The 72,089-nt window shown below is 34.7% G+C and overlaps 1 protein-coding gene across 4 annotated transcripts; it reads left to right on the top strand.

The window, feature by feature from the left end:
• The first annotated feature begins 33,910 nt into the window (after window positions 1-33,910).
• On the top strand, window positions 33,911-71,115 carry LOC149783983 (BTB and MATH domain-containing protein 38-like). 4 transcript variants are annotated; one of them, XM_089932091.1, is made up of 4 exons: window positions 33,911-34,068; window positions 46,807-46,954; window positions 54,512-54,801; window positions 69,568-71,115. In XM_089932091.1, the coding sequence occupies exons 3-4, from the start codon at window positions 54,519-54,521 to the stop codon at window positions 69,933-69,935; spliced, it is 651 nt and encodes a 216-aa protein (XP_089788217.1). In that variant the 5' UTR covers window positions 33,911-34,068; window positions 46,807-46,954; window positions 54,512-54,518; the 3' UTR covers window positions 69,936-71,115. The 4 variants fall into 4 exon arrangements, with proteins under 4 accessions (XP_089788217.1, XP_089788216.1, XP_089788215.1 ...); XM_089932090.1 differs by having other exon boundaries at window positions 33,911-34,092; XM_089932089.1 differs by lacking the exon at window positions 46,807-46,954.
• The last annotated feature ends 974 nt before the right edge of the window (window positions 71,116-72,089 follow it).

The raw sequence follows: 72,089 nt of genomic DNA, 5'->3' as shown, positions 1-72,089 counted from the left end.
AATGACCAACAGTACCGTGACGATTTGACTTTCACCCTCTTGTTTCTTTGCTGATTCTTCTTCTTGTTTTTTTCTTACCTCTTCTTCTTGTTGCTGTTGCTGTAGGAGAAAAGCTTGTTCTGCTTCCTTTTGCCGCTGTATAAATTTCTCCAATTCTTCTTTTTGTCTCTGCCTAAAGTTCTCCACGTGTGGTAATGACGGTGACGAAGGTTCCGGAACAAATTCTTGCGAGGTAAGAAAATCCACAAAATCCCAATTTACCTCTTCTGAAAGTAAGTCCGGGTTCCCTTGGGCGGTCTCCACTGCTGGTGCACCCCAATGGATCGTTTTCTGAGTTTCCGTCATGTTGAATCACTGTCGCATGGATTGACAGCGGACAGGCGCTAGCGAATCTATATAGACCACGTGACGTCGCAGACTGTTCTCTTCGGATTGGATGCGGACTGATTGAATTTTGTAACGCGTGTTTGGATTGGTCAATGAACTCAATCCGTTTCAATCCTTCCTCTACCTATAAATAAGCGCAGTTCACTGCATTGATTCACCTGTTGTCGTTGCCTCAAGATGTGGACCACAGTCGAATCATCCACCCTTGTTTCTTCAATGATGTTCAGGACGGACATGCTAATGTATGTCCGATCCAAGTGGACAGTTGTCCACAGGTCAGATACCAGTCTGTGGATAAGAAGAGTGTACGTGGAGAGACAAGGTTGCCTCAAGAGGACTCTGATTTATGGCCCTGCAGTAAGACGCAGCTTGAGGACAAGCAGAATCCGCAGATGCCCTTTATGTTAAGGGCATGTTAACATAAATCCAAAGGCCCTTTTCAGGGCCACCCACATTTCTCGAAAAGAGATCGACTTTTAATTGCCAACCCCCTTCTTAATTTCATTTTTTTTTTAATTTTTAAAATCCCATGTTAATTTCCCCTTGTCGCTCAACAGTCCCAAGCTCTATTCCCATGTTAATTTCCCTTGTCGCTAGACAGTCCCACGAGTTTTCTCCATGTTAATTTTCCATTGTCGCTAGACAGTCCCAACGAGTCTTGTAATGCTAATTCCCATTGTCGCCAGATCGTCCCACTTAACTACTAAGAGATAATTGCAGTATCCCATATTGCCACTGTATATACATGTTATGGACCTGTGAAACATAAGGTATAAAGTGTTGATTTGTTATGTTATTCTTTCAATGAGCTCCAGTTCATTGATGACACACTAATTCTTTTTTTATGTCCCCATCTCTGTAGAAAGCATGGCATTTTTATTTAGTCCGATCTGTTCATATCGCTGTCTTTCTGGCAAAGACTGTTAGCATAAATATGCAAAAACAACTCTGATACAGACACATGAAGAATATGTTGTTGCTTATGTATGCATGGATAAGTTCTTTCTATTAAGCTAAAACGTATCCACTGAGTTAAGGAGATGTGGGAGAAAACATTTTATATTGCTATACAAACACAGATCTACTTGGAGAATAGTTCTTTAGAAACTCAAAAACTCCCCAACATGCATGACCATGCACGTCTAATTTTATGATATTAATGAATAGACTTGCAATGGTCAAAACATTGTACTTGCCTTATTGTTTCCAGCAGTATAAAAGAAACTAGTATGTAAATCTTTTGTCAGTAACGAATCTGGTTTTTACATTTGTGCTGTTTGTATAATGTTTAATGTATTTGGTAAATGACACATGTTGTGTGTGTGTGATTTTATATTTAGCTTTGTTATCACTGTTGTTTAAGTGTTAATCGGAATTGTGATATATCTTATTTTATATTTAGATTTCGTATCGCCGTTGTTTATGTGGCTTGTGACATAAGTTCAGGAGGGAGAGAGAGGGGCCATCCACTTTCTTACCAGGGATACCGGAACTGGCGATGAAAATGACTGGGATTTTGTGGACCATGTTCTGAACTCATATATTTATTTTGGCTCGTATTGTACAATCATGAATAACTTCTACATACTAGTCAGTCATATGTCTGTTATGTCCTATAATGCTTTTATTATATGTTTTTTTTTTTTCCTGGATAAGAAGGTTCAAAATAGATCATAGACAGTCATGTTCCATTTGCAATTTTACTCCAAAACTGTTAAGATAGGCATCAACGTTCGACATTTAATAGATCTATCAATGTAAACTTCAACCACTGACTTAACAATAGATCCTTGTCATCGAAGGAATAAGATGGCTTCTATTAGCTTTGTCCAGGGTGACCATGATTCAAAGTAGATTATGAATAGAAATCATATACTCTATCTTTCTAAGACAGTGCTTGGTACTTTGGGCAATGATAATGAAATACCGTTGGAAATGGAAAAAACCGAAACGGTATTATGTTACAACATATTGGAAGAAGTTTTCACTCACTGTTGTATATTTTTCTATAAAATATTTTGTTAGCAGAGTATTGAGAAAGTTAGCAGTTCTTTAAACAATATTATTTTCAAGTCATTCCATCTCAGGTATTATTCCCTATCGATTTGTTGATGAACTTCAATCTTTTTTGAACTTACTTAGGAAAAATTCAAATTTAGACACAAATGTTATAAACAGAGTTGCCAAGTTTTCTCCTGAAATTAGAGATGTAATATTTACAGTCATGAATACTGATCTATGTTTAACACAATTAGATGTTTTTTTTTTGACTATCTGGTCTCAAGAGTAAACATATTTTTTCAAACTGCATAGAACCAGATCAAAATAATCCTAAAACAGGTAGTTATAATCCTGCTAAATTTGGGAAAGCTCATTACTTCCCCCCACCAACATGGTAATCAGTTAAAGGTATTCCAAAACAAAATAATTAACCCATTGCATTATGTGCATTGCTTTGGGTACCAGGTCATACACGGAGAATAGATCAAGCTTGTTCTGCTTACGCACATGGAAAATGCCCCAGAACAAATAGTGTACGATTTTATTTGCCATCTTGAACATTTCTGTTGGAATTGAGAACATGTTTCATTTTCAAGAACACTCGTTTGTTATAATATAAAACATGGCTTTTCCCATAAGTGTTCACCAGTTTACAATTCTTCACGTCTCATGTTGTTGCAAAAAAAATAACACTGAAATATCTGAGCAAGCAAGTGCTTTTCTTCAACAGATCAAATATTTAGCAAGATCTACTGGAATGGGTACATTCAATCACTACTACCAGTTTTGTATCCACCAATGAAGCCAGAAAAAGAAGCAGAACATATGAAACAATGTACATTAGCTTTCACTTATGTTGGGTGATATACTAACCACTATGTACTTATATCAGCCTCAACAACATGTTTAATATGCATGATTTACTGTGCAAATGGATGGACCATATTTGAGCTAAGTATTGTCCCTGCCTATGATATGCATTGTGCCACTTGTTAAGACTACTTTAAGGCAGGTCTCATACTTACAGAATGGATTTATTTATATTACAAGGTTTTGGAGAATAACATATGTTGACAGTAGAATAAAATATATAGATCATTCAAGTTTCCTTGTTTCTGTATACTCTAAAATTAAACACACCAGCGGAAAAACTGCATGACAACATGTTAGTCTTATAACTTGTAAATATATATTTTTATCTTCGTTAACTGTACTTAAATTATTTTGTTGCATTTACAAGGCTGGTCATCTCTGGACAACAATGCATTTATATGTTTGCCATAACAGTACTCGAATCCATGATTGCTGATTTGTGAACACTTCAGGCATATTATTGTTTAACTTTAAAAGCCATTAATATTGAAAAAGATTCTCCATTATGCGGGTTAAGGCTGGAAAACAAATTTGATAAAAATGGAAGCCGATTTTAATTTTTTTAAAAATTGATAGAATAAGTCAATCAACTAAATGACACCTTAACATTTGTAGTCCGAATCACACTTAAGTTTCGGTATTCATTTTAAATTATAAAGTTTTTGGATGGTGTTTGTTATCGTCCATCATTGTTCACGGAACACGAAATTTGTATAATTCTGTAAAAATAAAGGCATTGGATGACATTGACCTTGGCCGGAAGTTGTGGGTGTGGTGGGGGATCTGACCAATGTTTTCCGATCCAGGTATTCAAACAATGAAAACCTTGTGAAAACTATAATATCCATCCGTATGTCATTTCCAGAAAAGCCTAACCTAATCGCTAAGGAAACCCTTAAGTGGCAACATCCACTCTTCTCCGAGACGGCTATATTGATTTTTATGAGCAAAGTACCTGTTTATCGGCTTTGATGAGGCAAATATTGCAGAGAAAATCCCGTCAAAATTGTCATTTCTGTTCGTAAGTTATCTCAAGACAACACTAACCTAGTTCAACAATGTAAGACGTATCACATGCTATGTATGCTTTTGTGCTACGTCCCAGACGCCCAAAGCTTAAATGTCAACGGTAGGACTACCCTAACCGTAATCCTAAAGGTCACATAAATTTATTTTACTCCCAACTTGCTAAAGCGATTTGCATTATCCAGGTACCTTTTAATAGGTGTTGATGAGGCACGTAATGCAGTAAAATCCTGTTAAATTTGCCTGGCCTGTCCGTTAGTACGTTATCTCCCGAAAGTTTAACCCATACCATATAAGCCATATAAATCCACCTTTCTTACAAACGGCTGAACTGATTTTATGATCGAGGTATCGCTAGATTCATCTAAACAATGCACGTCTGTTGGTCTACCACATATGACAATGCATGTCTTTTGGTCTATCACGTATGACAACTAAACGTTCAATTGGCAAACTCGAAAACCGGTGTCACTTTCTTGAAATCCTTACCTAACTGAGCTTGGATTAAAGTCAATTGTACATTTGTGTACATCATTGATTTTATGAACACTGCAATTAGTACATATGCAAGTGAAATTTGACCAGCGTTCGTATGTATTTGCATTCGGCGAACAAGCTGATAGCAAACATTTATTGGTTTTAAGGTCAATGGGCTTGTCTGGGCTTACAGTTTACACTGGCATATGAGCATGATAACACAAGAAAGAATAAACCTGATTTGTTTTGCTGGGTCTATAAAATGAAACCAAGTTGTGGATATATCTGCTGATTACGTTTTAAAATGTGATTTTGCTTTAAAAACAAGAATCACTCACATAAACTGATGTTATACTGGCTAAAATAATTTCAAGGAATTCTAGATAAGACATTTATTCTTTTTAACTGCTAAGTGTTGAAAGTGTCTGATATTCTTTAGCACTAAGATGTTCAAATTAACTGCTGGGGAAGTCAAATTGGATATCAGATTGGCACCAGTTTCATTCTGGATAAAGTAGACATTAGTGGAGGTCTTTTGGTGAAAACCTCAGGTCAGCATGACCATCCATCCATTCGGGTGAGTAGTGATAACAAGATTGTCAAGACAGTCATCATAGTATCCATATTGGATGTACCAATGGCAACATTTTAATTTAAGAAGTATTTTGGTGAAAATAATGTTGATATAGTCATTCATTTGAGAGGAAGATAAATAACAATAGTTTCAAGATGGCCACCATTTCCATGTAGATCCCAATAGACACGATACAAAGACTTCAGATGAAAAATTCATATCAGTATGACGTTTGGCCACAAGGAGTAGTGATAACATGATTTTGATGATGGTTGCTGTGGTGGCCATATTGGACCAATTTGATTTAGGACCAACTAGCCATTGTATTCAGTCTTTTAGTGAAAGGTCAAAGTTGATATGACAATTCATTCAAAGGAATAAGTGAAGATTTTGAAGATGGTCGCTGGTGGCCATACTGGATGTCCAAACAGCCCCATTTTAAAGTTGGAGGAACTAGACCATGTAATGAATGTATAATGCTTCATGGCAATAATCTGTGTAGTTTAGGATGGCAGTAACAAACACTTACCATTGGAAGGACAGACAAATAAATTAACACACCATACTATAAACTCTCTTGGTCTATGACCTGTAGAGGCCCAAAAATCTAAATTATGGATTAACCATATATCTTATATGTTTTATCTTGACAGTGAGACAGGTTCAATGATTTTCTACCCATTATATCAGGTTCAATGTCAAAGGCCATCACAAATAATTATGTTCTGCACTTACAGGAATCGTGCATACATATCAACTCGGACATGCAGGAGACATACTATTTTAAGAGACAGATGGTTTGGTGGAGTTTTATAATGTACAAATGATGGTTACCATAACAAGTTAAACAATAACAGGACAGTCAAACATTTGCCCCTTTGAAGGACTTTTCTTTTTGTGAAATCAAAAGAAAGGTCTGATTTAATCGTGTCCTTCACTGATAGAGAAGATCTTTGTTTAAAAGCATACAATTTATTAATCCAAATCCTCATATTCATTTCATGAAGATTCTTATGATATGTGATACATACAATTTTTTCTATTCCAAATATTGTCGGCATCCTATTGCCATATATCTCAAGACTTACCATTATGTTGCAGATACAGTATTAAAATGCATATATTAGCATGTAGCAGAAAACACTATTCACTGAAATACTTGTTATGGTTCAAGTGACATAGAAGGAATAGCTATTATATTTTTTGAGTTGTTGATATAAAATAAGGACTAGTGGTCAGCTGTCCAACCCTTGAAAATGTATAGGCAAACCCATTGTTACCAGTCCAGCAGCTGCTGTACACTTATATATCAATGTATGTTTCAAAGTATATTTAGGTATTGATCATGGAATCAAAATGTGGTCTAATATTGTTTATCTCGTTGAGTGAAGAATTATGCTAAAGAAATGTGACGATATCGGGAAGATAAGCTGGTTGAAAGGCTTGTTTAGTTAAAAGGTGTTTCTTAGCACATCACATCATTAATGAAGCAAAAGTAGAATTCTTCAGAAATGGGTCATATGTAAAGTTCTTTTTACTCTTTTAAGGTGTCAATGTTTCAATTTATTTTATTCGGACTTCAAAGTTATGTCAGCTGAGCATTGACATGTCAGTGAATTTATTTTCTCCATACCGCTGCTTTGTAATTTTTAAGATATATATAACTGTACACATTACACTAGGAATCAAATATAAATTGCCACATATGTCAGGCAGCAGTTACTGTACAGAGCTACGTTGTTTCAACGCTCTCAGTGCCATTTAAGTACCGGACATTTAAATAAATTTTAGCTTCAAAATTCAATCTAATAAGTGATATATTTGTTTATCTATTGAAGATAAAGTACAGAATAATCTGACTTTTGAATGACCACTTCTTTACACTCTCTTCTTTCAATCAATGAATCAATCAATATTTATGACTAAAATGTCGATGAAGTATCCATGATGTCACGGCTACCTTCTTAATGTAAGGAATGAGAGTATTGTTTGATATTAATATGATCAGAACCTTGACTAGTGAGCGATACCAAGGGCACTAAAATGGTAAGATAACCCTAGCATGAACCTTATGACTGTTGCGCTAGTAATAAGCACATTTAGGTCACTAAAATGGACGTTATTACAATAAATGGCTTTAATGTTACTTGTTATTACAACCAACAATACATTAATTTGAAACCTCTGAGTAACACCTTGCGGGACTTATGTATTGAATTAAAATTATATGTTGCAGCCAAGACTACAATACAAACACCATATTCTTTAATATTGAACACTAGGAGACAAGTCAATTATGTGTGATTCCTGAATCAAAGAAGCATACAAGCTGAAGTTTAATGAATATCTGGTTTAAGGTGGAACAAAGAAATAAAAAATATTTGTTCCATTAGAGAAATTCCTTTCATATTTAGGCTAGTGCACAATAACAATTAAATCTTATTTGCAATAGTATGAGCAAGTGAGACAAACATACAATAGAGACATAACTTTCTCAAAATGAAACATTTATTGAAGAATGATCGTTGATGTCTCAACAAATTTAAAATGGTGTATGATCTGCTGTAAGCATGTCAAAACATACAATATTATCTCATCGGAAGTTTATTGAGATTATAAAATCATAAAATACACAATAGCTTGTTATTATTGAACATGATCATTTGGCTTCTCTCATCAATTATGCTGCAAATGTTATTATAACCACCGATGCTCCAACAATAATGTCATGCTGGAAACACTTAAGATGTAACAGTGTGATGATGCTTTGTTTTGATCTCATTATATATTAATGTCCAAATGAATGAAATTGTAGTATTTTTACACCCGACTATCAGCGAGGAGTGGAAATTTTATTTTAGGTGAACATCTGTACGAAATCATATATGATGTTCTTTTCTGTCTATATTGTTTACAATTACCTTTTATCTTTTGCATGATGCCTTGATACCTTCTGATATCTTTATGAAATTATATTCAGTGGCTTTGCTGTAAGGACCTGATCATCTATTAAAATCCTCTGCACATAAACGCAGATAAGTCTACCAAATTTCAAGAAACTCAAGTGTGAGAGTCCACAAAATGTACAATTTTAAATATGTCCTGTAATGGACTACAAACAAGACCACGTTACTTCTATCCCTGATAAAATGTGTATAATGTAAAGGCTTTAAACAAAGAGAAATACATCAAACGACATTTGTATCTTGTTCAGCTGGTGTCTAAAATGCACAGCATTGGTCATATCCAGATTCTGAATATTGAATAAGAAGAAATTTATGTTGAATTTAATTACAGCAAATTTCATGACTGAGTTGATAATCATGTACATTTAACATCCTGTAATGTAAGATAGTAATATAACAAAGTTCCCATGTGACAAAGTCCTAAAGAGTAAACATGATGTCAGTTCCAAAAATAATACATTCTTGAAAATTTAGCAACGCTGATATTTCCCCAAATGCTTTGTCAGGTACAGTTTATATTTAACAGAAATTCATTGCGGTAGCAAATTCAAGGTAGAGACATGCAATATTATCAGAAGATCTTTAAATATATTTTCTATTTCTTCATTTTCTGAAGAGAAAACCATTACAAAGTTGTAGAAAATCAAACTATAGGAATTCAAGTATTATACAATTTGTCTCTGATAGAAAATATAAAAAATATTGTATTAAACCAGGCAAAGATAAGGTTTTAGCACTCTAATGTGACATGGCAATTGCACTAATTTTCAGGTACTTAACCGATTCGTATACCTTAATTCTTTACACATAAATACATTAGGATACAGTTACTCTGCAAAGTTAAAGAGGTTTTTATTAGTAGCTATGTTGTCAGCAAACGTTTCATCACATGTCCTAGCAACCAGGAAAGTTGAAGACCATTGAAAACACATACACTTAAACACCTCTTTCAGAATGTGTAATACTATATGGTTTTTATTTGAATTAAAGGATGTAAATTATTACACATTATTTATGATACTATCATGACGGTGTGATAAGAGTTTTTCCAGGTGTACACTTTAAGTCGGATTCAAATGTTCTGATATGGCTATGCTTCCTTGAATTGGATAGTGAATGCATGTTGCAAGAATAATCACTCTGCAGCTACTTTAAGGGAGGTCAATCCTGTCAAATGACTGATCATTAGGAAACAAACATAAAGGTCTCGCCTACATAATTTTTGTCTTCAGTTTTGATAGAAAAACAATGGAGATATTTGCAACGTACAGAAGTTATAATGATTACAATGCCACTAATAGTTATCCCTACAGACACATCATGGGACAAGAAAGACTGTATACAGACCTGAAGTGAAATCTAAAGCCATTTAGTCTGAAATTGCAAAAGCAGAGTTGTATGCCACAATTATTCAGAATTTATGAGAGCATGACGAAATTGTGAAATTTTTGGAGACATCGTAAGTTGCGAGCACCTCTCTGGCAAAATGTGAACAGGAATTCAGTGACCAATATCATAATTACAAGGGACTAACCATTTGATTCTTCTGAGTCCTTTTAGGCAAAGGGAAATGGAGTCAGGGCTACCAGAATTAGAGCAGTGATTGTTTTTGAAATATTGTTCTGATACTGGTCATTTATATACACATATAAAGCCTTAAGCACTGACAGTCATAATTCTATTTTCTTATAATGCAAGGAAGGACTTAATGATACAGCTATGCTGAAGTCTATTAACTGATTTTGTAATCTGTTTTAAAGACTGAAAATTAAAGCTGTGAACTTCAGATTCTTGAAGGAAATTATGAGAACGAAATGTTGCTGATCTAATGGTTCTCAAAAGATGAATTGTTACAATGGTATTTTGCAATAAAAGCAAAGCTGATAGTGGTTTGTCCTTGTATATATTATATAGGTGGTACAATGCAAGGATTTTTTCTGCATATAAAAGAGCAACTTTAAAAACATGTAACAACGCTTGTAATGTATATTTAATTTGTATTTGTTGGCCTTTATCTATGATTAGTTGTTATGTATATCTAAACTGTGATATTGACCTTGGTCAGTAATTGAGTTTAATGCCTACCTGCTAAAACTCTTATTTTTGTGTAAACAATAAAATACATGGCTAATAGTTATGTATTGTTTTAGATTATATGGTAAGATCATTACTACTGGAGATAAACATTTACTTGAGTTTGAATTTAGGACACTGATGTTCCTCTTGGGGATTCCAAGTGTACCTGCTGCATTACATGTTCTTAACAGAAGTTTTTGTAAGAGACTTGACCATGTTTAAAACTTAAAATATTCTCAAAATAACCTTCAACCTGGTCCTGTTATTAAATTTTGGGTTTTTGATTACAATGGGAGAAGTAACAGAACTTCTTTATTGCATATCTTAACATCAGTTTTTGAGGACTCAATTTAGGTTGCATATCACTTAATATTTCAGAGGATTCATTTCTTTAAATTATTCAATAGCGTTTCAAGGTGCTTATTGCTACTTCTTGAACTAAATCACTATTTTGGAATTGTACTGAAATGATTTAAGATGTTTTGGATTATATCATCCTGATACATGAAGACTGTTGGCACATTAGCACATTCGAGGCTACTGACATATCAAGTTCAATATTGGAATTTATTTACATCACTACTGGAATTCATTTGAAGAAGAGAAAGACAAATGTAATTTCAGAAAGAGGTAGTTGCAGAAAGAGTAAAGAGAAAGAGACAGAGAGAGATATAGAAAAGATATGCAAAATGAGTGTGTGCGATTTGAATATTTATTGTAGCTTTAACAGGTTTTCAGTCATATCGCTACGATGTCTGCAGCGTGGCAGTATATAGTGATGTCTAGCTCTGGGGCATCATGCCACTGCCCTACCAAGACATATTATCATAACACCAGGATAATAAGTCCCAACACTAAACTCTTAATGCTGAGCACCTAGAGCGGAAGATTGTATCATTTTTATGTCTTTGGTATGACTTGGCTGGGGTTCGAACTAGCGACCTCCCCCATCCAGGACAGATGTTCTAGTCCAAGGGTGGGCAAACTACGGCCCACGGGACGCATGCGGCCAGTCAAGGGTTTTCATGCAGCCCACCAAGGGTTTTCATGCGGCCTAGGAACAAGTCATCATTCGCCCTGACTCTGTTTATGTTAGTCTGTTTATCAAATAAATGTGCTTCTTTCAAGTTTAAGTTTTCAAATATTAACAACTGAAAATTAATTAGATGTTATTTAGAAAAACCTTTTGTTTTTGCTATTTCAAATATTAATTATTTTACTTAATGAACTATGCGGCCCGCGACAAGGTGTAAATTTGTGTATGCGACACTTGCACTGGAAAGTTTGCCCACCTCTGCTCTAGTCACTAGACCACCAGAGTGGTCCATAGGCAAATGAAAATAAAAAAGTGATGGAAATGCAGAGAGAAAAAGAAAAAGGGGAAATGCAATTTAGATTAAAAAATTAGAACGGAAAAGTGAAAAGCGACACCTCCCTTTACATGCACGCTTGTGTTTTGATGCTAGCGAAGAGGAAGTAGATCAATATGGCCAAGAGAGCATTGAAATATATTTGTACAAAGTGTACTTATTGGCATAGCTAATAAAATCTACACTTCATTGTCATTACAACAAAGTGTTAATTATGATGTGGTTAAGAAAAATATCTTGAGAGGTTATGAGTTGGTACCTGACGTATATCAACATAGGTTAGGAATTTCAAAATGGAAACTGGTTAGACCTATATTGCAACAAGAAAGTGCATGCTATTTCTGACTGCTAAAGATTGAAAAATAAGCAACATGATAAAGACAGACTTTCCAAAGGCTCCTATTTTAAGAGGCCTAGGTCACAGTCCTGTACTGAAAGCAATAAATTTGTTGGATCAAACAAATCAGTCTCATTTTATTATTGAGATTTATAAGCATTTATGTTGAAAGGTTCTATATCACCTGTGGGCAATTCTGCCAAACTTATCCCTATTAAAATATTAAGGGACACATGAGCTTCTCAGTCTTTTATTATCAGGTACATTGAATGTATCTGAGATAAAATCTAGTCAGAGTGTTCTTATTCAGGATGTAAAGTCAGGCTTTGTTTTTCCTCTCCAGTGATTACCCAAAAATGTCTGAAACCAATTAAATGTAAATAACAGTAGGAAGTTGAGAAGAAAAAGAAAAACTTTAAATGATTAAATTGCATTATAATTTAATTAAGCCATCCAGATAAGCATGTAAGACTATGACACATATTTCACTGCATACAGTAAATGTTCATCTCCACCAAAATATTTAAGATAAATGATGCAACCCAAATAAAGTCATTTTCAGTCAATTTGTATGTCATTATTAAATAAATAAAAGAAGCTGGCCACAACATGCATACTGAGGTACAAATAACAAAACTATAAATCTGAACACCGGTTTAAACTTGCCCTGAATGCAAATTAATCAAATAACCAAAATTAAATCTAAGAACACATTGCAAACACAACTGGGAAATATACCTTATTTGTTGGCCTATAAGTCACTGTGAAGTTTGTTTTTTTTTCACTGTTGTTTGTTCCACAGAGCATCATGAATTTTCCATAAATTTGCAAGTCAGCACCATCAAATGTAACTAAAAGTACCAAATTCGATTCACACAAAACATATAAAACAAATTAACTACTTTTAGCTACAGATGACCTGAAAATTTAATGAGTTACAGACAGGATAAAATTCGCAATGCTGTGTGAAATGCAGTTTAGCAACTTCCATTTTCAGGAATATTAATTATGTATATTTCAGATTACTGGCAACAGGGAAATTGAATCACTGATGATAAAATGTCTTTCCCAGGGTTCTGTTTTGATGAGAGAGGCATGTGCATTCCAATGCATTTCATGCCATTTTTGTACATTACTGCCCTGTTTATCTGAAACTTGTGAAAGAGAAAACAGTAATAAACTAAACAGTAAATGTACACAAAAAATACATATCATAATCCTTCAGTTTCAAATTTAATTATTCACAATATTTATATCCTCATAGACTCCATTTAGGTCAAATCCCAAAAATGACCATTGAATCATATTGTGTAATTTTCTTTGTATGCACAATGGCCTCTCCTTTTCTCCAAAATAAGAGTATGTTCATGTACACATCTTGTAGTTAGGTAGCATGTGGTTTTTATTTTTGCTCAGTCTATTTGTTAATCTGAATGACATTTCTGTCAGCTAGTACAACATGTGTAACTGGTTCAGAAACGTGCACAAATAAGAACCTGGCATTACATGGTACTGTATTCATAATACCTTATGGGTAGCCTCATTTCCTGATTTGACCTGGCCTGCAGAACATTAACCTCAAACACGCTTTAACTGGATCGACTAGACTCAAGCATTATTGTATTAAATTAGCATGTAAATAACACTGCAAAGTTGTTTTGTTCTCGAGACAATGGATATCATAACTAAAACTAGAATGAATTGTTGACACAGTGCACTGCCTTTGTACATGATTATGATCACTATTGTCAACTAACTTAACAATACAGATTACAATTGTCAACAAATCTCTCTCATATCAGGGCATATTTTATTTGATCACGAGGTGCAAAAAGAAAAATGCGATGGAATACCTGTCTTTGTCATGGTTAGTAATTTTCTAATGCACATAGATGTAATCAAATTGAAACAACATATAGTATCAGTACATACCATTTTAGTGCAAATACATCTGATGCACATGAATATAGAAAATCATGCAGATATTTTAAAATCCTTCTCGATGTAGGCTGCTAATTTTTTAGTATGCAATCTCTTTCCAAAATGATAATTATTTGACACATTATTTCCCATACTTTTGGGGAAATATATTTTTATTTTACATAACTAAAAATTACACAATGAAAGATAACATGATTTGAATTACATAATTCATATACATGTCAATTTGGAGTATAAGACAAAGCCGAGACTTTCAATTCCAAATGTATCAACTTAAAGGCCGGCAAATATTTATGATCTATTTGAATTTTGCAGGTAAAGGTTCTAGTTTTTTAACTTTAATATAGCTTAAGATTTTGAATTTTCAATCGAGTTTAATCTGGCTCCATGGACACCTTGTTTAATATGTTCCCTCCTCTTTGCCTCTTCACAAGTTGCTTTTCCTGGTAGTGAAGCCGTTCTTATAAATTATCGTAGTTGTCTTTCTACAGCTGCCTTCTCCTCCTTAGACCATGTATTCTAGTCATTTTCTTCCTTTTTGCTTTCACACTTGACTTGCAGTTTTGACCTAAAACAAAATATTCCCTTTTACTTCCTGACCTTACATTCCCCAAACATTGATACTATTTGAAATAGGAATTGTTCAACTGTTTACCATGTAAGGGCTGTTCCATTAAAACATACATGGAACCCAGGGAAGGCACTTTTAAAGTGGTTACTCAACCAAATATACAATTTAGAATTTTCTTATCATTTTAATTTGGGGGCCCAGAGTGGCGGAGTGGTCTAAAGCGCTCTCCATTACGGATCACTGCCATCTCACCTCTGTTCGAGTCTCGGATTCGGCCAATGTGGGTATGTGAGAAAGCCTGTCAGTAGCTTCTCAAGAGTTGGTGGTTCTTACAGGTGATTTGCCAGGTTCTTCCTCCACCATTAATACTGGCCGCCATATATGACTTATTGTGTGCTGAGAAATGGCGTTAAACCCTACAACAATCATTTTAATATGAACTCAGTGAAATCAAAGTAACATGGCATGTAGTTTTATAACACTGCCTTCCCTGGGTACCTTGTATGTTTAAATTGAGCAGCCCTAAGCAATGTAAAGAAACCAATACTGACAATAGGAAACATTAACATTAGGGACTTGAGTTCACACTGACAAATATATTATTGTAATATACAATCAATTTGTTTTAACAGCAACAGCTACCAGTGGATATCATCTACAAGCATAGTAAATGTACAACTATTAACCTCAGCATCACAGCCTTATAGTTTCCGAGTTGTAGCCAGTAAAAGAAAGTAAGCAAGTTTAATTGTTAACATCTCTAGGAACACACCAAATCAAAAATGGAATAATGCACCATTATCTAAATATGATTGAGCTATACTGGAACAATTAGTTTGGACATAAAATGAACTCAGTTTAATATTGTAGGATAAAGTTATCACCAATTTGTTTAAAACAATCTTGAAAGTACAGATGTTAGCATTAACAGTGATTTCTTTATTTTCATCTGAAAAGCTTGTAGTGTCCAAAAATATATATTTCTAATGGTGCTATAATGTTCTGAAATATAATTATTTTAATACAACAAAAGGTCCAAGAAATCTAGTATTAAACATTTAAATGACATGTTATAATCCTGTGATTTCAACTTATATATATATATTATTAAAAGTGGATATCTTTAATACCTGGGCACGTCTTTCAATACAGATTATCATGGGTTCTTGCAATTAGTTGTTTGTAGTAGTTCACAGCCTTAGTGGTTTTTGTGATCACATCTTTTATTTTTTAAGCAATGCACATCAACTTATTTCAAGTGCTAATCTCCAGGGGAAAAAAGTTTACTATATTACCTTCACCAAATTCTGCTGTTATATAAATTTAATTTGCATTGTTTGTTTTTTGTTTAAATTTTGTATTTCATTACATGCTATTGTAATGTAACATTGTATGTTGGACTTAACCTTGTCCAAAACTGAGTCCATCCTCTGCTTGACCTGAATTGACTTTTATAAATTTCATTTTTTAAACAAATAATACATAACTAAACTATTCTCTATGTGTATGAGCTTAATATCAGGAACATTATTAACCGAAGAAGTAAATATGTTTACTTGGGTCTGGGTTAAGGTTTTGAAATTCCCTTAGTTTAATTCACATAGTCCTGGTTTGCTTTCTAATAATAGCTATCATTTTTATTTTGCAAGCATCAGGATCATTCTAGAAGCTTATTGTCAATTAGGTATTAGTCTTTGTTTTAGAAAATGCTAATAGTGACCTGAGATCAAGAAGAGAACTATGTAATCTTGTAATTGAGAGGATATTTCAGTCATGCTTTAAGATCTAGCACTTTCAATTTGAATTATAAGTTGTGTTCAGTATTTGATTTCGGGCTGGAATCTTTTTCTTCAAATTATTGAATTCAAGTGATTATTTTCTCCAGAAATACAAAAGCATTGCGACAAAATTCTTGGATAGAGACAGTCAGTGGAATATTTAGTGAATTCAAACCTGGAATTATATTACTGTGATTCAACAAAAGATTGCTGGAACATCAACACTCTACAAGCTAATACAGACACATCAACACCCTCAGTTTTGGATTTAACTTATTCAGGACATTAAGTTATTAGGACTTGTGTCTGTAATTCTAGGATTATTTGGGATTAATTCATAATACCATAAGTTCCTTTTAATTACATTTTCACTTTGTATTCTAGGGAAATAAATTATTTGTTGAATTTCACAAAGCTTATTGCTTGTCACTCTTTTCTGTTACTTATCTTAAGAGTATAGACTTGTAACAGATCTCTTTCTTCTTCTTCTCCCTCCTCTGAACCATCATCTGGAAGGAATTCAATAACATCTGCAAGAATAAATCTTCAAATATATTTTATATTTAACAAAATATTAGAACTGGATACTTGACAATTGTTTTCATCATCAAAAATGCTATAACAAAGTAACCAAACCTGGTATGTGTATTATATCTTGCTATGATCTGACCTTTAAAATTGGGACCTATCAAATATGTGAAAATGGTGTCCTATAATGTATATTTACATGTAGTTTCATCATCATATTTCCTGAAGCTAAGAAAACTATATATCGGATATGTAAAACACATCAGACAGAAAATGTTTCGCTGTGCATGACACTCTGTCTAGCTATGATACACTCTGGGTTAAATATCAGCAAAAGGACATATGAATGTATGAAACAAAACTGCAGAATAATCAGACAGACTTTGGATACCACAAAGACAACATCATCCTTCCAACTTTTTTTTTGAAAATAATGAGAAATATTGGATTGTAATGGGAAGAAAAAAATTACCAACGTGTAAAAGGAAGTCATTAAAATCAAAGTGATTATATTTAAACCACTTAGCTGAAATGTCATTTATTCAAGATGAATGTCATTTATACCTAAACTTTGTGCATTACATCATTTCATTATTTGAAGGACCATTTATCAAGCCCAATGTTGATATCTTCCAAGGAGTCTCATTTTTCTGGTAAATTTGAGTTTTCTATGTACTACTGTTGTTAGTCTAAAACAATGGTTTTCTACTGAAGCATATATTACAACGGTGGTACAGGGAGCTGTAGACTTGTGTGAAGGTGCGAAGTGCAACAAATCTTAACTCGATTAGTTTGGGAGCATATCTTTATGGATGACGTCACCAAGATTTGTATGTGGGAACTATATATTTATGGTCAAATGTCACCTAGCTCTGTGGATGGATAATATATGTTTATGGCACAGGCCAGTGGCATCTTCTGATGTCCAATCTAGGCCAACTATTAACTGTGTGCTAAAAATAGCAGGGAGATAGCAGATGTAATAGTCCATAGCTCTGTATCAGTGTAACAGAACATCAGTGAAACAAATATTACAACATACATATTTGCCCAAGAAAGATGTTGTCAACACTATACGTTGATGTGAGCAATATGGTGGCTGTTAATTATAATTGCAGTCTCACAGCTGACTCATAGCAAGTTGCTGCTGACTATCATATATATATGTATGGGATAGTCCTAATTCGAACAAAGTTCGTTAGGGCTTAGTGTGAAAGTGCAATAGTATAAATAGCAATATGCAGAGTTTTCCAAATTTGAGAATTAATTTTCTGCAGGAATATATGTGTTGATGTGAAAGTGTTCTGACATATCACGTGTTGACATGGCCACACATTCAGTAACAACATCAAGTTCCACTAAATCGAGCTTAAACTATAGTCTGAATATACCTCCCCGTTTATTTGTAACACCCCCTTCCAGTTTAAAAAGCAAAAGGCACAAATGAGATCAGAGATGATCAGAACCTAATCAGATCATTTATTGATTTATAATTTCGAACCTGATTATGCCCAGGGTGGCCCTAACACAGTGATCATCTGCACATTTCACTTCAAATTAAAGTTTTAATTTTAAAAGACGACCATGCTTGTCAGTCATTTCCGGTTCCTGGATAAGTCCATTTTCAGCAAATTGGTATATGCAGAACTACACATGCATGTACATAGAAGGAAAATATGTTGTCTGCTTCCAATATTTACAATATCAAATCAAGTGAGAAAAAAAAAGAATGATATACAAATTTGCCTTTCCTGTGGATTTAACAAGTGGTGTAATTTTTATATTCATGAGTGGAAAGAGATATAAAACTAAACTCTGAACATTATGGGAATGTACGTAATTATCCGGCGATTACCGAATAGGATGAACTACATCACAGTGCTGTCTGAGGAAAAGAGACTCACCCATAGTGTATGCAATATACCGTCGAGATAGTATGGAAAGACCGTTAAGCTTGAAAGTTGCGGAGGATGCTAGTGTTATTGGCACTCAGGTCACAGTCAGGTTAGAAATTCAATGAATGAAATGACTAAGTTCTGTGCACTTTTTATCACATTAAAGATTTTTGTCATTGAAATCAGTGGTGGGGTACAAACAAATGGGGAGCTATATATATCTATAAATACGATGACACAATCACACTTGACTATTAAGCAAAGAGTGGTGTGTGGTCAAAGATAAAGTACGGATGGAAGTGATAGGACAGTCAGAAGAGTAATGATAGGAAGGGCAGAAATAAGTAAAAGAGTGTCAGTGTATGTTTTCGTCCCTTAATACTCAGACCAATCCGGCTACCGTAGCGGCAATGAGACAAGGAACCTCAACCAGCATAGCCCCGAGAATCACTAGGTCTTACTTGTAGCTGACTAGTTCATAAGAACGTGATTTTGGAACACTTTTGCTTGTGATATACCAAGTCAGGATTCAGACTATAATATAGTAATCAAGTTTGTTTATCAGTGAGTCTGTCATGTACAGAGCTTATTTTCTGTTGGGGGATATATTGTTTCATCAAGAGAACTGTACTAGTATGAAAGGGACCAACCATTTACATTTCAAGGTTATCAGGTACTGAAAAGGAGGTATTCAAATTTTCCTTTCTTTGCCTATCTGACTTCTGTTTTAAATTTTCTTAATCTTTTGTGGTATTTTTTTGGGAATAAAAAAAAACAAACAAAAAAAGCAATATATTCTTCTTGCACTCTAAAGTTCATTTTGCTCTGCTTCTCTCTCAACAATCATGTTGAAAAGGAAATGGAGAGAGAGAGAGAAAGAGAGAGAGAGAGAGAGAGAACCGTTTCTTTGTTGAATCACTCGTATGATATCAATGTGAACTGTTTTGACATGGGAATATAATAATCAAGACCTTCACACAGGGGCTCATATCACTGCTTACAATTTAACTGTCAGTCATAATATTATTTTATACTATGTGTATGACTGAGAGTTAAATATAAACAATGATACAAGGCCCTCTGCATCAAGCTCATTGGTGGAATGGGATACAAGCAAGTTGTTGTTGTTGTTGTAGGGTTTAACGCCATTTTTCAGCACACAATAAGTCATACATGGCGGCCAGTATTAATGGTGGAGGAAGAACCTGGCAAATGCCTGGAATGAACCACCGACCCTCGAGAAGCTACTGGCAAGCTTTCTCACATACCCACATTGGTCGAATTCGAGACTCGATCCCACGGAGACAGAGGTGAGATGGCAGTGATCCGGAACAGAGAGCGCTTTAGACCACTCGGCCACTCAGGGCCCCGTACAAGCAAGTTATCACATATGATAGCGAATGAAAGAATGAACAGCTGTTTTGGACGAATATAATAAACAATTTTATAAAGAATCTATTTTGCTTCTTACCAGTTTGATCCAGTACATCTTGCCATCTTCCGAGAGTTAGGTGCAGTAAGTCTCGAAGCAATAAAATTCATGTACACACGAAATCACGTGATACAAATACTGCACTATATAAGCTGCATTGGGCTTAAAATATCGCACTTTCTGTTGGCATCACCAGTTTACCATTGTTACATAATTATTTCTTTTAAAAAATCATTAATAATACTAGTAATTATTTTTATGAGCCGTATTTATATCGGTATAAGAAACTGACAGTGACACTGCACAGAAGCGATGTTCTGATTGGATGACCAACAATCAGAAGGCACACACACATACACACACACACACACACAACTGACAGATTTCTTATCTGTTCCACAACATTGTGTTAGGGTTTTAGGTCCATAAATGCCATAGTTCTTTGACCAAATAAATAACTGTACTTCTTAATATGGGGCCCCAAGTGGCCAAGTGGTCTAAAGTGCTCTCTGTTACGGATCACTGCCATCTCACCTCTGTCTGCATGGGTTCGAGTCTTGGATTCGGCCAATGTGGGTATGTGAGAAAGCTTGCCAGTAGCCTCTCAAAGGTTGTTGGTTCTTTCTGCGGATTTGCCGGGTTCTTCCTCTGCCATTAATACTGGCCACCATGTACAGACTATCGTGTGCTGAAAAATGGCGTGAAACCCTACAACAACAAAAATAGATTCTTAATATCATTTTTTGTTTTTATTTATTCAGCTGATCTTAACCCTTATAAGGTTCTACAGCATTGAAGCAGACGATCTAGCAGGGCTAAATTGTTTGAGAAAAGAAATGAAAAGTGCACTGTAATTTTAAATTGCCTGTAATTTAATTAGGCTTGGTATCATGTCTGCTTTACATTAAAGTTTGAAATACCACTAAAAGGGGGGGGGGAACCGGAAATGCTATTTTTTTCCCATTCAACATGTACATCGGACTCGTATTTAACACCATTTTGGGGCTTGAAATCACTCACTGGTATCTCAATTAACACTTTCCCAGCTCCAATAATCAGACTGACTTCATAACTACAGAAATCATTGTCATCAGTAATAGCGGCTAGTATTTGCAAAACAAAAGATAAACAGGGAATTAGCCATTTTGGTTTTTCTAGGTAGGTTTTATTTTAAACATGCACTTGTAATACTTCCTTGTTACATAGATTAATCTATGACATAAAGCTTGTTACAGAGGGCCCAATGTTCCAATCAAATCTAGGTTAATAACCATTGATGTCAAGCTGAAGAATCCAGATGTAAACAGTTGCCTATCTCAAAAAAGACTTATGCTGCGAAAAACAACAAGATACCTCTACTGGTGTGACTTACCTGAAGTAATTTAAGGGTGAAAGGTTAAATAATAGTTGTTTGCAGCGCAGAGTACATTTTCATATGCGTTACTTTAAACTAAATTGTGGGAGTTCCTGTGCATGAACAGTTGGGAAATTCATACAAATTTTGCGCAATTGATGCCCTGGAAGCATCTCTGTTTTGTAATGAATCTAAAGATAAAAGACAGCTAATGGTTAATACATTGTTTCAAAATTTAACAACTATCAATGGATGGGTAGTATGGGCTTTAAACAATTTGATTAATTTTGCTACTAAAGTAACTTTTATGTTCTCAGAAATTTTCCAACATATTTTCAAATAATGAAAACAAAATATTTGTGGTTAAGCTAACAAAACCCTCAATCTCAAAATCAAAATTTCTATAATCACATCAGTTAAAGTTAGCATTGTGAATTATTGTAACTAAAAGAAATAATGGCCATAACTGATATTTTGGAAACAACTGGGTGTTCAATATACTACTAGGTAAATGGTTACGCAACCAACTTTTGACCCGTGGAAGCAACTAACTGATACATGTAAAATGCAATTAAATTCTAATGCTGCATGATTATAAAGACAATAAAAAGAGTGGCCATGTAATACCTCCTAGTATCATTGATGGTCATTATGGTTTAAGTTTCAGCTCTGTATTCCTGTCTGGGTGTTGTTTTTACCCATCTGCTGTGACACCAGGAGGTTTCTCTGACAAGTCGTCTCAAGAAAAAATGAGGTATACAGTGCTGAAAATACAAAAATAAGTTAATTCTGCCACAAGAACAACTTCATACAAATTTGAGTACAACTTGTATCAAAATTTATTCCATGCTACTGCAGATTTATAGAAAAGCAGTGAAGTTTTATATTTTACACAATCAAACTGACTAAAATCCTGGAGAAAAATTGTTCAATGTGTTGAGAACACAGCATTTAGGCATATACTGCTCTTGACATACGTATAGTCTGTACATCATTCTGTGAATGCTGAAATCAAATAAAGCTGAAGTATATTTATTTAATGAAACGAATAAAAATACATTAATATTGAAGAAAGTACTTAGTACACAGCTTCATTTCATTCAATATACTTCTCATTATTTTAACCAATTTTGGCATTCCTGGCTTCCATTGCCATCCAGCCAACTGAAATGCAGGCCAACAGAACTTGAAAACATGTCTAGATGATTGTGTGAGAATTTGAATTAATTAGATAAAGATATCAGAGTAAGTAAAGTCTGACTAAAACTGTATTACTTTAATTTATAGAAAAGTATTGATATGCGCTGCCAAGAGTGTGAGATATTCCTGAAAATTTGACTTCTTGTTCCGATGTTAGTCAACACGAAAACACATTACACAGTGCCATTACTTAGTAAGAACTAAATCCCCAAAACAAAACTTTCAGTGTTGATGTCATACACTGTTAGGATTAACTTAAGGCCATTTTCATCACATGCTACACGACAGCAAATATATCTGGTGGAGGAAGAACCTGGGAAAACCACCAGGAAGAATTTGCAAGTGGCAAGCTCTCTCAAATGGGGCACAGCCTGAGACTACACTTTCCTGTAAATTTTATACGTACTATATAATAATATATAAATGATTTGAAGAGTAAATTGTAAGCAACAATATGAGCCCTTGACCTGTGCATTCCATTATACAACTGAATGCCTGTTATGCTGCTGATAGGTTATGAAATACTAAAGTATTCTCACACTATTCCCTTTGCTTGTACTACCCTACCCGTACAGAAATTTCTCATGCATTCCATATGGAATACTTCAGGAATCCGTATGGAAGAGATATGGACTGAACAACATATGGAATCAGACAATTTATTCCATGTCATTTCCATAAGTACTTCAGAGTAAGTGCAAATTCCATATGAAATAAAGTTGCAACTTTAATCCAGAAGCACTTTTTTCCATATGGAGTGTGTATGTGTGTGACTTCGATTTTTAATGTAGCTTTAACAATTTTTCAGTCATATCGCTATGTGTGGCAGTTTATAGTGATGTCTAGCACTGGGGCATTATGCTACATCTAGTCTGATGTCCCACCGAGTCACATTATCCACACACCAGGCCGACCAGTCCTAACACTAACCCCTTGATTCTGAGCGCCAAGCGAGGCAGCTGTTAGTACCATTTATGTAAGTCTTTGGTATGACTTGGCCAGGGAGTGAACCCAAGACCTCCCACATCCGAGGCAGACGCTCTAACCACTAGGCCACCAAATCAGTTTTCCATATGGAAAGCAGGTCCATGTGTTATAGCATCATGGTAAATACTCTCTGAAGAATTAATAACATAAACTATCTGATTCAAATATAAATATTGGTGGGAGTTAGAGTACATGTATACGTCAGTGTAGCTGATGTGGAAGGATGAATATGTACTCATATAAATTTAACGAAAACACATGCATGTCAGTTTTCTTTGATTTATTTCCACAGATGTTTAAAAACAGACAAAGATATGACCAAAAAAGTAGAGAAAATGTAAACATGATTAGAATATTAATATCTGTTAGTATAAGCATAGATGAATCTTTGGACTTAGAAAATTTGGTGCAAGGTGGATTTTGGGCTTGATCTGATGTTTACTCTGAAAAATAATTATTTTGGCTTCCTATTAAAATATGCTCTACAAAAAACATACCCTAGTTAAAATGTGACTGAAATCTCAGCCAAATCACAGTGAACATTTTTTGACATTCACTAAAACATCCTTTTCACCAAAATTACGGTATTTTAGAACTTACCAAAATTTCGGAAACTATCTGAAATTTCATGATAGAATTTTCACAGACTGCCAACATTTCTGAAGAATACCATTTGAATTTGTGATTGACATTTCACTGAGAGTTTGTCGAAAATTCTGAAAACAGTGATACTTTTTTATTGTAATATCACTGACATTTCAATAACAAATATCAATAAGATATTATAAATTTTTTTCTTTTTCTTGTACAATTTGAGATATTTTCAGCAACATTTATATTTTCTGTTTCTGATAGCTGTAATTTTATTGTTTGTTTTGGGCACAATAACTTCTTTCCACATCTTTCCTTGTTATATTTCTATTTCAAATTTTGTTGTTGTTGCTGTTGCGTTTTTGTTTAACTTCAATTTTATTTAACTGCTCTCAAACAAGTTTTCTTGTTTTCTGTTTTAAAACAGAATTTCGCTTTTCTCCTGACCTGAATCTGATTTTCCTTGATATGGACCCTTTTTTTAATATCGTCTCCGAATCTTCTTTTTAAATAATACTCTATCCGACCCCATTACGCAACGAGCCTTCTAATAAGTATTAGTTCTGTTCATTATTTAACAGATGATTTCTGTAAAGAGCTTTCTGATTGGTCAAATTTTTTTACATGCCCAATGAATTGTCGCTTAACAGAAATTGATGGAAAAGAGCATGCTTTCTAATCATGGCGATTCAAATCTTTGAGCAGGATACAAGATTGAATAACCATTTTAAAAATGTGCGGGAATGAGAACAGCTTGAATGCAAATCCGATGGGAACGTAATTGATCAATCTGTATGGAAACTGAATGCCAGGACTAGCATTTTGCTTTATGTGCCATAAAGAACTTTACAGTAGCAAATTATTGTGTATATTACCAAAATATTCAAGATGTGTTAGAATTCAGTGTAAAATAAGAGTAATTTTATCATTATAAATGTTTTTCACGGCTGCTTATGGAACAAGACTAATTCAAGAGACCACAGCATCATTATAGTTTGTACATTAATCAAAAATCCAGTCTGCAGTACAAGTGATATATGGCAGGCTTCTAGCATTTCTTCTTGTCAAAATCAATGTCTCAAATGGATGCTTTTCTGTAATTTTGCATTATTTTCACAGTTGAATTTTTCAATGCAGATTATTATTTTATATATGTTTATTTGTTCATGTTCCAGGCTTTATACTTTTATTTTTAAAATCTCTCAATTATTAAGTGTCAAGCCAGATTCTTCACATCATGTTATAGATACTGTATATATTGTGCATGACATACAAAAGGACTCAAGGTAGATTAGTTCTGTAACTAATTGAGTTACCTTCTCTAAATAAAGTCTTTATTATTATTATTATTATTATTATTATTATTATTATTATTATTATTATTATTATCATTATTAAGTCTCATATGTCTTGCCTTGGATGTCATATAATTACAACATCTATTTTTTTTCATGCACTCTTAAATATCACTTTCGTTAATAAAGTCCTGTTTGATTCATATCCATTATTTATTTGAAACCTTCTGAAATGTCTGAAAAACTACTGAAACTTCAGTAAAATACTATATAATGATCAAAATTTTAGTGAAATCTCAGAAAAGTTTAGCCAAATTTGTTGTGAAACCTCACAAATATTTCAGTGAATTTTTTTTGCTTTGAATATCAACGCGGCCTTCTTATACTCCTTCTTGAGAAGTACAGTCTGTTGTTTTATCGTCTGAAAATGGCAAGGACAAAGCAAGGACTCTAGAGAAGTTTTTGTTGAGAAAAGTATTTGTACTAACATATATAATACATTTGTATTTAATCATATATTCCAATTCTGCATTTTGCGTGCGATTATCCCAGCTGGGATTAGCAGGCAATCTACAAGATTGAGAAATATTACCTGTAATTAGCCTATAACTGAATAAATACACACCTACCCCCAAGATGTAAACAATATTTTGTTGCTAAAGTAGTATATAAAGGATTTACTTGTGGAATATTAGTGTGGTGTCCGCCTAAAATTACATACTGGTATCTTATAAGTGACCTTAGAATTAGTGTAAACAAAACAGTAGTGTGGAACCTGCAGTACTGAGTTGTGCTCAAGGGCCTATATCACAACAATGGACACAGACAAAGGGCACTAAGCTTAGTAACTATTTCCATACACGAGTCGTAGGCTCAAAGTTATATGCTGACCACCCAGAAGGATGCCAAACCTTAGATTTTGACAATGCCACATCCATGCCAAGGTAGGTGGAGTTCCTAATGGCCTTAAACACTCTCGGAATAGACATTGGAAACATTTTTGCTCTCCAAAACGGAGGAATAAACAAGCTGGTGTTATATCCTAAAGAGATTGCACCCCTTATTGAGACATATACGGTGCAGATCAAGGGAATAACGGTATCTGTAACCAAAACAGCACCATTTATAAGGGACATTGAGCCAAAGACTACAGAGATTCATATAATGGGTTTGCCTTATGAAGTTGGAAATGGGATACTCATCTCAAAAACAGAAAAGAAATTTCATGCCAAGATCATAACACACAAGTGGGCGACAGTATGAGGTTTCGCCCCAATCAAGTCAGGAATAAAACTAGTATACACGAGCAGAGAAGATGCTAAGAAAATTCCCATTTTCTTCAACGTGATGGGATTCCATCTAAAACGCTGGTATAAAGGCTCGGAGAATGACAGGGCCTGCCCCACATGCTTGCAAACTGGCCACGGGCCAAGAGATTGCCCATAGACAGGGGCAACAGACGGGGCAACAACAACAACTTATGCCAGCAAAGCAGCTCCAAAAAGGATGGAAACACAACAACAATAACAACAACAACAACAAGAGACCCATGAGCAACAAATCCTAAATCTAATAAAGAATATTAGAGAAGGAAAACAATCAGAAGATAAAGAAACAGAAGAAACTCAAGCACTCCCAGAGATAGATATCACAAGAATAACTGATGGACAGAAAACCCCTGAATGGGAGTAAATTCTAAGCCCCAATAAGTCAGGGAAGATAAACACGCCAGCGAGGGAAAGACAAATACCGCTAAGAAACAGATTTGAAGCCCTACATGAGGAATCAATACAAGAAGTTGGAAGCAATGGAAGTGACGACACAGGGTTTACACCTTTGACTTTGACCCCACTCCCGAGAAGGAATAAGAAAAAGAGGAAAGCAGACTCGGAATCGTCGCACGAAAAGAGTACAACTACAAAAAGCAAAGATGAGACGGAAGAATTAAAGAAAAAGAGCAATCAACATAAGAAGAAAAAAGAAAAGATGAAATAGAGGTAAGTGAAATAGAAACAGAAATGGAAACAGACATGGAAAGTCTGGGAAGCAGGAATAACAGACCTAAAAGTATCAGACCATAAACTAATTTATATGAAAATGATTTGCAAAAATTTTAAAAAATGGGGAACGGGAAAATGGATGATAAACAATGCATTTTTAAAAGACGAAAATTTTACCAATGAGATAAAAAAGGAAATTAAGGATTTTAAAGAGAAAGGAAACATGGACATTATCAAAGAGTGGGAAGTTTTAAAAAAAGTTTTAAGGAAACAGCATTTAAACACTCTCAAATTAGAAGCACAAAACTAAAAATGGAAAAAGCAGCTATAAATTTCCAACTCCAAGAGGAAAACACAACAGAATTCGAAACAAAACTAAAAAAGAGGTTAGAGGGAACAGTTGAAGAAGAAACGAGGGGGAAAGAAATTTGGGCAGGAAAATTCTCAAATATATACAAAAAGCTGAGGGTTTATACAAAAGGGAGGAGCTAAGAAGGGGGGGGGGAGAAAAAGTATTAGTTTAAAAACAAAAGATAACAAAGTAATTACAGATAAAACAGAAATTTTGAATAACATAAAATATTTTTATTCAACATTATACAAAACACAACATATTTCCGATAAAAATATTGATGAATACTTGTGTAACATCCCATGCGAGATGATATCATCAGAACATAAGGACTTATGTGATGATTTCATCTCGCAAGAAGAAATAATAGAAAGCATCCGAACATCCAATAAAGGAAAAGCACCAGGTGGAGATGGACTTTCTGCAGACTTCTATGCGAAATTCTGTGGGGAGTTGTCGCCAATACTTGAATGGTTGTATAATAATATATTACTAAGAAATAATGATATGTCAGAAAGTATGAGGGAGGGTGTAATTATTTTAATATACAAAGGGAAAGGGGAAAGAGAAGAACTTAAAAACTGGAGGCCCATCTCCCTCCTAAATATGGATTACAAAATACTAAGTAAAATTTTAGCTAATAGAATGAAAAAGAAATGGACAAAATAATTAACATAAACCAAACATGCGGGTCAAAAAATACAGACATACAAAATAATATACTCAGCATAAGATCTATAATAGATTATGTACAAATAAGTGGAAAAAGAGCTACCATGGTACTCTTTGATCAAGAAAAAGCTTCTGACAGATTAGAACATAACTATATACAAAAGGTCTTAAAAAAATTTGGCTTCGGAGAAAACCTCCGAAAATGGACTAAAATACTGTACAACAACATGACCTCAACAGTACAGGTCAACGGAGCGATGACAGATAAATTCGAAATACAAAGATCAGTGAGGCAGAGATGCCCACTATATATGCTATTATACATAATAGACATTGAAATGCTAGCCATCAGCATAAAACTGAATAAAGAAATAGTTGGTATAAAAGTTCCAAATATAAAAGAAGTAAAAATGCTGCAGCATGCAGACGATTGTACAAACTTTATAGAAGATCCTAATTCCTTTAAACACTTAACAAAGGAATTGGAAAAATTTGGTAACGCTTCAGGATCGCAAATAAATCAGGAAAAAACAGAATTTTTGGAAATATGAAACTGGCGAGGTAACCATTCAGATTTACCAGCACAATTATTAAAAAAAAAAAAAAAACGGTTAAAGCACTAGGTGTGTACTTTGGCCTAAATGAAGAGAAAGAAAACTGCAAAAAATGGAGGAGGAAATAAGGAAAAATGTTGATATCTGGGCACTAATGCCTCTATGTATAATGGAACGAGCCCAAGTGGCAAAAACTTATATGTACTCTAATATAAATTTCATTTTAAAGTCGATTGATATAAGTAACCAAACATTAAACATTTTAGTTAAACAAATTATAAATTATATTTGGGGATCTAAAATGCGTTATATCAATAAAGAAACTTTGTATAGAGCTAAGGAAAGGGGGGGGGGTGAATAGGGATACCAAGCCCGATATTACTAAAAATTACAAACATTCTTAATGGATTTAAAAAAAATAAATGCAGACCCCAAACTGCCATGGGAAGGTTTATACATATATTGGTTTGGGTTTACTTTAAGAAATAGGAGAGAAATGTATAGAAATAACAACCTAACCAAATTACTTGAGAGCCCAAGGAAGTTTAGGAGTATAAAAGATTTACTTTTTAAATATAGGGAAAACAAAGGATTATGGAAAATTGAAGGAAAACTGACATATGGGTGGGTAAGGGAGGAAATAACAAGTGAAATACCTTGCAAAATAGAAAAAGAAAGAATGTATGTAAATTGGAAAAGAGCATGGGGGCACTGGTCAAAACTTGGCTCCCTAAAAATACAAAGCCTCTGCTTCAAATACATGCATGATGCATTGTTGACGTGAGAGGTAGCAGCGAGACGGCATATGGTCAGAGCACCGCCAATGTGTCCGCTGTGTAAAAAATGTCCTTACACAAAAATACATACAATAATACAGTGCACACAAACAAAAGACAAAAGAGAAAAGGTAATACAAGAAATACAGAAAAACGATATATACAGACCTCAAAATATTCTATACCTTGACAGAAATTTTAATAAAAATACAACTCACAAAATAACTGAATACGTAATTACAACCATGAAAATGTGTGGACAAGTCATAGTCATAGACAAAAAGTAATAGAGCCTATCATGTGGGAAGTACGGATAATGACGCCATGGGGCTATGTCACATGGCGCTACGCGAAGTGAACAGGCCCATGGAAGAGTCGGGAAAAGAACCCTTATGATATGGATAAAATAAAAATATAAAATCACAAAAAAGCACAACCTATTATGAGATACCTACCCTTTAAATACTTTTCTTCATTACTAACAATAACACAGAATCAATCACTGTGCAAATACCCCGAAAGAGAAGGCAATTGATGCATACAGATTTTTAGACCTTTTGGCAATTTAAATAAGGGAGGGAAAATGCTCGAGATGGGAGACATGCACAAAATAAAGAAGTAAAGACCCTATCTCGAGCACACCACACCCTTTTCTATTCGAGAGAGTGATATTACACACATATAAACCACTAGGGTTTCAAATAAACAATCTGTGACACTCCTCGACAAAATTCAAAATTAATCCACCACTAATGCTTACAGAAATAAGCAAGAATAGGAGACAACTGGGAATAATGAATTTGATATAGCTGCTGTCCCTACACGAAAACAAAATATAGCATTCACCAATATATAGGATACACACATAGCAAACACGGGACGTAGGCGACCCTAGCAAGGTCGACAACAACACCAGGGAAGGAATTCCGAGAGGATAATAGAAACCACTCTCGGATGAACAACCCTATAGATACACTAGGGAACATAGAAATACCCTACTCAAAATTTCTAATTATTTGATTCAAAATTCTATAACATAAAACAAACAACACACCTAAGGGGGAGACAAATACACATAAACGATTTACAAGCTTTGGCTAGGATGGGGGGGGGGGCATCTGTCTCGTGCCCCCCCCCCCCCAAGGTCTCACCACAATTTCAATGAAAGCTTTGGTCAAAATATTTGTGCAATCTCACAAAACTTTTCAGTGAAATGAAAAAGACTTAAGTGATGCCATCATGGATTAGGTTTTGTATGCAAGAAAGAAAATGAGGACAAGAAAAACCTGAATCTTATTTGATAATATCTGTCCAAATAACATTTATGATCCATATGAAATATTATTGTGAATATTTATCATTGATTCCCAATAATATCAAAGAATCATTAGGTGGTTTAATAGAAATCTGAAGCAGATTTGTTATGGTTTAGGCAGAAAGCATTTTTATAAAAAAAAAAGTCTTAAATCCGCCTGAAATATGCCTGGAAAATTTTGTATGGGATGGACTATTCCTAAATTTCATATGAACTATTTACAAATTCCATATGGACCATTAACAAATTCCATATGGTATATTTCCCAATTCCATATGGACTATTCACAAACCCCATATGGACTGTTGCCAAATTCCATATGGATTATTGCCAAATTCCATATGGAATTTTAATTTTATTCCATATGAACAACCTACAGATCTCATGGACTAATTTGCATATTCCAGGGGGTTTTCCATGAGGGGTACGTAAGGAATCCATAACATTTCCTTATGGATACACTGAAATCCATAGGAGTGGTTATGCTATAGATAATAGAAAAACAAATGTCCATATAGATATTTCTGTAAAAGTCCGTATGGATTCCATATCCAGTCCATTTGGAAAATTTTGTACGGGTATTGATGTAAAAAACAGAAAGAATCAAGGGTATACAAAATGCAAAAAACTTAGCCATTGCATTCACTGATTTATAAGTTCTAAACCGATTGTTACCAGGGGGTCCCAAACACTGCTGACTTTTTGAATCAAAAGGGAGCTTCTTTAGCAACATGGTCGTCATATATGCTTGAGCCAGTCTGTTTTCAAGCACAGATGTAATTTAAATTACTGTCTTTGAAAATCCTAGTAATTCCATAAATTTTGGATTTGCATCTCTTTGAACACGTTTATACAAGAATTTGTTCTATTTATTTGTTCAAATTGGTTTAGAAATATAAGGACAAAACATTGCAAATATTGGAGTCAGATGACACAACTTCTACTGAAATAGACTATCAGAAATGGACAGAAGGCTTACAAACAAACGGGATGGTATGAGAATACTATAAATATAATATAAATCTACATACCTTGATGCATCTAAAGTCTCTTGTGTAACAGTTTCAGCTATAAACAATGTAGTGTCGGCCAATTACTAGGTCTACGAAAAATACTAAGGTGGCAGGGTCCAGTTTCATAAATTGGCCCCTGGTAAATTTCTTAACTTAAGGCTTAATGGTGTGAGTTTTTCAGCTATTATTGTTTACTAGTTATAGATATGGATATCTTTTTGGACTAGGTGTTTCGGGCTTGTGTTGTTCTTGAAATTAATGTCAGGCATGTACACCTTCCATAGTTGTTCTGCAGTATGTTGATAGTGAAATACCAATAGTCGGCTAGGAAGAAGAGCTAGCCTACCATAGCAGTAGACACGTGGGTTCAAGGCAACCAGAGTATCTCAAAAACTAGCTACGATGTTGTAGCCTCAACTTGATATTGTTGTGATTGAGGCTTCGAACTTATCCCATATCATGTAATGGAGCAAAAAATATCACTAAAGACAGAAAAACAAACAGTGTAGAAATCAACTACATAAGTATAATCATGTTGTGAAAGAAGTTTGGCTTATTTTGAATTTATTAAGCCCTTACACGATAAAATATATTGGCATGGTTACTCTAACCTTATACTGTCCGCCATGACAGATAAAGCGAGACTCTAGCCGTGACCCCTTTTCTACGTAAGGCTTGCCAGACCATATTTTGGATATTCTACGCTATATTATTATCAATCAAGTGCGAATAATCGCTTCTTGGTGAATTTCAAAGTTGCCGATAAACCGTATTTACTTTTAATGCTCAGAATTTCTGACCCAAACGGCGCCAAATTTTTACTATGATTTGTTTACATTTCCAAATAAGGCATCAATGTCCTTATATGACACACAAACAAACGAGTCTGAGAACGGAAGTAATCATTATTTGAAATAATAAGGCAGACGATCTAAACGAAATTATCGGCTAAAAAAGGTAAACGAGATTTTACAACTATTTCTACAAAAATTTTGGATACTTCCGGTATTAAATAAGAGGACTACTCAATTTATTGGATTATATGCCAGGAATATGTTTAAAGTGTTATTATTAGGCTAAAAGAGCGCCGGGTGTGAATCACACCCGGCTTGCTCCATTAACACGTATATGCTCATGTTAGTACCCTGTCCACGAGGTACGAGTACTAATATTAGTACTACTCAAAACGGCTTGGATGACTATTCTGAATTGCATCAAACTATTTAGCAGACAATGTTTTTAAAAAATTCATCCAGAGACAGGGCTTGCGTTTGCACTGTGAGCACCACATGCTGTCAAAAATGGCCTTTGGATATGAAAAATGCATGTATAATATAGGGGTTGGGTGCATAAACTCTTTCTGCTATGAACTGCCATTGACTTCTCTGGTCAAATTAATATTATTCTTATGCTTTGTTTTAATATAGGTAATTAACAATATGGACCTTTTTGACCTCACTTGTGTATTTGATTTTGTTTGATTTTTTATACTAGGTCACTGATTGCGGCATAAAATTTGTACATACATACTGGCCTCTGCCTCCTAAACATCATGCCCGCCATCGCCATGACTTTGGTACATTTTCTACTCTTCAATACTAAAGATTCAGCATCCCGCAGCATTTCGAGAAGTGACCAATCAGAGTGAACCTTAGAATTATTTTACTGAATGCTAGTATGCTAATGGTTCCAACGATTTCGCATGTAAGAGTTCTCCGTAACAAGAGGTATCCGCCATTATCAACGAAGTGGTAACCACAATCATAATCATATATATAAAGAGCAGTTTAAACAAATTAAAGGGATTGTCGGGGGTCTTATTTGTACATTGTGATTTGGGAAAACATTTTAGTGGTTTAGGTAGAAGGGGTAATTTCGCGAATTGGCCTGTGATCAATGACTTGCTATTGACTGTAATCGGCCATATGACGGGTTTTAATAATATTTTACCAGCTGTATCTACGAAATCTGTAATTCATAGAACAAGTTTTTCTTGTTTTAGACATGGGTATCAATGGATTTACTGCAAAATAATAACTTTACATCAAGCGAAAAAAAAATCGCGACGTAGTATCAACGCTCCATGTATATACATTTTTTTTTGGGGGGGGTGCACCAGACAGATGCCCCACCACTTATCCTCCCCCCACAAAAGTGTTTGTATGTATGTGTATCGCCCTAAGGTGTGTTGTTTATTTTAGAAAACGAATCTTGAAACAAACAAATTTAAATTATAAATTTTTGTTGGGGTATTTTTTACATTTCCCTAGTGTAATCAATAGGGTTGTTCATCCGAGATAGGTTTTCATCACCTTACTCAGAATTGCTTCCCTAGTTTTGTAGTTGACCTTTGTCAGAGGTCTCCTATGTTACATGTATGCTATGTGTATATATGCCATATTGTATGTGTGCTATACAGTTTTTGTGTGGGGACGGCATATATATATTAATTTCAAACCCACTTGTATTATTTTTATCATTGGGTGGAAAGGAACTCCAATGATGCTTTTGTTGGTTTACCTTTTACTATTAATTTTGAAATTTTGACGAGAAATCGGTGCCTTATTTTGAAAAATAAATCCTAGTGTTTCATGTATGTAGTTGTGTTTGTCGTTTCTCGTTTTGATCTTATAATGAGATCGGCTGTACTTCAGCGAGGGTCCATACCTCATTTTTTATTGTCTGTATTTCTCCTGGTTCGAGTAGGCTGCCTGTTAATTATTTATTAGCCAAAAGTCCAAAAGTTTGTTATTAATTTCCACTAGGGGAATAAACTATGCAGTGTGGGAGTTGTAAAGGTAAGGATAGTAAGCAGAGCGTTAGGGTCATATTTCCCTGTTGTTGTTTTTTTTTTGTTTGTATGCTTATATTCTATATGGGGTGGTTTTCCCAGCTCTTTCATAGGCCTGTTTAATTCGCGTGGCGCCTTGTGACATAGCCCCATGTCATCATTACTGCGTACTTTCACCATATAGATTCCCAGTTCTCTTCCCTCTAATTCTATATGACAAATTATTTGAATTTTTTGTTGTTGTTAAATTGTTACTATAATTTATTGTTTTGCTTCAGTATTGAGTGCAGGCAGTATTTAAGACCAGGGGGTGAGTATGGGGGCCATGGTCCATTCGGACGACTATCCTTAAGGGGTAGTCATCCATTGCCCCCCTTTTCTTCCCTTGCCCTCAGTTATTGCCCTATCACAATTATTTGGCCGCATGCCCTCATTGTTTCTACAATATAATCTGTTACTTGATATAGCGTTTTTATATTACAATTCCCGTCTAGATATAGAATGTTTTGTTTTTTATATTTGTCTGTTTTACAAATTTCCGCTATTAACTTCAGTCTCCTTGTCTTCCACATTTCGCATTGCACCATGGTATGTCTCTTACTGAAGAAAGCATTTTTGCACAGTGGACATTTTGGCTGTACTCTGATCATATGCCGTCTCACTGCGACCTCTCCTGTCAACCATGCATCGTCCATATATTTTAAACACAGGCTTTGTATTTTGAAGGAACTTAGTTGGACCCAGTGTCCCCATGCTCTATCCCAATTTATATGAATGTTCCTTTGTTCTACCTTACTTTTAATTTTCTTTGTAATTGTTTCCCGAACCCACTTGTAGGAAAGGTTTTTAATATTCCTGAATTTCCTTGGTGCTTCTATTTTTTTTAAAACTAAATTATTGTTCTGGTAAATATCCTTTCTATTTCTCATCCTATAACCAAACCAGTAGATATAGATCCCTTCCCATGGTACTTCTGGTTCAGAGTGTATTCTTTTAAATCTATTTAAAATGTTTACGCACTTGGTTAGTATTGGATTGGGTATTGCCAGCACACACATCCTCCATTGCTCTGTACAAAGTTTCCTTATTTACATAGTGCGGTGTTAAAATCCCGTATATACTTTACAATTTGATTATTAATTTTTTTAGTATCTTATTCTCTATATCAGTAGATTTTAGAGTGAAATATATATTGTCGAACATATATGTTTTGGCCACTTGGGCCTGTTCCATAGGCTTAATGGCATAAGCGCCCAGATTTCCACATTTTCCTTTATCTTTTACATTTTGTTATTTTTCTTTCTCTTCTTCTCTTCCAAAACATATGCCTAGTGCTTTGACCTTGTCTTTAGTTAATTGTGGGGTAATCCAGGGTGGTTCACTCACCAGTTTCCTATTTTTTAAATTTACGTTTTATCATGATTGATTTTAGGCTTTTCCAAAATCTTTGAATTCTTTTTCCAGACATTTAAATGAGTTTGGGTCTCATATAAAGTTTGTACAATCATCAGCATGTTGCAGCATTTTTACCTCTTCCTTAAGGTTTGGAACTTTTATACCTTCAATCCTTTTTTGTAGTTGTTATTCTTATATTTCTATTGCTGTTACGAATAATATCATAGATAGTGGGCATCCTTGCCTCACTGATCTTTTAATCTCAAATTGCTCCATGCATTTTCCATTTACCTGTATTCTTGATTTTATTGTATTATATAGGATTTTAGACCATTTCTGAAAATTGTTTCCAAAACCAATATTTCCTAAAACTTTCTGTGTATAGTTTATGTTCTAAACTGTCAAAGATTTTTTCTTGGTCAAAAAGTACCATAGCACCTTTTTTGTTCGCATTTGTTTATATAATGTATGACTGTCCTAATGCTTAAAATGTTGTTTTGAATATCTCTACCCTTTGCCATGCATGTCTGATTTTTGTTAATTTTCCTATTCATCTCTTTTCTCACCCTTTCTGCTAAAATCTTACTCAAAATTGTATAGTCTGTATTGAGGGTGAGATGGGCTTCCAGGTTTTTAGGTCCTCTCTATCTCCCTTCCCTTTATATATTAATGTTTAAATTCCCAATCTCATACTTTTTGTCATTGGATCATTTCTTAGTAAAATATTATTAAATAACCATTCTAATAAAGGCAACAACTCTCCACAGAATCTAGTATAGAATTCTGCAGGGAGTCTATCTCCACCTGGGGATTTCCCTCCTTTTAGATTTTTTTATAGTGTTGGTGATTTATTCAGTGGAGATGAAATCATCACATAAGTATTTATGTTCTGATGATATCATCTTGCACTGAACATCTTTTAGGTATTCTTCCATTGCCTTCTATTCAATATTTTGTGACTTGTACAAATTAGTGTAATAGTTTTTTTTTATATGGTTTAAGATTTTATTTTTTTCAGTCATTACATGTATTTCATTATTGTCCAATTTTAGACTTTCCATACATTCCCCCCTTCTTAATTCTTCCTGTTTGTAAAGTCCTGCTATTTTAAGTATGTGTGTAAATTTTCCAGCTCTAATTTCTCTCCACTTTTATTCCTCCTCTGTTATTTTATTTAATCTTTCATTTAGTTTATTTTTAATTTCTAGCATGATTTCTTCCTGCAATTTCCTTTTTATCTCCTCTTTCTCCATCCTTTGCTTCTCTATTCTTATTTTTGATCATTTTATTGCTTTGCTTTTGAAAGTTTTATTTCAATTGTCCCATTCTATAATGAAATCCCTATTTCCTTCTTCTAAGAAATTTTTAATTTCTCCCCTAATTTCCATTTTAAAATCTGGATCATCTAATACTCTTTGTTGATTTTCCAACTACCTCTACCCCATTTGTTTTTGTTTTTCAACTCATTTTCTAGATATATAAGCTTGTGGTCAGATACTTTGAAACCCGTGATTAATGCTTCTATATAGATTTTAATTCCAAAATTTGTACATAAGAATTTATCTAGACTGCTACCTTGGTTCAGTTTTTCTTCATATGTAAATTCCCTTTCTGGGTAAATTTAATCGTCATTATATATCCACAAAATTATGATTTTTAATCAATTTTTCTGTTTCTTGCCTAAACCTTAAATCATTTGTAGTTAAGATTCCTACTCTGACTCTATATTGTCCCTGACCCAATTAAAATCTCCTAATATAAGGTTATCCATTGTGTATTTTTCTAAGTATTTAGATATGTTATCTAAAAATTGCTGTTTATGGTACTTATTTGCCAGCATATATATATTTATAAAATGTGTACCTTCCATTATAATATGTAGCCTTCTCCCATTAAAAAACTCCCTCCTTCTTGTACATTTAGATTTTTCTCTGATAAGTACATACTTTCTTTTGTGAAACCATTATGAGTTTCTTGGATAAACATTATATCATAGCTTAAGTTATTGCTAAGTTTTAATATTTTATCTCTATTTACCCTGTTCAAATTTATTGACAAAAGATGTAAGTTTTTTCCTTCCATTTTTTTGTCTTTCCTCCAGGTTGCCGCATTGGGTTGCATTTAAATCTATTTAACTTAAACTATTGAATATTATATTAATGATATGTATTTAAGTAAGTTCTAGTTTGTTTCAGTTTTTGAGGGGCACTGGATCCCCCTAGTGTGCTATTTGATGGCATGTCTGTCAACACTTCTTCACTGTTATTTGTCATGCTTGTTGTGTTTTCCATGTCCATATTTGTGTCCATTGTGTCTTTGGTCTGTTTGATGTCGTCTATTTAGCTGTCTTCTTCGTTTACAGTTTCAAATTTTTGTTTTCACTTTCGTCTTCATTGTCCCTGTCGTATCCTATTGGGTCAGTGTCACTTTCGATTGTTTTTTCTGGTTGTTTCTTTTTCAGTTTCATTTCCATCATTTTGGCCTCATTTTTCTCATGGGCAATTTCGGGGTGTCAGAGTCTGTTTCCTCTGTTAGTTCTTCTTGTGAGGAACTCAATCTTGCTTTCATTTTATTTAATTTGTTAGGCAGTGGGGTGGAGGACCCATACCAGAAATCCTGTTTTCTCCCCCTCCTCCTGTCCCTCTTTATGTGGGGCAATTTCTGCCTCTTGTAGGATTGTAAACCTATTACTAAGTTCTAATTGCCCTTTGTGTGGGGTTTGAAGTCTCCCAGTCTTGTTCGAGCTAAGATAGTTGACTCACTCAGGGCTGATTTGTGAGTTATCTAAGCCTGTAGTATTTAGTGGTGGTAGTGCTGTCACTGTTTCCAAGTTCCTTTGCTCAGTGTTTGCAATGGTCTTATCATTTTCCTACCTGATTTGTGGGAATACATTTCCTGTTGGGGTGTTAATCTCCATTTCTTGGGGTCTGGCATTTGATGCCACCTTACTTGCGTAACGTTTTGCTGTAGGTTGGTATGTACAGTCTTTTGGAGCATGTCCTGTTTGATTGCATTTGTGGCATTTTCTATCAAACTCGCTCCCACTATACCAGCTCGTGAGCCGAAGGCCCATGACATACACGTTTGTTGGTATTTTTTTTTTTTGCTTCTCCTTTTGAGACCAGCAGGATTCTCACTCCTGATTTTATTGGCCCAAAGCCCGTACAGTTGCCATCTTGTGTGTTTTATGTGCCCATTGATTGTAGGGGAGTGTTATGTTGCTTGGAGTATAACACATATTTGTTATACCCCGCATTTTGTAGTCCGTCTATTTTGCCAGTATCTATTCCTAATACATTCAGGGCAGTTAGTATTTCTCCTTGCTTAGGAACTGTAGGGGCATTACCAAAATCTATAGTTTGACAACCAGGAAGGTGGTATGCTAATAGCATTTTGTCCTCTACTCTTGTTTTAAAATAGATGCTGAGTTTTGTACCACTCAGTTTTGTTTTTGGTACCCCTAGCTCTATTTCTCTCTGTTCTATTTCTACATTGACACCTATACTGGGTATTGTATCTACTGCACTAAGTTCTAAGTCTCCTTGTTCCATTCCCGTGATAATCCCTGAGTTATCTTCACTAGGGTCTCACACTACTGTTTACACTATTACCTGGTATAACTTTGACTAATCTAGAAAAAGTAGGCGGTCAGTCTATCATAATTTATGTATAAAATAAACAAAACTATGCTTAAACAAACAAAGGAAAAACTATAGTCCCTACGGGATTAAAGTTACACTTGCAAAATGAAAAATGACAAAAACAGAATGAAAAAGGTGAAGAAAAAAGTGCAAAGAAAGCAATTTCAGAGCATTACCCACAGCGTTCTAGTTTGCTTCAGAGTGCACTAAAAGTACGTCTTTTCTCAATGCTCCTCGTATATGAGCCACTTGTTTTTGTTTGTGTACCAAAGGCAAATATAAAGCTCACAGAAAGAAGACGTTGATGCCTGGTTTTTCGTTTATGTGTATAAAATAAACTGGCATGTCTCTAATTAATTAAATTATTTGTAGAGTTTATACAAAATGGCAAACATCATCTTCCACATCAATCATGTTGCATGAAGCATTGACAGTTTTTAGTTTTATAGTTAAGAGTTCCTTTCTTGGTATTAATAAATCATATCATCAGTTTATTTCAGTAATGTAGTGTATTTAGTTTACCTGTGAATCTGTATTAACTGAGGACACTGAAGTTATTTTAAGAAAAAAAAAAATAGCATTAATGTTTCATCACCTTCATAAGGAATCTTGTCAATTCAGATAGTTTTATTCATCTTCATTACAATTCTAAGTTGTAATTTTGCTCTATTACTGGATATTGTCACTTTAGTAGTGGGTGTCAGCTAATAGGTATTTGCAGCCACAAATGAGTGTATTTCTATAGTGTATATATGTGTACTTGTGTGTGTGTGCGTGTGTGTGTGAGAGAGAAAGAAGGGGGGAGAGAGCAAGAAGGGAACTATTTTCTTAAGCATACTTTGTCTATTAACACCATTGAAACTTTTGAGTGACTACCATATACTGCAGATTTATGGGTTGTACATGCGCATGTTAGTCAATCTTACAGATGCTGGTAACTGCCATTCGGTCCACCTCTATTCTTTCCTAAATAAGGTTTGAGCTAGAAGTTGGGAATATATGATACTATTTTTGTTTGATCACAGCGTGTATGTCAGATATGCAGTCAATTTAATCGTTAACAATATTGAAGTGGTCAGAACAGATTGCAATTTGTTTAATTGAGAAGATATTTCGGGTGAGTAAAATGTATTATGTTTTTCTGCAAACTACTTACATGACATTCATCTGAGGCATATGTTTTGTCTCACAGAAATATACGATATGGTCCAAATGAAGGTAGGGTGTTTAGAATGATTATATCTTTCAATGAAGTAAATGCCTATGCAAAATCCTATTCAGTTTTATGGATTATCATCTGTTTTCTCTGGATCTCTAAAACATTAACTCAAACACACAGACACTTTCAAATGTTCTGTTACATGAAGATAATTTAAAATAAACAATTCAGCTTTTAGTTTCATTTCACCTTTGATGCATTTCTTAAATCGCGCACTTGGTTAGCTGATTTTTCCTGTTTGAGTAGTGTTAATTTTCGAATGATCGGCGTTTGCCGATATTTTAAAAAATGCAGTTGTTTTATATACGTAATGTGCATGTAGGCGTGTAAGCCGGTATTCATGATGAAGAATAATACATAACTTGTTTGACGAGGCATACATGCGGTTCTTTAGATTGGAAGAAAAATGCAACCAACAGACAGACAAATATTGGACCAATTTATGGATGGGCAAAGAAATAGAATGACATACATACAGACAGGGAAAGAGCATAAAGACATATCAGCCTTTGGTGAAATAATGGCAAAAGGAACTGATAGGCAGATAAACCTAAAGTGGAACAGATAGTTTAAGATTAAAACAAATGCGTCCAAAAGCAGACGGTCAGGTAGAGAGGGAGAATAAACAGAGATACATACAGATGAGCAACCGTAGTTTTGGACACATACTGCAGTTGGCCAGCGAATAATTGGACTGAATTTCTAATAGTAATTATGCATTCATTCATCAGTTAAAACATCAGGTAACAAACACTCGAATAAACTTGGTTCATTTAGGAATAGGGAGTCAACCAAATCTGCATTTATTTTTGTATGCATAAATGCATGAACGTATGTAGGTAGATAGCTAGGTGCATGTAGGTAGGTGGGTACGTAGTAAGATATGCAGATATGTAGCCTGGCAGTCATATGGGCCGGCAGGTAGGTAGGTAAACTGGTAGGCATGTATGTATGTATGCATATATGTATGTGGTATTCTTCATCATACTAAGTTAAGTTTTCTTGTTTCTTATACTGCTTTCTTCTCTTTGGAAGACTCATTGCACAGGAGGTGGCCTCTGTTGACACCACATACACTAGAACTATTTGCATCCGGAAAAAGTAGTATTTTCTATGCTGAACATAATAAGTATAAGAAACTAATGGGAAGTATCATTTTCTTTTTGTTTTTATGTTGGTGTCAGGCTGTGCACTCTTATTTTAATGACTATTTGTCGTATTTCAGTACAGAAACACAAAATCATTAATACAGTACTATGATAGATTTTTTTCCTGTTTAACACCTCAAAAGCAGATACACTTCAGATAACTCATAACTTACTGTTATAAATGCTGTATACAACTAAGGAAGCCGTCTTGCAAATACTGAAATAGTAACTTATATGGCTTCGTATGTGCCGTATCTCTGGGGAGAATAAAGGTCTCCTATGTAGTAAATATGCAGACCTGCCAACCCTTGTAATTTTGCCATTAGTCTTACGAAAATTACCCTTAAAATGTGGACTTACAGCATGAAGCAAAAACTAGGGAAAAATGATCATTGACGAAAAATTCAGAAAATGTGTTCATCGTGTTTGACTTGGATCCGAGTTTCATATTAGAATTAGTGAAATTAGTTAGGGAACCAGACTAACCTTACAGCAGCACCTCATACATTTAGGTCTCACTGGATAGTTTCGTATTTTGACACCCCCTAATTTTTAAGGTAGAAGGCATGAACCTAATTATCACAAGCCTAGTATTTATAAATTCACACATAAGCTAAACCTATAATGTGGTTTATATTTAATTTGACTTAGGCTTGGAAATGTGTTGGTTTGTTGGTGACTGCCTGTCACAGTTAGATGAGAATTGGAGATAAATGGGTAACTTGGGCTGCAAATGAGCAGCCGACTTGGCTTAAGTATTTATGTGTTCTAATACAGAGGTAAATATCTAAAAATCTAGATGGTTGAGGGGTGATGAAAAGTATTCTAATTTGTTATAGTACTAGTGAACTTTATTCATGCATAAGGCACATACTGATTCTCTTAGCTGCCTTGTCACAGGAAAATATTCAAAATAGCTATTTCTTATCAAAAATGAATGTAAAATTTAGGGGTTGGTAGCAGTGTTGGTTCAGTATGAAAACCACCAGTTGAATCAGTAATTAACCGGATTACTGCAGTCAAAATCTCACATGTATGCTTTCTACAGAAATCATTAGTTTGTTTTTATTTGTATCTTCAGTGTGAAATTATTATTATTTTTCTGTAATTGGTCATTGTTGGATGAAAATTCACCAGAAAAAACTGTCCATTGAGAACTTAAAGGAGACCAGAAACCAATGGAAATATAGAATAATAATAAAAGTACTATAGCAGAAAACCTTATTCTGAAGTATCATCTGCGACCGTAATGCCAATATTTAAATATTGGCTTATCTTCTGGGAGCTGAATTTCCGTGACCTCTTATACAAAATTTCCGCGCTTATTCGGTTACTTTCGGGATGTGACGTCATAGTAGCGACTCCAGCAGCCCAAGTGGAAGTTGCCAGAGTAAAAGACAAGACCATTTTGCGTTGCTTACGGGTGTATTAGAACATTAATAAAAGCCTGTGGACATATTTTTTTTCTTTTCCGAAAGATAAAGGCATAATGAAAGAATGGGTCCATTATAACAAACAAGTCGATTTCAGAGCAACACCATACAGCTCTATGTGCTCGTCACATTTCTCAAAGGAATGTTACGACAGGGATCATGAAAAAATAGCAGCTCATAGATACGCAAATGCTAGGCCTAGACTAAAAGTTGGCGCTGTTCCAGACATACCTTTGTACATTTTAAATCCTGGGAAACGTGTGAGATACGAAAATAGGCAGAAGGACGAGTAAGTGACCACAAAATGCAACAATCAATCCACATATCTTTTATCTAAAACAACAGTGCTAAAAACAAATATGATAGCCCGACACCCTGGGCCCCTTCTGGTTTTAGTACCGGCCCATCCTGTATTCAAAGTGAGGTGCCCGTCAGGCTTGTCGAAACAAAAATTGTTTGCCTGAGGAAACTTTGATCGCGCTGGTGAAATGAGTAAATGTATTTTCAAGATGTTGACATACATGCCTTAACACGGGACAATCTAAATCAAATCACCACTGTCCTAGGTGAAATTTAGATTTGATTTTAATCAAATGGAAGCTTTGCTAAAAATAAGATTCTAAACCTGTCGTGTTTCGAGAAAACACAATTTTCAGTACTCTTATAACAATTAAAAATTAAAAAAAAATGCATTATATACATGTAGTATGCATAAACAGTAATCTGTAATAATTGGAACTGATATAAGTCTATTCCTTAGGCAGTTTAAAAAGCAGCGATTAAAAAATAAGAGGTCAAAGTTTCACATTAACTGTCTGACAATAGAACGGGGTGGGGACTATTGACCCCCCTCCCCTTGCCCCAATGTGCGACCGCCCATTTGACGTGCCTTTTCTCCCTGTGATACGCCTTATTATTACCCCATGACAAGCCCCTTTTGCATATTCTGGTCAGTTCTGGCTAAATTGCAAAATAGCTCAAGTTTTGATTTAAGTACGCAAACAATAAAGCCAGTGTGACTAATGAACATAATCCTTATCCTTGCATTGATCTTGTGAAAAGGACTGCCCTTCGGACATGCTTCAAAATAAACCATGTTCGACAGTGTGTGTATGTGTAAGCACCAGCAATTGATTACCAAACAAACCATGCCTATTTTGTTGTTACTTACGATGCCATGGACTTCATTTTAACAGTTCAAATCTGCAGTCACAAGTTACCGTACATGTGGCAACTGTTTTTCTCAAGTTTTATGTCCCACCTTATTTCCTAATGTTTAAGTCTTAATGCATGTAACACTGTTTGCTGAATAAAATATTTATTCAGAATTAGTTCTTTAGGGCCACATATACTGCATGATATATTTTGTTTTATTCCTTGTAATTTAATCATGGTAATTAAACTTTTCATATACGGTAGAGGAATGTCAGGTGTTAACTGGCCGAGTTTCTTTGGCGGAAATGGAGATGCGATTTTGTTTTGCAGAGAAAATTTCAAAGTGATCATTCATTTAAGCTAATTGGTGACAATTTTATTCTTTTAATTTTTTTGTACTATAGTACTGTTTTAGTTGTTTTAAAAAAAATCTGAAATTTACTTGAATAATGTTTAATCTTCACGTTCTATTTGCTGAAGAAGAAAAAAAGAAGAAAAAACCTGTTGTATGATATTAATTATTTCGTCCAGTGCCGGTTTAGACATGTGTGCGTGTGATTTGAATTTTTAACTTAGCTTTAACAATTTTTCAGTCATATCGCTACGATGTCTGCAGTGTGGCAGTTTAGACTGTGGATTGCATACGTTATATTTAAAAATGGTTTGGGGTTGGGTTTTTATCTTCTGACAAATGAAAATTGACAGACATAATGTAATAATCGGGACTTCGCTGCGCAAAATTGAGAGATATTACGAGATCGGGAGGTAGATGAGGAAATACCCCCAAAATCGGGAGGTTTTTCTCCCGGATTGAGAGTTGACAGGTATGAACTGTCTGGGCTTGTGGAATTTCATTCAGGAATTTAGTTTATTTAAGTCATCTGCCCGGGGCCTGTGCCTTACAAATTTCTTTTAGCACTTACCAGTACAGTACATAAACTATTATATCAGACTGTAGATTTAACTTTTGAATGTGCAACCCAAATGTGGTCTCCTGTCTACCTCGCTCGCCAATGTTTATGTTTGTATTCGAGGACTGGCTAGTATAGCGTCACGGTACCACGTGATCTGTTGTCTCATCAAAACTCGGAAAAACTCGGCAATTTACGGAATCGTGGTATCTTCCACGCAATATAATCACTACCCGCTTACGATATTTAATTTATAAACATTGCAGTCGAATTAAAATCTGTAGAGAATTACATACGCAAAAAGAAAATTTTGATTTCTAGTCTCCTTTAAGAACTGGTGTCATTTTTTCAGTCTTGTCAAATGTGATTCACTGTGCCATAAATCATATCCTTATTACCTCCATATCTTGAATCTGACATAGTTAGGTATTCCAAACATGCACTTCATATAGATTTGATAGCATTTAATCATAGTAGGAAAAGGGAGTTAACAGTTTTAATGTTACCAGGTATTGCTCCTGATTCATTCTCCTAATGAACAACAAAAGCCTTATAAGTTTCATGTAAGGTGTTTTAATTGAAGTATTTCACATACTTATTCAGTTTATCAACATTTTCAGTACATACTTAGTATATGTTCCTAATTTTATGATGATTGCCTTAATTTATCTACTCTTAATGTAATGTTTCAATACATAGATTTCATCTTATTTACAGAAATTTAAGTTATAATGACTATATATAAGAAGTTCAGGGTTTTATTTTCTTGTAGGCTTCAAGGTGTATGGGAGCACACCTGTCAAAGTGATATTGCTAACAGCAGGACAACATTCAAAAATTTATTGGGAGTCAGACACACCAATTGTTGCGGAGCTTTCACAGGAACAAATATATCTGCACCAGATTCATTGAAGTTTTTGGTGAGTTATATTAAATGAATGTCCCTTTTTACTATTACAGGGAAGTGGCCTTATAATGAGGGTGGCCTTTCTAGAGGGGGATGACAAATGCGAATAGTAAATACATATGAGGAAAGTTACAAGTACATTTAATTCTAAAACATTTAATATTTTCATTAAAATATCGCATGCATGTTGTGAAATAAATGAAAAACAAACTGTTTCACCATTTTCAAAAGAATGTTATGAATAACCATTGATATAGTTTTAAAACTGTCTTTATAATTATGTTAGAGATCACATCATCTGTCACTCTGTTGGTAATAGTCTAAAAAACAAACCTGTTTCTTCACAATTAAAAATGTCCTTGCTGTCATATCCCCTGCATATATCGTTTAGTCTTTTGTTCCAATCTTCGACAACTTCATTATTAACATCAGCTAAGGACAGAACACTTAATATTGTGTCGCACTTGAAATCTGTGCAACCATCCGTTACTTGCGGTAAAGTTGTCATATCCTAATTCAACTGACAGAATTGTTGCTTTTTCTTGTCATTCAAATCAGGATACAAACATCTCCTGGCTCAAACAATCTTCCTTTCTCCGTGCATTTCACCTTCCCACTTCTGCATAATTGTTTTCTTATCTTTCATGATATTGTTTAACTGAGTCTTTCTGACATTAGTTTTCTGCAAGGATCCTCGACCCCCCCCCCCCAACCTCTCATTCGGTTGAATTACTTTCACTTTCTCTTCTAAACTGATAATTTTTCTTTTCCTCGATGACATGTTGGTCTTTTTGCATTAAGTTATGCATGTTGCCAACTACAATACTGATAAAACAATTTGTTATGCATCTAAACAAATTGCTGTGTGTTTGTAAAGGAAGTGATCTTGTCACTTGTTTCATTGTCGCAGTCTGGTGCCCTATTTTTTTTATACATTACACTAAGTGAGTGAAGCCAAAATGGCTTCGATATGTACCATTTAGCATAACGCAGATTTGACCACGAGGCCGTTAGGAATCGTAGGATATGTAATTTTGACAATTATTGTCAGTAGTAATAGCCACTAATTATCAAAGTAAACATCTTACTAAGGGAAGTCATAAAGGCTATCAAACCATTTTCCTGCTGACTTGTGTATTGTACATCGATGCTGCCGCTTTTCAGCTGTTACTACTGTTCAATAATTGTAATCTTAACAATTATCGAAGTGACTAAACCGGACATCTTATGATAACACAGCAGTAAGGCTAATTGGATTACATGTACTTACCCTTTTGTATGGATTAAAATTTGAGTCTTTCTCGGCTTTATGAAATAAATGTGGCTTCTCGTGAGGCGTAAATGATATAATATTAACCTTAGTGGTGCATGTACTTTAGTCAACACTTCTTTTGTAACGAAAACCTGACATCGGGAAACATAAATCAGATTAACAGACGTTATTAACAAAATACTGGTTCTGGACACATATCAAAATAAAATGAGGCCACTTTTGAAGGGTAAATTTTATATTATTGCATTAATATGCTGGTTGAGTTAGCCGGGTGCCCTTTCGTGAGGGGTACTTTTGAACACAAATTCATCAGTGCCAACAGATTCTAGCCATAAGGAGCGGGTGGCCGCTGGTCAAAGGTGCCATTAGAGAGAGGGACTACTGTAATAATAGTAAATTTATTCGTGCATAAGGCAGCTACTGATTCTTTTAGCTGCCTTGTCACAGGAAAATATTCTAAAAAGCTATTTCTTGTCAAGAATGAATGTAAAATTTAAGGGTTGGTGGCAGTGTTGGTTCAGTATAAAAACCACCAGTTGAATCAGGAATTAACCTGATTACTGCAGTCAAAATCTCACATGTTTGCTTTCTACAGAAATCATTAGTTTGTTTTTATTTGTATCTTCGGTGGGAAATTATTCTCATTTTTCTGTAATTGGTCATTGTTGGATGAAAATTCACCAGATAAACTGTCCAGTGAGACCTTAAACTGCACTTACTTGTCCACGCAAATTATCTGCATGATCAAACTGTTGATTATAGACTTGTTAAAAATGGTGTTAAGCAAGCGATGCAATTTTAAGATGAAAGGGAAAATAAGCCTCTTGAAAAGTGTTAATAATCAATACAGAAGAAAAAAAAGGAATATTGAGACTCTTGTGAATAAAAGTTGGAAGGGACACAATTACGTTTATTGGACATCACGTGCCAATTTGAATACGACTCGTGGAGATAGGATTGCCATCATCATGAGTCCTACAGTGTAAGACAGCACATGTTATTTTGTTTCATTGCTGTCTTGCTACCCAAATAACGAGCTTGTATAGCATGTTCTGAGTTGGTTGACATCGGAACGAGTAATCAAAGTTGCTGGAATATCTCACACAAATGGCAGCCTAGATTAATAAGCTTCCACAAATTGATATTTAATTAATATGCTTACTGTGTTGTTTTTATCCTGGTGGAATCAAAATCTGACACTAGCAAATAGACACATTTTCAAGTTTCGTTGAGATACACTTGAAGTTGTTGAAATTCGACGGTAGTCGAGGTATGCAGAAGTATGTTCATGTGGGGGATATGATTCTTGAAAGAAACAAAATTTTGTTTACAGATCCAATAGGCATAATATATATTTGTTTCATTAAACAATAAATATTTCAACTTAACCCAATTTTGGCATTCCCAGCTTTCATTGCTTTCCAGCCAACTGAAATGTAGGCCAACAAAACTTGAAATCAGGTCCGTTTCTTTTGTGAGAATTAAATTTATTAGAGAAAAGACATCGTAGTAAGTAGAGTCTGACTAAAACATTATGACTTTACTTTTAGAAAAGCATCGTTATTTTAATTGCCGGTTGTGTGAGATATTCCTGAAAATTTGACTTTCGTTAAGATGTTAGTTGACTTAAAAATACGCTACACTGCACCGTTAGTTAGCCAGGAAGACTCTGACACACGCAACTTAAATATCAGCATTGATGTCTTACATGTAGGACTACTGTGGTCATGTGAAATGGAAAAAGAATTTCCAAGAATTACATAAAGTTTAGAGAAAGCAACAAGCCACTGAGCTGCATAGGGTTTGGAACTAGAATTTGTGCAACTGCACTAATGGTAAATAAAGTCTTCACATACTTTACAAACTCTTCAGTTTGACATAATATTTATATTCACTGCATGTTTCAAATACCAAACTTTTGATTACATTTTCCAGCTTTACATTTATAGTTTATGATATTATTCTACACCTTACTGAAAACTGGTCAAACTAATATAAACGAATAAACTACCTTACTGAGACGGACTCATCAGAGTTGGCTGGTCTGAATATGAAATGTTGCGTTTATACTGTATGCATGTTTATGCAGTATGCCTATCCACTGTTTGTTCCTGATGCTTTAGTCTTGTACCCATACATTCCTGCCACCTTGCTATTTTCGACTGGTATACTGATTTTTATGTTGTTGCAAGAAATGAATTGCCTTTGAGTTACTCTGTCATTAGTAACTGGCAGTAAAGGTGCATGTATTGTCTTTCTGGAAGCCAGGACATGAACTGTTTAATTTTTTTATAACTTAATTCGCCACTGTCCATATTTCCTCTGCAGTTTAGATTTTTACTTACCACATTTTTGGCATATTCGTACAATCATTGAAGTATCTTGAGAGTGAATATATGGCAAATATCAGCGGTTGATTAGAGAATTGGATTTATTTGTTTAACTCTATGAACTTATCATTGTCCCACAAAGCAGTGTATCAATGTTCCGACATGCCCGAATTGTGTTGATTCAATTTTGATCTCCCTCAAATAGACTGTGGTGATATCCCCTGCCACCCTTGCATTTTACTGATGTCGTTCGCAACACAAGACTAATCCTACGCGGTTTTGAATTGGGTATGTCAGGCTAAACAAGTAGTTTTTAATCTCAATATGCACTTAACTTGGTAGTGGTTGTCTGTTAAAATAATACACTTTTGACATATTTTCCCTATACAAAACATTGACATCAGTATGGAACAGTTTTATCAGTTGTAACTAACATAATATCAAGGCTTTGTTGAAGGTTTGTATATCAACAATCACATCTTGGAAGTGAAACAGCATTGTAAAATACATTTGGTAACGTCTTGGCACTTTGATTATACGATGTTAAGGCTGTAGTCTTAAACTGCCTAAGAGGAAAAACAAAACCAACATTTTTACTAAATCTCAACAAATATGACAGTATAGTGCAAATCACAAAATCATGCTGGCAAAAGTGTCAAAGCACCCAAAAATATATCATTTGTATAGCACTATTAGTGCATTATATACTGTTAGATTTGTATGTATTTGTTCTGCATAATTTGAGGATGGGGCCCCATTGTGATCCTATGTGCAGCTTTAATATCCTCTGAGCTTTGTTAATATTATACAACAATCTTGTGCCATCAATACAAAACGTTATTAAAACTATCCTTAAGTTGTTTCGCTAAATTGTTAAATGTCTTCAACAAGGATAATTTTCGCTGACATAATTATGTCATGATATCTTAAAATTAATATATGCTCCATGTAATATTTATGTTACAGTAACGAATTGCATGCAAATACAATAGATTGGTTAGGGACCATAAGCTTTTGCAATGTTTCAGTTAAGCATATAACAGTTCTCATAAGAAATCTACACAGCTATTTGTTTAAATACTGTAAACATTTGTCTTTCAATAGATGGCCTGTGTTCTCAACATCTTGTTATTTTGAAATATGTCATATTGATACTACACTACTCAGTTGTTTGTGTTCATTTGCTTCCTTGATTAAAAGATAGTTGAAATTTACTTCAGTGTGTTTGAAAAGTGATTGGTATTTTTGGTGAGCTCTCACTTTTAATTAGCTACATATGCAAGATGAAATATACTGCTGAATAAATCTTGGCCTCCTCTGAGTCGGGAACATCTTTATAGGTTACTGTATTTGTATGGTAAAATATGATGGAGTGGTTCTGAGTAATACTGCATGACCATTTCAGGGATGGTCCTAGCTTTTAAAAAGCTGTCAGCAAAAAAATCGCCAGCCTCAACATTTTGTCGCCAGAACAAGTAGTGTACATTTTTCCAAGTGTTAATTTAATCGATCTTTATTATAAAATCCTTTTAATACACTACAAGAAAAACAGTAATTGAATTTATGCTGTATTACAACATATATATATAACAGTTGAAATTTAATCACCCCAAACTAATGGGTCTAATACTAATATGTGAGTGCTCATGCTTTTTGTTTACAAAGTTGTTCCTAATACACAGTTCTTTCAATGTAAAGTTAACAGTGAAAAATAGATCATATAATTTGATTAATTATTTTACGTGTAGTGAAATGTGTCAATTGAATGCTTATGGTGTGGAATCAATTTGTTTGAAAATATCAGAAACTGTATATATATATATATATATATATATATATATATATATATATATATATATATATATATATATATATATATATATATATATATATATATATATATATATATATATGTAGAGAGAGAGAGAGAGACATTGAGGGATAGATAGAGATAGAGAGAGAGATTTTAAAACGATGTAGCCTGAACAGTTTAAATAAACCTAGGTTTTTCTCTAAGGGAAGAAAGCTATGTCTTCTTGTTCAGTTTCTATACTTGTTTACAGTTTTCGTTTTCTGATAACTCTTTTAAGTTTGATCTGATTCTTGAAATTCCTAGCTAGGATAACTCATTAATGAAAATATCATAAAGCATATATCTTAATATAACTAATATTATATGTTTCAATAGTCAGAAGGTATTTCCAAATCTGGTTTAGAATTTCCAAGAATGATGTCGTTTGTGTGACCATTGGATGATTTTAAATGAGCATTAAAGCATAACTGCATTATTTTTAATATATAGCACAGGCCAGTATTTGCATTTTATGTCATAACTAGTTTTAGATAATACGGGACAAAGTCGATTATTTTCCGGAAGAATACATTTCTGTCTACAATTGCATCTATCATTTCGTATCATGTCAGCATGACTTGTACACATACATAGGTACATATCACATCACAATGAATGCGTGTTTGTAATGAATTATTTTATGGGAGTGAGAAGTATATAGTGTCTAGGAGATCGTCAGGCAGTTTAGATGCTCAAGAGAACCTAGACATTTATTGTATTTAGGCTGTTATATGAATGCTTAGCTATTATTGTTTAATAATTCTAGATACGGTTAAATGTGTGAGTTGGATGGTGTCGGCCTGTGCTGTTTTTTAAACCAATGTGAAGAATGCGCACGTCAGTCTTCACTAGCTATACATTAAATACGAATTGTTGTCTAGTAAGCAGAGTTAGTCACTTGTGATTGGGGACATGCTAGATTTGTAGCAAGTAGAATATTTGAATTGCATCAAGCAGTTGAACGTAGAGTGATTTACAAAATTACCAGGTATGGCTAGCATTTTTACTAATAGGAGCATCTTTGTACTTAAAAAATGACATTCATAGTTTAAAAAATGGGTGTGTGAATTTATAGTTAGGATTCAAAACATTTTTTTTCTACAAGCTTTTATTAACTTGTCAGAAAAATGAACACTATAAATATATTTTGATTTCTCATAGCTACCCGTAAATGTATAGCTTTCAACACTGATGGTGTGATGTACTTTTTATATGTTGCATCAAAATACGATGCATGTAGCATGATGTCTTACCCAGTCACATTATCCTGACACCAGGCCTACCAGTCCTAACACTAACCTCTTATTGTTGAGCACATAGCGAGGCAGCTGTTAGTACTATTTTGTAGACGACTTTGCTATAACTCGGCCGGGGTTTTGAACCCACAAACTCACACATGCGAGGTGGACACTCTAACCACTAGGCCACCGGAGCGGTCTTTCTTTGTGTGTGTGTGTGTGTGCATGCGTGTGTGCGTATGTATGTAGGTATGTAGGACGGCAGGGAGTTGATAAGGCAGGCAGGCATGTAGTCATGTAGACATTCTAGGATACTTGCAATGATGCTTCAACACGACATTTATTCCGAGCTCTAGTTGGATCTAAAGAAAACAAGGTCTCCCGCAGACATCTAATATGGCTTCACAACAGCCATCTTCAAAAACAAGTAATGATTACTCAAATTGCTCGACATTGTATGATGTCTTTTAGCCTGTCCTAAGTGAAAATGTGCCACTTAGACATCAAAAAATTGCCATCGTTACTGCCATCTTGGAAACATATTTGTTTATACTCCTCCTGAATGGAATGCAGTATCTAGATGGGATTTTCAATGAAGGACTTTCTTAGCACTGATGCAGATCTAATACCAAATATGGCCACCATGACAACTATATTGTTAACGGCGGATTTTTATATCTTCATTGAGAATGTTTCATTTATGTATGTTCTTTCTTTCACAGACAAATTAAAAACAGGGTTTTAAAGTCAACATTACTGAACAATACATTCCATTCAAATGACAGTATATTAATTCGTTGTGCTAATTCGGCTTCAGTTTTGACATCTTTCTTTCTTGAAGAAAATTATATGATGTATTTGTATAATTATATTTCAGTTTAGGTATGGCGTCTGTGATAAACTTGCAGAGTGAAGCAGATCTGAGCAAAGAAGATGAACATCCGCCTGAATTATTCCAGAAATCTGACCTAACAGATATTACCCTCGTAGTAGAAGGAAAAGAGCTGCACTTTGTCAAGTTTTTGCTAATTCAGGGATCAAGTGTCTTTGCCCAGATGATAAAGAGCAGTGCAGACCCATCACGGTTGAAACTCGATGATCTCGCTTACAAAGACATGGTTATGTTTCTTGAATGCCTACATCCTAAATGCCTCTTGGAGATTAATGGTAAATCATAATATACTTTAAACTTAGCAGGTCACACCTACATTGCAATTATTATTGGTATATTGTATCGAGTGAAATCTAAGTGATGCTGACGTTTCTTTCCTGTTCAAGATTAAAATATGAGGCTTCATTTCAAATACTTCATAACAGTCAACAGCAGTATAGAGAGCATACATAGCTTTCCTTGCTCTTCTAATTTAGAAAGAAAGAATAAAGTTAAATTCCAGGCTTATAATATGCAGCAAATGTTTTTCTACTGGATACCACCAGCTTTTGCTGCATATGGTAATTTTATATTTCCAAAAAACAATAACAATTTCACGACACTTATACCAATGTTAAATGTAATGTTTCTGTTCAATACATATATTGAATCTAAAATCACATTATTAATGTGTCTTGGGATACAGATGTGTCAAACATAAAACTGTGTTTGCTGTTGCTGATTCAGTCGTATAGAGATTGACAATTATGTACCATCCTGTAATATTACTAGTTTATTATGATACTTATTGCATACAACAGGATAAATAAATAAAATATAGTGTGTGATGCAAAATAAATGTGATATGTTAGCAATGATAAAGCAGTAAGTTAAATAATATCATGTATCACACTATAACATGACAGTTATCCGGCACTTAGACAGGAACATAAAACTCGATATTCATTATGTACCAAATGTATTGCGAAACAAGGCTTTTGAAGATATGTCACATTTCAGTACACTGGATCATCCTCTCGATATTTTGAGATTTATCTGACATGTATAATCTGATTACATAATATGATTTACTTAAGAGAGCACTAGTGTTGGGCTGCCTTTTTGATGTTAGTAAACTATTAAACCCTATCAAACAACAAAGCATGTCTAATTCAGAAATGCATTACAGTAGGCTTATAGTTGTTGTCAAGGTCATAATAGGAACTTAATTATAGAGGTGCTAGCACTGTTATATCAAATATCTTCAGTAAAATTAATGTCCATGCATCATGGTTAATTGATGATAATTTTGTTCTCACTCACAAAGAGCTTGTTGGTCATTTAGAAGGCATAACATCTGTAGGCAAATGCAATATAACATCAAACAACTTCAACAGAATTCTTGTATTTTCACATGTAAAATATAAGTACATATTTTTCATTGTGAGAATAACAAGTCATAGGAATGAAACAATAAGAATATTATTTAACCAAAACGTTTCTAATATAATGCACTTAAGTATATAATAATAAACATTTTCTGCATCAATTGACTCAAACAAAACATGTGTCCTTAAAGACTTGAAAACATATAGAGAAAAAATTCCTTTTTATATTAGTAACTGGATGTTTTAGTTATTACCAGCTTAAATTTAAATGCATGGATGATATGGCAGGGTACAAGTTCCCTTGTGATATACCACTATGGTAGAAGCAACTATCATGGGTAATGTACATGCAACTGATTGTTTTTGTGTTGAGCTTCTTATTGTCACGTAGCTAATGATCACATTTCAGAGCTACTGAAACCCTATTCAATTTAACTTTTTTTAAGTAAGAAAAATAATTTTTGGAGTATAAAATTTTGCTTTTCTTATGATTATGTAATATTGCGACAATAATGGCGTATGTGTGCAAAACCTTTGGCTCTATAATAATTGTAATATTAATCCATATCGTCATCGGACACAGATTAAGGAAAACAAATAAAACGATTATAAAGTATAAAACATATTACCGGAAGCTGTATTAAAGGTAGACCTGAATGATATATACCTCTTTCGGTAATCTTAATTTAATCGACATTTCAAATGCATTGCGAAGACAGGACGTATCTTTATTCACTGGATTCGAAGATGTGACTCTTTAAGTATCACCAAAATGCAACTTCTACGGAAACAACCCAGCGAATTTTTGTAAACAACGCAATAGGCATACGCGAGCTTGTGACATCACAAGAGGAACCACCAGATGGCTAGCAACATTGCTACTCGTTGTGACAGTCAGAGCGAACATGAACCAGAACTGGATTATTCTTTATCTTCGTTTGATGAAGGTCAAGAAGAGAGTAGTGAAAAAGGCGTTGAACCTACAGCTGTGAACTATATACAAGTGAAGAGTTGGCATTAGAGGAAGAAAGGGAAGAAGTCGAACAAGAGATCGGCAACAGGCTGAACAGTACCGAATACAATTCCCCACATTTGTACTTCGGGAAGGGTGGCCGAGTGGTCTAAAGCGCTCTTCGTTACGGATCACTGCCATCTCACCTCCGTCTGCGGCGGTTCGAGTCTAAGATTCAGCCAATGTGGGCATGTGAGAAAGCTTGCCAGTAGCTTCTCGTGGGTCGGTGGTTCTTTCCGGGGTTTTCCGGGTTCTTCCTCCACCATTAATACTGGCCGCCATGTATAGCCTATCGTGCTGAAAAATGGCGTTAAACCCCAAAACAACAACAACAACAACTTCGGGAAGGTAACCTGCTAACGCAGTTGTCCATCTGAGGTTGTAGCTTGCGGTTTTCGGTTGTCCGCTTCAAAATGTAATGCGGCCAGAAATGCTCTGACATAAAAACAGAAAATATATTCTGTAATTCTTCAAACATTTTTATACACCTTAATTCTTTTGAAAAATATATATTTTATGTTATTTTAATCTACACATTACTTCCATATTAAAATTTGCTTTACAAACTTATACCACCTTTTCACTTATAAATATTCAAACACCCCAAAACAATTATGAAGAGAGAGTTGACAGAATACCTGCAAATTGTGCCATAGTAGGAAAACCCAATACCTTTTGGAGCAAAATGATTCAGCACACTGTGGAGATTTTCCAGCTCAAATGTGTGGTGCAGTGGGGACAGCTGTTGTATATCATTGGTCACTTGGCGACTGTGAAGCAAACCACAAACTCTGGCAACTGCAGCAGAACATGAGGAAGAAATTTGTTATTTTCTGAATTGTTCACCTGTATACTGTTAACTTGCATCGTTGACAAATCTGAAAACACTTGAGCTCAACATGCACATTATTGAACAATCTTGCAGATATACCGGATATACTATCTTTATTTCAAGGCGGTATTCTGTATATCTGCAAGCTCAGTAATTTTCAGTGCAAAAATGATCCTTTAAATTTAAATAAATATCCAACTGCCACAAAATATTGATATTCCCTGAAACAGCATGACATTGGGTCATACCTGGCATAAGCCATTTCTTCTTGGCTTCGGGTCCCTCTAGTTCATCAGGAAAACCTTTTGCTAAGAGGTCTTCATGTCCAACATGAATTATGTATATGGTTCACTATTGAACGCAACTTTTCCAACATCACAGACATGTTACCATCAGGCACTGATGCTGCCACCCAATACATGTGAATGGCCACACTCCTGGTCCAAAACTTTAAATCCTTACATTCTGTCTTCTTGGCCAGCAAATTCATCCCCCTTTTTTAAAGGTGTCTAAATTTGTCACATGTTCAAGTATTTCATCTCCAAAAATTGCCATTAATAAAAATGAAACATACTTACTCTTAGCACAGTGCCAGATGTCACAGTAGTGTGTGCAGTCTGATAAATTCTCCTTCACCTACTTTGTGACTTGTGTGTGCCTCTCTGTAATGATGTGATTTCCATTTTCCAGTAACATATCACTTGTGCGCTTAAGGCCACCTCACTCCATATGGTAACTGTTGTGGACTGCATTGCACTGTAAGTAAAACCAGACATTGTTTTTGATAATTTAAAAGCCATTTTAAAACTTTCGCTATAATATGCAAAGGAAACTAGAGGTAATTGTCTTCCCCATTGACATCCTGAGGTAGTTGACACCAGCTGGTAATAAACCCGCAACCATGGCATTACAAGTCCGACCTTCGAACTTAGCTCCCAAAATAAAGCATGCATATGTTTAGGAACAATAAGTTCTTTTGAAGACTTAACAATTATACACTCTTGCGTGACTACTTTATTATAACATTCTCCCTCTACCCTATATAAATAGACTCCAAATATGATACTATATTGGTATTGCTGATTACCTTCACAATTTCCATATTGATTACTTTCCCCGTATTAACATCCACAGTATAATAAATCCCAAACATGGCAATATGACCATGTGAGTCAGCATGACTATCTCCAGCTACAACATTACCACCACCACCACGCCTCACTTCCTCAAATTATCTCTCTTGATTTTGATTCCAGAATTGTGTAATTGTTGGCTGGAGGTAGTAACGTTGGTTCATATAGAAAGTGTATATGTTGGTATTATCCATTTTCAAGAATTAAAAAATCCTCAAGGTTTGTGAGGGAATGGTTCTAGCAAACAAATTAGCAGCTGAAGGCTGTACGTTTCCAGTTGGAGTGTCTCCAACAAAGGATTGGCTATTCCTGGATCGCTTGCGATTACAAAAGTCACATTTCTGGACAATAATAATAAAAGTTCCCATTCTGTGGTTAACATTCCCTTGAGCTTCATGTCCACAGTTAACACAAACATTGAATAGGCTTAGTAGAGCACTCTCTGATAGTAACTGCTACTTTTATTGATGAGTTAACGGTTGTCTGTAAGAAAAATAAACATAGTTTGTATGATACATACTTCATGTACAGCAAGGAAAGTTGAAAATAAAAATATAAATACTAAGAATTCATAATTAGTCAAATGAGATAAATACTGAACTACGCTCCATGTTTTCTCTAGGATTTTGAAACTGATAAAACCAGCAAGAAATAACTAGAAACGCCACCTTTGAGTTGATTGTAACTACAAATGTTATCACCATAAAGTATGATATTTACTCACTTAGAATGTATTAGGTTTCAAACAAAAGAAAAATGTTTAACACTAGAAGATACTGTTTGGACTGTTTCATTCATTAATTAGTATCGTTACTTCAAAGCATTTTCAACAAAACTCTTTGTCTAACAGTCGCCTCTAGACGAAAACCACATTTGTTGTAAAATGAAATTTTTCAAGACTGATCTTAACTCATTCCATATAAATGAACCTCAGTATAGAGGCCACTTTTATATTATAGCTAGATGTAGCGAACACTAAAGGTGGGCTGGTGGAAGTGTTACATAGGCATCATAGTACTTGCCTCTGATCCTCATTAAAGCTGCTGTGCCAGGATGAATTTCTTGAACTGGATGCAGCATATAAGGAGTCCATTGAATTGCTGAGGTTGACTGCTATTTCACTGGACTCGGATATTGAAGAGGTGTTCAAGTCATCCACAGTAACTGTGGTATGCCGTGGTTCATCTGTGCTATTAGGGGTATCAGTTTGGGTACCACAGGCCCTTACTTTGGGCTTAAACAGGACTAGTAAACCTGAGAAAAATATAAAAATATGTACTTTTGCTAGAATTGCTGTTGGTATTGACTAATACAATTGTTATGCATACATGTGGAAATTAATTAGTTATAAAAGAATACCCATTGTCGGATTACAGTAAGCAATGAGCTTAAAGTGATGGCTCGCTGCTATAAAATATAAAACCAATGGTTTGAATCAGCTTTGCTGGGCCACATCATGGACAATACAAGACCACCAATCTTCTCCATTACCTTTGACAACTTTCCTTGGTCCACTGTACTGGGTCCTAACATATTTTCTGTTTGGTTTGACTGACGTCTGACAACCTTTCGTCACTGTTTTCACCCTTGAGTCACCAGCATCATACTTTTAAAAAAGAATCAAGTATAGCAACTGCCATGAATGACTACAGCCTAATTTAAACTCAGCATATATCCTGCACACCCACCCAACCTCCTTCCCACCACTGCTAGACTGTGACACCTGGTTTATAATGTACAGTAAGTTACTATATTTCAAGGTTTGTATTTCTGTATATTTACATTTTTGACTTTTTACCCGAAACTGTATTTAAGGAGGAAATACCATAATAACATAACATTCAAATGACAATCTGTCAACGTTAGGACATGCATCATTGTAGAAACAAAGTACAATAGCACCAAATCACAGGGGTGGGATAATGATTTAATAGAAAAGCACACATTACTGAAGTGTGTGACAATTTGGTCATATATTCGCATTAACCAAATTCAATATTATTTGTTGTTCAACAACTGAACCCCAAATTATTTTAATAAACATCTATTTAATCCTGATTGTTGAACGCTCTGCAGTGCTTACAATCTTGTTTAGTGAAATCTACCATATATGGGTCGGAGAAACTAGTTCCACTTTCTGTCTCATCGTCTGCTACATTGTCAACTGAACTTGTACATGTATCCATAACATTCTGTAATGTCTAGCATTTAGCTGATGTTTATACTTCCATGCATTAAACTGATGAAATGGTAATGTGAAGCTTTGTATGAAGAAACTTTATTACATACATTTATATAAAATATTCTCCACCTCAATATTACACCAATGAAACCTGACCATATTAATGTGTGACAGCTAATTCTCTCTCTCTCTTTCTCTCTCTCTCTTTCTCTCTCTCTCTTTCTCTCTCTCTCTCTCTCTCTCTCACACACACACACATACATGTACACTCACATGAAAAAGAATCATTCATAAAGCAGTGAAATCAAAAAAAGACAATTTGCAAAAGTTAGATATACGATATTACCCGTTCTCTCTCCCTCTTCCTCTATGCCGATCTTGGACACTTTTATATTTGGTCTGAACTATTGGCTGTGGTGGGTGGGTGGCTTTCATCTACATCAAGGCTGTGAGCAAGCTTTGCTCATGACATAATGGATGGTACTGCGTCAGGGAGAAGAGGAGCTTTTTTCTTTATTCCGAACGTAGCCATCAAACTCTGACTGGGCCCAAAATAATCGGGTTGAAAATTCTCACTACAAATTGTCGCATGTTTTGAAGGCTCTCTCCAATCCGACCTTGTTAGCAGTACAGACCAGGACCAAAGTCCTTTATATTTAATGTCCGAAGGAAACAAGTGCAGTGAATCACCATCTTTTGGTGTATTGCTACATCCACCAATGTTACACCTCTTTCCCATACTGAGTATTACACGCAGTCGGAATACAATCCAGAGACGGTTCAAGCTTTACAGCGATAAAACAATGCTTCCTAGCAATGCCGTGTTTCTCTTGTGACGTCACACCGTCTGAGATCACGGAAACTGTCGAAGTTATACTTGGCTTACGGCGCATAATCATGACAAGTACAATTTAAACTAAATATATTGCAATCCGTTTATTGTATATGATATGAATGTTAAGATACAAACATGAATCATGATATTTAATACTTTAGAATTAAGTGATACAGGAGTGTCAGGTCTACCTTGAATATAAATACAACTTTAGTAGAAAAGTGCATAATATATTAATAGTAATAATAATAATAATGAGGATTTGTATAGCGCCTAATCTTTAGAAGCTCTCAGCGCTTTACAACATTAGACAACACCTATAACATAAAAAGCATATATAATGATATGATTACCAAATCAAACACTATTATATTAGAAAACACAAAAAAACATGCTGAGAATGTTTAAAGTAGGAAACATTATTATGTCTTTGAATTTGTTGTTACAGTCAGAAAAAGTGAGTTTTGAGAGCACTCTTGAAAGGGTTCACTGTGTCTTTGTGTTTAAGTTCAGTGGACAATTCATTCCACATTGCTGGGCCCTGGTATGTTAAAAGAACGTTGTCCATATGACATTTGTATTCATAGTGGTAATAATGAGCATACGATTGTCGGAAGAGGATCGTAAGTATCTTGCTGGTGTGTACACATGGATGAGGTCGGATTGGTATGTTAGACTAGATTCCGACAGTGAAACGTAGCACAGATAACAAATTTTGTGTTTGATTCTGGATCGAATGGATAGCCATTGTAGGGTAAAGAGCAGCGAGGAGGTGTGCTCTCATCGTGGTACACTAAGTTTGATCCGATCAATTGTGTTTTGAACTTTTTGAAGTTTCTGGAGTAGATATTGAGATGAACCAGACATAATTGAGTTACAATAGTCCAGTCTTGAAAGTATTAACAAGTACTTTAGTGGCATCATCTGAAAGATATTTGCGAATGGAGCTGATGCATCTCAGCTCAATATATGAGTCTTTCATATGTTCATGACATGTTGATGCAATGTGAAAGTACTGTCCAGAGTAATACCTAAGTTTCGTACTGATTGTGTGAATTGAATGTTGGTGTTGCTGATCTTTATTGTTAGAGATAAAGGATGTGAATGTGAAAGTCTGTGTGTTGTGATTAGAATGGCCTCAGGTTCATCATCATTCATCTGCAGCTTGTTACATGTCATCCATAATTTCATATCAGAAATGCACCTCTGCACATCATGGATGGTAACATCAACTTCAGCTGGGTGGCTAGAGTTGTATATTTGGGTGTCATCAGCATACAATTGGTGAGACACTGGATGATGATCTATGACACTTGAGAGCGGCTGAGTGAATATTATGAAGAGAACTGGTCCAAGAACAAAACCATTGTGGAACAGCACAACATTGATCAACTAGGCTGGAGTGTATTCCATTTGCAAACACAATTTGTGTCCTGTTGACCAAGTAGTTATGAATTAAAATACATGATGGAGACGGTGAAGTAATATATCATGGTCTGTTGTGTAAATTCTGCAGACAAATCAAGGAGGGTGAGGACTGTAATCTTTCCGCTATCCAAAGCAGAAATAATGTCATTAACTACTTTTAGAAGAGTAATTTCAGTGATATGTTAAGGGTGATATGCAGACTCTACATTGCTAAAAAAAGACTGTTTGAATTCAGATGAGACACAAGCTGGGTTGGAACAACATTTTTTAAGATTGTTTTTATATGAATGGGAGATTAGAAACTGGGCAGTAGTTCTTTAAATTGTTATGGTCTAGTGTTGATTTCTTCAGCAGAAGCTTTACAATGGCAGTTTTGAAAAATGATGGGAATTGCCCTGATGGGAGAACATCAGTTAGTGAAGGCAGTACTGGATCTAAGCACTCATGCAGAAGTGATGGTAGAATTGGATCAAGTTCACATTACTTTTATGCAGTCTTCATCAGGATTGTACATACAAGATCCATAGAGACAGGTTCATATGCTGCTAATGGTTGCCGCTCAAAATCTGTATCCCAACAGTATGGTGACAACGAGTCAATTGAAATTATCGTGTCAAGTGTATCTCTAATGGTTTGTACCTTGTCACGGACGAAATTTGTCCGGAAGGTCGACTGGAGAGAAGGTAGTTGGAAGTGGTGTAGATCTGCTCCTTGACATTAGCTTGTTCGTAATCTCAAAGAGCTAGTTGCAGCTAGAACCTTCTATGATCTTAGTAGTGTAGTAAGAGGTACGAGAGATTTAGTGACATATTTAAGTACCATATGGTTATTTAAACAACCATCAAAATTGTGACTCAAAAAAGGGTTGGGTATATTTCATTTCACCAGATATCAATAATCTCAATATCACAGATATTTCATGATCAAAATTATTCACTGCGATGTCCTACTATTTGATTACTTTGTATAGAAAATTTCCAATAGGGTGGTATAAAACACAAGTAAATATATCATGATAATCTCATAAACTGGTAAAGCTGAGTTAAAATAGTCGTGAACAAATTTCAAATTATGTCCTATAATGGGATGTCATGCTGGAAAATATTTTTGGAATTAGTATTAATATTGAATTCGCGTGCTTTGTTGCACCTGGTCAATAACTTAAACATTTTGCTTTTTACAATATAGAAACCAGACAACTAGGTGCTTTTTTGTTTAATATTGAGATGCATGAATACATATATTTTAATTCACTATTTTTATTCAGACAAATGTCAATGTTTATGGTAATAAAACATGGAATTGTCTATAAATAGTGTGGCCAACTCTCATATATTGTCATCTGGCATTATGTTGATTTGATTTTAGCAGCATATATGAAACATGGAGACCAAAGAAACTATTACAGAATATACGAATAACTAGCATTGTAGCCATACTACTGACTGTCCATTTAAATTTTGTCTTGATCTCTCCCGTGGCCCAATCGTCAGTGCATCCACCTCAGGTGCGGGAGTTTCAGGTTCGCACCTTGGATGAGGCATACCAAAACCTAATACAAACGGTACTAGCAGCTGCGATAAGCATTAAAATATTACATGGTATTATTCTATCTGGCCGACCTGGTGTTAGGATAATGTGACTGGGTGGGACATAATGATTCTACATGTCTGCGGCATGATGATCCATTGATAGACATCACTATAAGCTGCCACACTGCAGACATCATAGCGACATGATTGAACAGTTGTTAAAGCTACATTAAACATTCAAACACACACACACACACACACACACACACACACACACACACACACACACACTTGCACACACATTTAATCTATAGCCCAATTCTTTTGCTGCTAAAATCCAACACTTACCCAGAAGGTTTTTATAGGACTGCAGTTTTGTAAAATGTATTGCATTATCTATCATTCTCTCAATACGAGTACGGTACCAAGCTAATGAGAATAAACTGCGTTATAATGATATGGCTCGGTAAAATGAAACTGCGTATATGCTATACTGTGGATACAAATTATCATACAACTATTTACTTTCGGGTTGATTTACTTCATATGATAACTTCAGCGTAGCAGTATTAGCTCACTCGATTAACAGTGCACCACACAGACCTCTGAATACTCGTCGATATATTTTCCCTAAAAATCTTTCAGACATGATGCACTTTGAGACGTTCAAAAATACATCAACACTATTCAAGTATTCACAAAGGATATAGTCAAATCTGCATATATCATATTAGGCAAAATACCAGCAACAGTTATGTTGTTATGTATATTTGATTAATTTATATCTGATTTAATTATTTGTAAGTTTTAAAGTCATTATTTTTTAATTTCATTATATGTCAAAATAATGTAGTTTTCTTTAGTAGGAACTCGATACTTTTCCACAAAATAGTTTGACCGTGACTGATTGATTTGTAAACACATAAAGCTGGCCTAGTTCCTGACACTAATGCAACATTAGTAACAGTGACGTGAACACGATTTTTTCTATTTCTTTTTATTGTGGGAATAATAAAGGTGAGATCGAGGCTGTATTAGATACGTGACCCTAGACTTGTAAATAGTTCTTAGTGATGTTAACATCTTTTTTATTTTATTCATGGAGTAAAATGATTAGATTTGTCGGGGCCATGTTGATAGTACATGACGTAAACATGATCACGTGACTCTCATATGGGCATCTGTTTTGCACAGTATTCATGTTTTCCACCATTGTTATAGAGAAATAATCTTAGTATGGGCTTAAAACACGTATATATATATATATATATATATATATATATATATATATATATATGTTGATAGTACATGATGTAAACATGATCACGTGACTCTCTTATGGGCATCTGTTTTGCACAGTATTCATGTTTTCCACCATTGTTATAGAGAAATAATCTTAGTATGGGCTTAAAACACGTATATATATATATATATATATATATATATATATATATATATATATATATATATATATATATATATATATATATATACACACACACACAATGTCTACATGAAAATGACTGATCATACTTAAGGTTCGATGGTAAAGCCACTGTGTTTTTCTCAAGACACTGCATCAGGGTTTTTTTTTATTTTGTATTGGGGTTTTTCTCATATCACAATTGAAACCCTAACCGAATATAATGCAGCTTTGTGATCCACCTATGCCAGCATTAGAGGCTTCGTGTTAATTACAACATCATTTTCTGTTCTGCATTTTAGAACAATACGTTGTATAAGAACAGTAGTTTTGGCTTCAGATAACACGCTAATCGATGCAGATCATGCAGAAAATGAAGCAAATGGTTTGTGTTAATTGACAGCCTCAAACTAATAAAATAATAAGACAAAAGTGTGTCCATTAACTATGCTTAGCTTTTAGTCGTAAACATTACAGATCTCTGCATATGTCATTGTGCAAAAAATGTAACTCTGTTTAGGGGACAACAAAATATTTTGGCATCCTTCTTCCTATCAAACAAAATTTTAATACCTATTGGAATCATTCCTTTTTTCATAGTGGTAAGGTTGATTTGATTCAAATATTGCAAACATGTCTATTTCAGTTTTTTTGTTTCTTACTGTTCCCAACTTTATATAATTCTTTATAGTTGAGACGTTATCTTTTGTCCAGTATTGCATATACGTTGAAAACTATATTGAATTTTATTTCAAAACTTTAAATGGTTTCCCTCTGAACTGAACGTATATCAACCTGTTCATTATATCAGTCAATTTTATATTATGAGGGTCTTTAATCAATGTCTTAATATTTTTTCCTAAATTAACTATACTGTAAGCAGTTGTTTTTTATTTTTCCTTATTAACTTCAGATTTATATGTCCATACCCTTAAATCTACATATCACCTTACCTGGAATGGCGTGCATATTGTTCACTCAATAGTCCATTACGTAAAACATCCAATGTGCCCTTTGGTGTCCCACTTCTTAATATATGGCATGCAGAATGTGTAATAAATATTAACCGACAACTTCCAGTTTCTCATATTCAAATATGTTGCTCTGTTATGCCACATTTAGGTTCTGATGGTTCTCCACCGTTAATTCGATGAAAGTTTATAATTCTTTCTCCATTTCTTATACCCCTTTGCTGTTGAAATATGTCAGTAACATGTCATAATAATTTCCCCTTTTACAATGCTATAATTTATTGCTGGTCATTGTTTTACTTATCTTTCATGTGAAAGAAATGAATATTATATCACCATAAGATCTTTTTGCCATATAAAGCATTCAGTGTTTTGTACTTTGTTCTGATTTGGTAAAGATTTGGCATTTAAACTACTAAATTACAGTGTGTCAACCATATTAAAAGCATTTACAATATATACTAACTTCATGTTATAGTCGAGAGACAGTTTAAATGATCATGTTTGGGTGGTAATTTGAATTTTGTTGGTCGATAAAGTTTCTTTAGAACATCGGGAATCATCTTTAATATGGACTGATTTGGTTATACAAAATTCTAGCGTATGCATGCTTTAAGATAACGGACTCTCTGTTGTTTCAGTATTTGGTAGTTATTTGTTTTGGGGTTTCTTATTCTGAGATTCTGATGTATTAAAACTCATAATAGAATACTAATCAAGCCTTTCATACCTAAAATATGTTTATATTGAAATACAAAGAGGACCCAGCTATAGTAAGATTATTCAATGAAAGCAATATGTGTGTCTTGTCTGTGTCAACTTTCAACAACTGTCACAGTCACTACGGTTGTCATAATAATATGAACCCATTTAATTTCTTTCGTGCTGAATTCATCTGACTTTCTTCTTGCCAATGATGTTGTTGTTATGTTTTTTGTGCGATATAGTATCATTGCTAAGCCCGCATTTTAATGACTTTTTACAGAGATATTTTGCCAGATAAAACCTTTTGCACAAGAAGGCTAATTTATGGTACCTCATATTTGAAATAAACTTACCACAATCAATTGTTCTAAATCATATCTGAATATGACAGTTTCCAGCATGCAGGTAACAATATTAACTATTTTACACCGTAACTCGTTTCATTTGAAACTTAGTATGTTTAATAAATAACTATGCAAGTTGATTATATAGCGATATATATTGTGTGATACATGGTTTTCCTAAAACATCGCAACATTTAACTGTTTTACAGTATGTCATAAACTGACTTAGTTAACATAATTTTCTTTAACAGAGATAACTTTATTATGTCCAAATACTGATATGTATAATTATTTTATATTAACATGTTAAAGGCAACACAATATTTGTTTCATTATAATTTTGTTTAATCCTGCCGTTACCGCCTCAGATGCGGGAGGTCGTGTGTTCGATCCCCGGCTGAGTCATACCAGAGACTTAAAAAATGGTACTAACAGCTGCCTCGCTTGGCGTTCAGCATTAAGAGGTTAGTGTTAGGACTGGTCGGCCTGGTGTCAGGATAATGTGACTGGGTGGGACATCATGCTACATGTCTGCGGCATGATGCCCCAGTGCTAGACATCACTATAAACTGCCACATTGCAGACATCGTAGCGATATGACTGAAAAATTGTTAAAGCTACGTTAAAAATAAAAATCACACATCACATAATCCTGCCGTTAACCTGTTGCATATTGTTGAATACAAATGCGAAAGATTCTCTTGTTTATTATAACAGGTACAACATGTTCAGCAGGTTTCTCACTGTCAAAAAGTCCTCACACTTTCACTAGCATGTTTTATCTATAAATACCTTTCAGCTTTTGAACACGGCGACAATTCACATGGTAAAAATATTCAATCTTTCTTTTGTCCTTCCTCTAATTGCTAAAAGAACATATAATCTAGTATCTCTTGTTTCCTAAGTAAAACTAGTGAGTTAAAAAATTTCAATCATAATTCAGTATTTGAAACTTTTTAATTGGTGACCGGACCTTAATATATTGTATCAATAGCTGACATATGACCAATACTTTTGACATATTTTGTCAGTGAAAGGTTGTCACTTGAGTCACGTCTGTGGTGGTATCTTTGTGTTCTGGTTTATAGGTACCGAGGAGAGAGATACCTAACGCTAAATTGTCACAAAATAATCACACTTGCACTCATAACAATAACATATATGTTATTGTTATGTTAACATATATGTTATTGTTACATTTCTTATCAGAATTAGTATTGCCATGTGATGATAATATGACATTGAGATAAATCTAAATTTTGTTTTGTTTATTTTAGATGATAATCTTGAACCAGTGGCAACCATTGGGCGTAAATTTGAATACGGGAGAATTCTTAGAATATGTGAGCAATATATTTTGCAACAGTTCAAGGAGGTAAGGACCAGTAAAGACAGAATGTACCCAGGATTTTTCTTCCATCTCAGAGTTGCAGACAAATGTGGACTAACACAGGCCATTGAGATTGGAGTATCATCCAAACAAGCCGAGCTGGCCAATTTCAGCGATGACAGATATTACGGTGCAAGCAGAGGATATGAATATGACATTAACTTCTCCCGAATATCCTGGGAGACAAAGTATAAAATGATTAGCAAACGCCTCAAGAAAACGGAGGAAATGATACCTTTCGATCTATATGCCTAGGTTCTGTTGTATTTGATCATTGTTTTCCACACATATGCAATATATAACCAAAGAAGCAACGACTTTGTCAGGAAGCAGACATTTGTTCAAATTAGGTGGCAAATTTGCCGAATCTAAAAGAATATTGAACTTTACATGCTATTTGGAGCTGACATTAAACAAAAAGATTATATTTAAACTAGCGAATCGGCAATTCATACATACCTGCACACTGACATACATACATGCCTACCGACACCAGGTTAGATATATTCATTATTGTTTAGGGGCCCTGCGTAGCCGAGTGGTCTAAAGCAATTGCCTTTACCGATCAATGTTATCTTATCTCTGTACTCGTAGATTCCAGTCTGGGGCTCGGCCAATGCCCATACGAAGTATGCTTGTCTTTAGCTTCAAAAAGGTCAGTTGTTGTTGTTGTTGTTGTTGTAGTGTTTAACTCCATTTTTCAGCACATGATAGACTAACCCCGGAAAGAACCACCGACACAATATAAACTACTGGCAGGCTTTCTCACATTTCCACATTAGCTGCATCCGAGACTTGAACTCATGCAGACAGTGGTGGCAGTGATCCGTAACGGGGAGTGCTTTAGACCACTCTGACACTCGGCGCCCCTATAGGGTCAGTGGTTTTTACCGGAGTTGTCCTGGGTTTATCCTTCACCAGTTATACTGGCCGCCATGTGTACCCATTTTGTGCTGAGAAATGACGTTAAGTCCCTAAAACATCCAGTCAATTGTTCAATGTTAACAAATATAAAATAAAAAAGAAACGTATAAGACAGATTCATGCTAGTGTATCTTCACACAAAGTACACATGCAAATACAAATATGGTACAACTATTTACTGATGGTTTAGTATGTTTCCTCACAATACAACTCAAAATCAGATCTGAATAAGACATACATGCAAGGAAATCAACCTACACGTATTGCTTCTGCTCTATAATTACACATAGCGAGAGAAAACTGGACCAAGGCTTTACATACATGAAGTTAGCGACAACATACAAACATATTGTGTACGCTCTGGATCCATTTGTATTACAAGACAATAATTAGTGGCAAATGCATGGATATGTTTATATAAGACGAATTCACATTAATTGAAAGGAACTGGAAGTGGAACAACTATATATCTAAAGGTAACTCAAGACGTAATAGGTAAAGCAAACAAAAAGATACTGTCGAGTTAAAGCAACTAGTATACATCTGATATAGCGTAAAAGCTTCCATCTGAAACTAAGTGTAAGCGACATAAGAGACACTTACACATTAACTGGAAGCTATATCTGAAAGATGACAACTGAAGCACTACATACGCAGCATAGAATGGCAGTAACATCTTTAATTGTATTTACAAACGGGGCATTTGCACAATATGATCACAGTTTACATATTTAGCATGGGATTAAAATCCAAGCTTGTTCGGAAATGTTTGGAAGAGAATTCAAACGTTTAACATCTGCATACCTAGCAGAGTGTATCAGGATATTCTTGCTCATCAAATATCCACGAAAGAGTAATAAACTGTTTGGTAAACGTCAAGATAAATTTAGTATATTTCTGAAAACATAAAGTTCCATTCTTCCCGACCCTCTGATATACATGTAGAAAATTGACAGTTTGTAATATCCAGGTGTGCTCAATTGATAAAAGAAAAATCTCTAAAGTCTTTTACATCAAAATTAATCAGGTACGCTCTTAGTAGTGTGTCTGCTTAAATACCAGATTAGGCGACATTATTCAAAGAATTCCAAAAACAAAAGTGCCAAAAATTCACTTGTTCATACGTGAGGGATTTTTAAGCTTGTTTCAACACATTTAAATGTTTAGATGCTCTTTGGAAATGTGGTTTGTTGAGTAGATTTGAGCAGACAACATAAAGTGCTTCCCATCAGTTTGAACGAATCCTCACAATATATACTGTTTTCTTTGGTGAGGAGAGTCTCAATACATCTGTTTCTTCCCATGTACACTAGCAAGTTGTCCTTTTATTTCATTGTTTTAAGACCAACCAGTCAGATGTTGTGAAGGTTCCGCATCCAGTGTATTTTGTATATGTGCATACTATAGTACATGATAAAAATGTCAGTCCATCATGAGTCGTGTAAAAGAGTTTCATTAGCTAAAAATGCCACAATTATGTATACC

This window comes from Sinohyriopsis cumingii, chromosome 14, assembly GCF_028554795.1.
Source record: "Sinohyriopsis cumingii isolate HCF-2022 chromosome 14, ASM2855479v2, whole genome shotgun sequence".
In the NCBI taxonomy this organism is placed as follows: Eukaryota; Metazoa; Mollusca; class Bivalvia; order Unionida; family Unionidae; genus Sinohyriopsis; species Sinohyriopsis cumingii.
The sequence above is the reverse complement of the archived record's forward strand: the minus strand, read 5'-3'. Positions and strand labels throughout refer to the sequence as shown.

Bases quoted from the DNA above. Each gene is read 5' to 3' on its own strand.
- LOC149783983 (XM_089932088.1), top strand. From the start codon at position 34,019: ATGCTAATGGTTCCAACGATTTCGCATGTAAGAGTTCTCCGTAACAAG. The intron at 34,093-54,511 runs GTAACCACAATC...ATTATATTTCAG, and splicing joins CCGCCATTATCAACGAAGTG to TTTAGGTATGGCGTCTGTGA. The intron at 54,802-69,567 runs GTAAATCATAAT...TGTTTATTTTAG, and splicing joins ATGCCTCTTGGAGATTAATG to ATGATAATCTTGAACCAGTG.